Here is a 60948-nt window from a genome sequence, read left to right on the forward strand (position 1 = left end):
TTTGCTCTCAAATTTGAATAAATATTACTCTTTTTTGAGAAATTTCTTCACCATAAAACACTATAAATCAAGCACTACCTTCACTATTTTTTTTGATTTTTTTCTTTTTTTTTTAAATTTTTGAATTTGGACGAATTTTATTAAACCGTACCGCGCGGTACGGGTAACCGTACCCCCGCGGTACGGGCGGTAACCGTGGTAACCGCGCGGTTACCGGCGGTTTTTCACACCCTGGGCCTAGCTACCATAGATGCTCAGAACCAGTTTTGGATGACAAACAAATCCTAAAATCAAGGAGGATATGAACAGGATGGCGCAAAGGAGGGGGTGATCCATATTTTAGTTTTCTATATTTACCATTTCAGAGTGGTATCTCTATATATGTAATAACTAGATTTGCTCTTCATAATTTAATAAAAGATTGTTGTTCCTCATATAATTTGTACTTGCATATGCATATCATGCAAAGTCTGTTCTTAAGCAAGAGTTCATTCTGATTGCATTTTTCAACTGTATCGCCACAATGTTCATTCTGTTGTACATCCGCACCTTCCCCTCACTAAATCGTCTTAATTTGTTCCTTTTGTGATGATGTTACAGTTTTTAATTTTTTTTCCCTTTCCTTTGTACTATATACTTGTATGCAGTGCAACAACGCTTGTCCATGATTACTAGCCTTTTAATTAACTAGATGTCGTCATTAAACAAGAGAATAAGCCCTTGTTACAATTATTATTTTTTGAATAAATTAATCGATTGGAAGGAGGGGATGCTTGTTGTCTAAATATAGAGAAGGGTAGACACACCTACACCTTATACTACCTACATCCTTCAATATATGGTGCTAGTTAGTTCAAAATTAAACTAACCAACGGCTTAATAAAATCAGAGGGAGTACATACTATAGAAACACACTACATATGGCCAAGCTCCTACCTTATGTTATTACGCACCGACACACGTATTTACTCTACTATAGAAACACATTACACATGGCCCTATCTCTGCAGGAGCTCGTACGTATGTCTTTTTCTCACATAAAAAGAGCATCGGTGGAAAGGAGAGCAACATCTCTTTCCAAGTCCACCGCAAAATGAATTGGAAAAATGTGTTTTGTGTTGGCTCTAGGAATCCAAGCATAAAAAGGAGAGGATCAAGATAACACGGAATATGTTTTCTAGGTGACTGGTAGGAATAGGAGGCATGTTGAATCCTATCGGAAGGAAGAATGCAATATTCGTGTAGGAAACTCCAAGTCCTCGCCTAGCAATCTAGCATGAAGGAAGAATTTGCATTATTCTTGTCGACCATCGCAGATTAGCAGAGAGGGCTGCGTGTAGGGGCCCTAGTTTGCATTACTTTTGTTGAAGAAAAACAGATTGGATGCAGTAGGAATAAACGACAGATCGCATAGGCTACCCACTTAGGCCCCTAATTAATATAAGTGCCAATGAGCAAGCCATGAAGCACTAGGACAATTTATCGAGCATCAGTTGTTCATTCATTTTATCTACATAAGTTTTATATTGAAATTGCCAATTGATTAAAAATTATAGTAGTACTAATCCTGATTTTAGGAAATTTAGGAGCTCTGTTCAATCGCGGCCTCTGGCTGCACCCGTTAATCTACACTTAATTAAAAAAAATGTAAGGCTCCCGGGTAGAATTTTCGTCCGTCAACGAAAAATTCTTCCTCGCGTGTGCGATCGATCCCGCTTCAATCCGTCTCCGATGGCAAAAGAAAAATAAAAGAAAAAAATCGTCGCGGTGACAACCTTGCTTCTGGCCCTGCCCCCGTGCGCCTTGATTCGAGTCCGCATAAAATTTGGACCTAAATCCAAGAGAAAACTACTAAAAAAACACAATAACAGATTTCAACAACAACAATAACACAAGAATATCAATCACAAGGACACCAAGAAAACACCGACGTCGGAAGAGGAGGGTGCCGCTGTCGCCGCCGAACAGCCACAGGGACGCTAGGTCGCCACCGGCTCCCCTCCCGCTGGATTCGGCGGAGGGGAGGGGTGCCACCATCGCTGGGACGTCGGGCCGCCACCTTCTCCCCTCCCCTCCCGTTGGATCCGAGATGTCGTACCACCGCCGCCTCCTCTCCCGCTGGATCCGGCGGAGGAGAGGGCGTCGTCCCTGCCCGCCGCCTCCCCTCCGGCCGGACGGGAGGGCGCTGCTGCCTACCGCCGCCCGCCACCGTCGAGCCGTCCCGCGGCCCCATGGCGAGAGAGAGGAGGCGAAGGACGGAGAGGCGCCGCCGCCATCGCCGCCTGCTGCCGTCACCGAGGAGTAGCTCGCGGGTAGAGGGAGAGGGAGAGAGGAGGCGGAGAGAATGGGAGAGGAGAGGAGAGGAGAGTAGAGGATAAGGGAGAGCAGCTCGTGGGCGGAGGGGCGCCAGTGGCAGCTCGTCTGGTGCTGCATCTCGGCGCCAACGACAGCGGCACCGGACGAGCGCGGAGGGGCGACGGTGGCAGCTCGTGGGTGGAGGGCCGCCGGCGACGGGCGGAGCAGCTGCTGCATCCCCAAGCCTAGCGGCGGCACCGGGTGAGCGTGGAGGAGCAACAATAGCAGCTCGCAGGTGGAGGGGCGACGACGACGAAGCGGGCGCGTATCGTGGAGCCCGTTGGCAACATTGGGCAGGAGCTTCCAGATCTGGTACATCCCTCTCTCTCAAACCTCTCCACCGCTGTTGAGGACTCACTTTCGCCGGCGGCCAGCGACGATGACGATGGGCGGAGGTCGTTCCGAAACTCCGGATGGGGGCGGGAGCTCGACCCAAAGTGGCGGTTGCGATTTGGCGTGGCGTTCCTCTCTCCTGTTTTAGCGATCCACTACTTTTGGTGTAGCCGATGGAGTATCCGCTGGAGGCCGATTTTTCACTCCCATCCGCTATTTCTCAGATTTTAAATGCTGGGGATGCTCCTAGTCTCTGTTAGCCACCCTAGTTGGAGTAGTTTATTCGTTTTTATGTTCCCATTAATATGCCTGTTTTTTGTGCTCACAAGCTGGATTCTCCTTCAAAGAGGGAGTTGTAGTAGAAAACCGAAAAAGTGGACTCAATGATGACTCATCGTGAAGGCATGTCTGATACATAAAACACATACTTCCTTCGTTTTATAATGTAAGACTTTTTAACATTGTCCACATTCATAAAGATGTGAATTAATGTAAAAATTCATATGTCTAAATTCATTAACTAGGAAGTTCTATATTGTGAAACGGATGGAGTAGTATATACGTACCTGGTGTATCTATATGGCTCCCCTGGCGGCCTGGCCTCTGAGAGTGTATGGCCTTCGTGCAATCGTGCTACTCTTTGCGCCGGTCTTCTTGCACTGTTGGATCAAAAACCAACGGCCGACATAACTCCACGTGTCCATGGATCGCCGTACAATTAAATCATTTCTGCACCAAATTCCCGTCTTGGGCCCAAATTGGCATGGGTGGAAATTTCCAACGGATAGAAATCCATCAGTTTGCCTCGCGGAGGCACGACGATAAGATCGCTTTCATTCGTACAGTGTGGACCTCCTACCGTTCAATCAATTAACAAAAGAAGAAAATAGAAAAGAAATCAATGTAGTGCAAATCCTATATACATATGCAAATCATCCCCACTACTAGAAATTCTCTGCTTCCTGGTGCTTCCACGTCACCCCATTTTATCCCCACCGTTCGATCTCAATCAAGCGATCGACCTTCCACCTGGCTTTCCCCCATCCCGCATCGCACATCTCCTCTCCCGCATCTCGCTGCTTCGCCAGCCCCACACGCATCGACCCCTCTCTCCCGCATCGCTCCTCTCCTCTCCCGCGTCTCGCTCGGCCGCTTCCCACCGGATCTCTCGCCGCACCACATCGACCCGAGCCCCCACCACCACATCTCTCTTAGCACCGGGTTCCGCTTCGCCTCCTCCTCCTCCTAGCACCACTCTGCGCGCCGGTTCCGCTTTGCCTCCCCCTTCTACCGCTATCGATTCCCTCCTGGCCCCTGCCACATCTCCGGTCGTCTTTGCCGAAAATTAATTTGTTTCCCACGGTTTCTTCCTCCCCTCGAACCGTCGGCCTCCTAGCCTCCTCCACTTCAAGAAATTAGAAGGGCATTCGCCTGCTTGGTCGGCTCCAAATGGGAAATAGCACGCTAAAATCACCTCCTGCAGCCGCAGGTAATGTCCACGTCCAATTCTCCTCCCACAGCCGCAGGTATGGTTCTTCCTGGTCTGGAACCAGATAGGTCTTCATCTGCTTATTTTTTCTTCTTATTTAGAAAAGTATTAGTCACACAATTTTGTTTGCTACTTACCCTCACAGTGACACAATATCAAGTGATAGATTTGGTTTCGGTATTCTCCAGCCTATTGCGAAAGGAATTTTGGTTCCCTCTATTTGGTCAGGTATTGAAATTTACTTAATTTGTTTACTTCCTTGAATTTTTTACGAGGACTCGAAGATCAAATGTATGTAAACCTAATTACTCTAAGACTAGGTGTATTACTCTAAGCTGCACTGAACCTATCATTTGTTTTGCTTTGCCTTCAGATTGCAAGTCATTACCCTCGGCAGATTATGTACCAACACTGTAGAATCTAATGGCTTCGGACTATGTTCACAGGATTTGCAGAAATATAATATCTATGTCCATCATAAGATACAAGCTTCATAAGAGGTAAGGCAATTTCTTTCGTAGTTCAAGTTTCTTCTCACGTGAATTATGACAATTAAGCTCAAAGGTCACACTGTGATTAGTTCAGTGACAAACTTATAAGGTAGAGAAAATCCCCTGTGTACCCTTGAAAGTTCACCTAATCCCTTCTGTATCCCTGAATTTTGCTCAATCCCTTACATACCCCTGAATTTTAGTTTGGATCCCTTCTATGCCATTTCCGCTAGTTGACCGTTAAATTCTTATGAGAAAGTCCATTTTGCCCTTTGGTATAAAGAAGCATATAAATTAATAGAGTATATTGTTGGAGCATAGAAATTTGTTATATGAGACTATTATGTTTATGAGATAGTTATGCACCATATTATTTACGATAAATATACTTTTAGATATGACATAAAAAATTAATACTTATTTATTAGTTATTAAAAGATTTTTTTAGCTTATGTGTTCTGAAGTAATAAACAAATCTGTTGTATTACTATGAAAACACATATGCTACATAAAAGAACTTTTAATAACTAATTAATAAATAAGTATCAACTTTTTATATCATATGTAAAAGTAAATTTGTCACAAATAATATGGTGCATCACATACTCATAAATATAATAGTCTCATCCAATAAATTTTTACATTCCAACAATATACTTCATTAATTTATTATGTTTCTTCATAGCAAAGGGCAAAATGGACTTTTTCAAAAGAATTTAACGGTCAACTAGCGGAAAAGGACATGGAAGGGATCCAAACTAAAATTCAGGGGTATGTAAGAGATTGAGCAAAATTCAGGGGTATAGAAGGGATTAGGTGAACTTTCATGGGTACATAGGGGATTTTCTCTATAAGGTATATATTCTTCTCTATTTTCCATTGTACATTCAGTCTTATAAGCTACAGTTTAGTGATTGATGTTACTTCATTCTTCAGGTCGGTGTTCTTTTGGATTGGACTATGGTGGATGCTCTTTGTGATTGCAGCATTCTTCTATATTCACTCAAATTTTAGATCTAAAGGTTAGTGCAGCTACTTATCTTCGGTTGTACAGATTTTTCATTCCAAAATACTTAAAGTGGTTTCGTTTTTATTAATACACACTTTGCACCCCGGATGAATGATTAAATTTCTTATCAGCCGGACTTGGATTATCAATACAATGTAGTGAAAATTAAGATGGGTAGGTATGTTAATAGCATATAGATTTGGTGCTAGCGGCAAGCACATCATGTTTTTTTTGTCAGAGCACAAAAGAAGACCATTTACAAATAAACAGGGAGTCAAGGACATTGTTTAGGTATTTCACATTGCCCATTTGCAAATCTATTTCCATAATATTTCTGCATATTTCAAGATATTCAACCTCATCATCTTTTGTCTTTTCAGGACATGTATGTAACTACTTTGTGTGCAGGACCTCTTCAAACAAGGGAAAAATGTTATGAGAGTTATACAGCTCGAGGGTAATGGCAAAACACATTTCACCAAGATGAAATTGGATCTTTGCTTTTATTTACCCTACCTATTATATATGCTGCCCTTTTTTCGTACTAGAAGCCTCAAGCTTCAAACTTTGAGTGATTTAGCTCATCACTGACACTTGGATGCTAAGGATAAAGAACAATGCTATTTTTTTTGTGTTTGTGGCTTAACATAGCCTTTTCAGATTAAGACATAATTACTAGGCTTTATCTAACATGGTCTAGCTAAGATACAAGGATCAAATTTGATAAGAACCGCTATGTGTTTACTTGATTTTCAAAATGCCACAACTGCTTAGGGCATAGGGTGTTTGGTTCCATGAAGTTATCAAAAATCAATTGAAGTCAGAGCCTTACTTTTTAATTGAAGTAGAATGTACAGTTCAACTATTACTTTGTCATATAAGCAGATTATTCAAATTCGCGATTGTGCTTTGTGTTTTTTACCAATTCTCTGTTTTTTCCTACTTAAATCAGTCAACCAATTTAATTTTTTAAGTTTATTACTATAAATTCCCGCTGCAACGCGCAGGGTATCATCTAGTTACATATAAAGTGAAAACCTCAAAACTATTTCCTCTGTTTCATATTATAAGAGTTTCTAGCATTACATCTATATGAATGTGGGCAATGCTAGAAAGTCGTATAATCTGAAACGGAGGTAGTATCATTGTATCTTAAAATGAACATATATGATTTGGACACGTCACCAAGAGTGAAATATTTACACCTAGTAAAATTATTACTCATGGTTGAATCTTGAAGAGAAACCCCCAAAGGTCTGGCTAGCTTCACAAGGTGATGGGCTAAACGATTTATGTTCGAAGGCTCACCCCTTCTAATTATTTAATATTAAATCATTCCTTAATATTCACGTCATGGTTGAATCTAGGAGTAAAATTTTACTCTTGATAACGTGACCATATCTCAAGTATCCATTTTTTTAATCCAACGATAGTTTGCAGGTTTTCATCACACATGTGGTTTGCAATATACTCCCTCCGTTTCAAAATATTTGACACCGTTAACTTTTTAACACATGTTTGACCGTTCGTCTTATTAAAAAAATGTAAAATATGTAAAACTATACATGTACATAAAAGTATATTTAACAATGAATCAAATGATATGAAAAGAATAAATAATTACTTAAATTTTTTGAATAAGACAAATGGTCAAACACGTACTTAAAAAGTCAACGGTGTCAAATATTTTGAAATGGAGGGAGTATATATTTCCCGTTTATCAACGGCCTTAAGCAAAAGATGAACGTTGTTGTCAGCGGTCACTGATCAGTTGTGCTGAGGAGACAGGGCCCACAACTCCACATACAAGGTCAGGACCTATTCCAAAGGCCCAATTCATAAGGGGATACTCTACCAGGATTGGGTTTCGTTCAGGTTCTCTCGGGCAAGTTTACGTACGGTGCGCTGCGCTGGGCCTTGCTTGCTTTCTGGTTGGGCTTCCGACCAAAACCTCCCATGCAATTCCGGTCCATCATAGCCCATGACATGTCGTCCGTCGCAGCGTGCCGTCGCGATCGCGGATACGCGATGGCATGGCTTGGCATGCCACCACGCGCACGGCCTCATCTCGGTTTCTTCACTCGGACGCGGTGTTGGCTTTAATCAGCGCGCGACAGTGGATAGCTTTGCCAGTCCAAGTCAGACGTGTACCGTGTCGAGAAGTCATCATGTGATCTTTTTTTTTAATTATTACTCCCTCCGTTTCAAAATATTTGACACCGTTAACTTTTTAGCACATGTTTGACCGTTCGTCTTATTAAAAAAAATTTGTGAAATATGTAAAACTATATGTGTACATGAAACTATATTTAACAATGAATCAAATGATATAAAAATAATAAATAATTACTTAAAATTTTTAAATAAAACGAATGGTTAAACATGTACTTAAAAAGTCAATAATGTCAAATATTTTAAAAACGGAGGGAGTCCGCAGCACTATATTATCGGTTGTCAAGGATGCTTACGTCCGCGGGATAATCGATATCGGCTGTCTCCGTTTCTCTACTACACGGGGGCTGCTATTCTTCTCTCGTCGTCCACACTCGTTGTAGTTGGAGTAGTTTATTCGTTTTTAAATATCTTTTTCAAATAATTCTTCCGTCTAATTTTAAATGTAACTATGAGTTTCTGTGTTTTATTTTAGTTGTCCGTCTTATTTAATTTATTTTTATAATTAGTATTTTTGTTGTAACGAGATGATAAAACATAAATAATACTTTATGCGTTACTTACGTTTTTATATTTTTTTCAATAATATTTAAATAAGACGGATGATTAAAGTTGGGCACGGAAATTCATGGCTGCTCTTAAAATGGGACGGATTAGTTTTTTCATTCTTAGGAGGGATTCTTCTTGAAAGAGGGAGTAGAAGAAAAATTGGTCAGAATGATGGTTCTCACTTCACCATCGTGAAGGCATGTCTCATGCACAAAACGCAGATCAGTATACGTAGTGTATCTATATTGTTGAATAGTCCCATATTGGTTGTGGAAGGGCAAAGGACCTAAGATATAAGTGGGGGAGCCCCTCACCTCAATGGCTAGCTTTTGGGGTGGGAAAGATCATTTACGATCCTACAATTGGTATCAGAACCAGGCTAGGTTAACATCTCTGGCTTGATGGACACGTGTGAAGGCCTGATGGACCGTGGGCGGTAGGGCCCGGATACGGTGAAGGGGCGGTGAAGAGCTGAGAGACACCAATGTGTGAAGGGTTGTGGAAGGGCAAAGGACCTAAGATATAAGTGGGGGAGTCCCTCACCTAAATGGCTAGCTTTTGGGGTGGAAAACGCCCTTTACGATCCTACATATGTAGCACTGCTCCGTGAGTCTTATGACATTCCTGCGATCGTGCTACTCTTAACGTTGGTTTTCTTGCACTGTTGGATCAAAAACCAACGGCACACGTAACTCCACGTGTCCATGGATCGCCATAGAATTCAATCATCTACTCTTTCTCCCCTTCTGCCCCAAATTCCCGTGCAGGCCCCAAGTTGGCATGGATGGAAATTTCCAACGAATAGAAATCCATCAGCTTGCCTCGCCGGGGACACGACGATAAGATCAATTATCAAAAAAGAAAATAGAAAAGAAATCAATCCGTTTGCCCATTCGCACAGTGTGGACCTCCTACCGTTCAATCAATTATCAAAAGGAGAAAATAGAAAATAAAACAATCCGTTTGCCCATTTCAAGTCAATTCGAAGAAGAAGTCTTCCAAACAAAATTAAACTACACAATGATTTGCAAGACTAACACAAGGGTTTAACCCAACTTTCTCTCACCTCATCTCGGAATTTCACTATTTCCATTCTCCTCCATCTACTATTAAACTAGCTACCACTAGCCGTCTAAACCAGAAGCAAAGCTTCGTCAAGGCTGCATCCCAGCATTCCGGCTTGCAGGGCCATCGCCCATGGCCACGGCCGGCGAGCGGCGGGGCGCGCGCAAGTCCCGCGTCGCGGGGGCGGCCGTGCTGCGCGCTCTGCGCCGCGCCCGCGACCTCTACGTCCGGGGCGCCAGGGGCTTCGGCAAGTTCGTCGTGGCGGCGAACCCCAGGGCGGGCGTCGTCGGCCGGCCGACGTCGAGGGTGTTCGGCGTCGGCGAGCTCAACTCCGAGCAGGAGCTGCGGGAGCTCGTGCGCGGCGCCGGCGCCATGTGGGCGACGCGCGGTGCGGCCGCGGACGCGGGAGCTGGCGGCAAGAAGGCGGATGCTGGGGCTGGCGCGCCGGCGGCGTGGCGCGGCCGCGGGACGGCGCCGCTCGGGAGGATCGAAGAGGACGGCGCCCTCCTCGTGCATGGCACCAAGTAGCTAGACAGATGGCATAGGGGAGTGGATTCTAATCCCTCGAGAGGATATCTCCTCGTATACCTTTTTCTTTTAAATTCGATGCAAATAGTTGTAAAAATTTCTGAAAAAAATTGACAATGTAGAGTATAATGATACCTACTAGTCCACTAAAATTTATATTCAAATTCGATCTACACATCGAGAAACAAAAAAGATAAATTTAGATATAAACAGTACGCTACTATTCATACGCTGAATTTGTCTTTTTTATATCTCGACGTGTGAGTTGAGTTTGGACGTAAGATTTTGTGAAGTTGCATATATATGTTGTATAAATGTTGTCAAATTTTTCCAGAACTTTTCATAACAGTTTAGATGGTTTTTGAGCAAATGAGGGTACATCCCCTCGAGGGATTAGAATAGTTTCCCATGGCATAGATGTTCCGAACAAAAGAAAAAAACGAGAATGTTTCAAATCGGTTATCAGTGATTACTACTGTACCATACTACCATATCTTCAGTGATTTGAGGTTTATACAAGGAGTTTCTTTACGTTTCTCTGTACTCATGCAGCCTGAAAGATTTTCGATCCGGGACAAACTTCTCTGTTACTATCACTTATTATAAAAAGTTTTATCGTCACTTTATTCAACAATATTAAATTTAATGAAGTTTTTACCCGTTATCCCTAGCCGGGCTGTGGCTCCACCCTATAGATGGCCATAAAACCCGAGACCCCGACGACACGGCCCGAGTTTTATTGGGCCGTGCCTTGACCATAGATAGACACGGCCCGGTCAGGCGTGTAGGTCAGGCTGTGCCGGCCTAACTGACCTTGTCCTAGACCCCGTCGTGCCTGAGCCATGCTAGGCCGGACGGCCTATAATCCAGCCCTGATCATACTACTGATCCAAAGAGTAAATTCTAGGCGCACTTGGAATTGATTAACTAGAGTGCAGCGGCAAGTGATCTTTTCTTTTCGGGGTAATCCTTATTATTTGACGAAGTAAAACTAACGGTGTACTATGCCCTAGTATAATAACTGAGGGAATAAAAAAGGCCTTTGCAAATACATGCGTCATTTTTAGCAGGCACTCTCCAGCCAAAAATTAACTTTGTTCAGTACCATACTATACATGCTTCACAAATACTAACCTATACATGCATGTACACACAATGTCATGTAAAATTAAACCAAGAAAATTATCTCTTAACATGTCATCTGAAGTAACATATTTTTTCGGTTCTCCACACAAACTTACAGCACCAAAACATGCTAATTGTAAGATGATCTCCTAATTACGAGCTTTCATAATGCTCCCCTGTATCCAACACGGTCTATACATAAAAGATGCATACATGTCTTGAATATACAAATGATCATAAGGTTTTGGGAACGTACTACCCAAATTTTGAACCTTCGAGCTATTAAAATGATAGGCAAGTCCTCTTTGCATCTCTTGGTTCAGAAAGATAACTTCTTTATAGGGATGGAATCCCAAGATTGAAAGATTTCTACGGCATCGTACTTCATTTGGATTTGCAGCGTCAAGAATATATATCATCGTTATCGGAGTCCCATTCAAATTTATTTACTCGTACTACCACTTCTTTCACATCTTTCTCGATATCAATGATTTCTGTACGAGGCATTGTCATATTCATAGCAATATCTCCGGGTGATGTATTCCTTGTAAGCTTCGTAGTACTCCTCAGCGCCATTTTGACTGGAATGTCCAAAGTAGTTCTTGTAGTGCAAAGTCCACGGACCATCATTTTGTATACAGATTTCCTGACACCCTAGAAGGAAACTAAGATAGATCCTTGTCATGCTTAAGTTCCCATGTCATCTGACCACATGACTTGTTGAGGAACGAAACACGTAGTCGATGCTCATTATCTATTAATGCATAGTGCACACCCCTCATTGATCTCCCAAGAAAATAGTTTTTATATGGAGATACTTCATTATTCATGGGTAACTTAATTACTTGGAACTTATTATCTGGCAAGGATATTATGCATTAAAACAATATAAATCATGAAACCATTGAAAAAAAATATAAAGAAAGAAGAGAAAGCAATGGTAATTAAGCACACTTGTGTTTGGAACCCCATGTTCCCAATCCCTCCCTATCGTTTTTCGTGCGCACGCTTTTCAAGCTGCTATTCGAAAGTTGCTTAAAAAATCAAATTAATCTATTTTTTTTAAAAATAGCTAGCACTTAATTAATCATGCGCTAATGGATTACTCCGTTTTCCATGAGGAGGGAATAGGTTCCCATCCCCTAGATATCTGTCTGGCAAAGTACAAAAGAATGATGAACTCGTACCTCATGACAAAATCTGTCTGGCAAAGTACATAAAGTGCTCCCTGCCAGTAGACTCCATTGTAACGATCATATAGATATTCTGTTACCATGTCGGCAATTGTACCGGCAGCATCACCTTCCCGTGCAAATTAACCATCTCTCTTCCCATTGCCCAGTCCTCGATGAGAACACCTGCAGTAGGCTTTGTGATGGTGGCCATGGCATGCTCTTAACCAGAGGATATAGCTCGTAGGATTTACTACGGATCCGTGGGATTTGGAAGATCTCGTAGTGTGGTGATACGGTGGGGTCGAACACGAGATAGTTGTCAAACCGGTACAAATCTATCCAGATGTGCTGAAGTTGAGGTAGATGCCGGCGAGCGAGAGAGGGAGGAGGTCGGCGCGGAGCAGGCGGCGGGTGTCGACGATGGCGCGCCATGCCTTGCAGACGCAGTGGGACGCGGCGATCGAGCCAGCGCGGCGCGAGGCGCGCGAGGACGTCCGCGAGCACGTCGTCGGATAGGAGCTGCGTCACGTCGTCGTGGTGCTCCTCCATCGAATCTCTCTCTGCTCAAACTGCTGCTCGGTTTTTAGATGTCGTCTCGTCGGGTAATACTTGCAGGCGGTCTGTTAATCTATGGACGAGAATTCAGTGGCGGAGCCAGAAATTATACAAGACTAGGGCTAAGGTAGGGCTGGACTAATGGAGTTTCAGTTTTCTGAAAAATTTACATGGTGAATCAACAAAATTTAAGCAAGTTTTTGGAGACAGGCCTAGGGCTCAAGTCCTAGCTGCCCTAGGCTTGTCTCCGCCCCTGGACGAGATGGCATCCGATTCCGCGTTGGTTTTGCATTCCGAGAGAAGTGAAGCGCGCGCTCTGTTCCGATTCTAGAAAGAAACGGGTGGAGTGGGAGTTTTGCCTGATACACAGAGTTTTGTTACTCCCTCCATTTCACAATGTAAGTCATTCTAACATTTCTCACATTCATATTGATGTTAATGAATCTAGACATATATATATCTATATAGATTCATTAACCTCAATATGAATTTGAAAAATGCTATAATGACTTACATTGTGAAACGGAAGGAGTACATGTTTTGATGTCATAGTTGTTAAAAGAAAAAGAAAAGAAAAGAAAATACATTTCAAATCGATTATCAATTATTACTACCTTTTATCTTCAGTGATTGGAGGTAATTCTACGAGATTGAAAATATACGATTTTCTTAATTTAGTTGGGAAAGTCTAATTTGTTGCTAGTATTGGTATGAGAAAGAAAGGACAAAAGAAACCATCTAAACAAAAGATCCTATCCACATTTGAAATTTATGAACTAGAGTGAAATTTATGAACTAGAGTGCATCGGCAAGCAATTTTTTTTCCGAGGCAATCCTGATTATTTGACAAAGTAAGTAAATGATATATACTCCCTCCGTATCAAAATATAAGCATCTTTAGACTCTGACATGGTCTCCAACCAATAATATCTATAAAATAAGATGTTTTAAATAAAAAAGAGTTGCATATTAGTATAATAGTTTGTTTAATGATAAATCTAATAACATCAGTTATACATGATTGATCTTTTTTACTTTTTTGCTATTAATAGTCAAAGTTAAAAATGTATGACTTGTCACTATTCTAAAAATATTTATATTTTGAAACGGATGGAATACTATGTTCTGGTATTATAATAAAAATAAGTCCTTTGCAAATACATGCGCCATTTTCTATCAGGCACGCTCCAGTCAAACATCAACTTTGGTCGGTACCATATATGCTTCACAAATAAAACCTATACATGTATACATAATGTCATGTACAATTAATCGAGATAATTGTCTCTTAACATCTCATCTGAAGATAGCATATTTATTTAGGTCGCCACACAACTTACACCACCAACACATGCTAAATTGTAAGACAATCTCCTAATTACATGCTTTCATAGTTCTCCCCTAGATCCAACACGGTGTATATATAAAAGATGAATACATGCCTTGAATATACAAATCATCATAAGGTTTTGGGAACGTACTACCTAAATTTTGAACTTTCGAGCTATTAAAATGATAGGCAAGTCCTCTTTCCCTCTTTTGGTTCAGAAAAATAACTTCTTTATAAGGATGGAATCCCAAAATTGAAAGATATCCATGGCATTCTCCTTCGTTTGGATTTGCAGTGTCAAGAATGTCATCGTTGTCGGAGTCCCACTCAAAATTATTTACTCGTACTACCACATATTTCTTGATATCTTCGCAGTGATTTTTGTACCAGACACTCTCATATTCATAGTGATATTTCCTAACAATGTGTTTCTTGTAAGCTTCATAATAGTTGTCCATGTCATTTTGTCTGGGATATCCAAAGTAGTTGTGGTATTGCAAAGTCCACGGACCATCATTTTGTGTACAGATTTCCTGACACCTTAGAAGGAAACTAAGATCATTGTCATGCTTCAGTTCCCATGTCATCTGAATCATATAACTCATTGAGGAACCAAACCCGTAGTCGGTGCTCATTATCGATTAATGCATAGTGCACACCCCTCATTGATCTTCCGAGAAAATGGTTTTTATATTGACATACTTCAGTATTCATTGGTAACTTAATTACTTGGTACTTGTTATCAGACAAGGATATTCTGCATTAGAAAAAAAAACAATATATGGGTTATAAAACCATTGAAAAAAATAAAGAAAGAAGATAGAGCAATTTAAGCACATTAAAAGAATGATGACCTCGTACCTCATGACAAAATCTGCCTGGCAACGTACATAAAGTGCCCCATGCCAATAGACTCCATTATAATGATCAAATGGAAAAGCCAATGCCATGTCAGTAACTGTGCCGGCAGCCACACCGTCTCGTACAAACAATCTCTCCCCATTGCCTAGTCCTTGATGAGAACACTTGCAACACGCACAGTGAGGGTGGCCATTGCAAGCTCTTAAGCATAGGATCTAGCACGCGAAATCCTGTACTAGGAACTCGTGGGATTTTGAAGATCTCATAGTGTGTCGATATGGTAGGGTCGAACACGAGATAGCTGTCGAACCGGTAGAAGTCCTTCATCCAGACGGGCTGAGGTGGGGCAGGAGGAGAAGGCACCCACTGTCGGGTAGCAGGGTTAGCCACGCCGGACTTTAGCAGAAGGAGTCCGTTGCAATGATCCTCGACTAGGTTGTCGTTGGGCGTGTAGTCGGTGAACATGCCAGAGATGGCGGGGCGTGTGGAGCTGGGACGGGATAGGAACACCGAACGGTGCATCTCGTGGAAGTTGATGTAGATGCCGGCGAGCGAGAGAGGGAGGAGGTCGGCTCGCAGCAGGCGGCGGGTGTCGATGACGGCGCGCCATGCCTTGCAGACGCAGCGGGACGCGGCGGGCGAGGACGCCCGCGAGCACGTCGTCCGGGAGGAGCTGCGTCACGTCGTGGTGCTCCTCCATGGAATCTCTCTCTCTGTTCAATTAATTCGTTGCTCGAAAGGTTTTCGGGTGCGTGTACGTACGTACGCGTACCTCCTACCTGTGGGCGGTCTGTTAATCTATGGACGAGAGATGGCATCCGATTCCGTGTTAATTGGTTTTCCACGCACTCCGAGTAAAGCGAGCGCTGGGCGCTGGAGTGGGAGTTTTGCCTGATACATACGGAGTCGATCGAGGGATTCTTATCGGTTGGACTTGGGGCGCGAATCCGTTCTGCTCCCAGACTCGGGCACAAGACCACTGCAATACTAACACCCAGCGTGAACAAGCCAACAAAAGATTGGACGCGCCGTCGATACCAATGGACGAGCCATGAGCAGGCGGCCACCGCGACAGGTTCGGTGTTGGCGCGCGAGCTCAATTCCGAGCAGGAGCTCGTACGTGCGCTTCATGGCGCGCCGGCTGCATGCTCGGGAGGATCGACGAGCCGCGGCGAGAGCGTACGTGGTTTTGGAGTCGGAGCGCGCACAGGGCGGTTTGCACTGCGCCAATGGATCGAATGTCTGGATGGATGCATTATATTGCATTTCTAGTTTTTTTTTTCCCTTTGGGTGGGGGGATTACTGATGGTATACTGTGGAGTAGTTGTTAAGAACAAAAAGACGAAAAACTCGTCACACTCCCACCACCCGGGCACCCGCCATCTGCGCCACACCGCTGGGCCGTCGTACTATACGCCTTTCGCTGAGAGAGAGATGTGTGTCTCTGCGGCCACAAAGGCTGCCCCTCCTGTGCCGATCCTGCCTCCTATCATGCACAGCTGCTCGGCAACCCGTCCTGAAAACTAGCTGCTGCTTAATTATTTTCACTTGTTCGTGAATCGTGACCAATGCAACAGCTAAGAGAATGAACTAGCTCGTTCTCGTCCCTACTCTACAATTATCTATGTGACTGTGTAGGAGGAAACGGGCGATGGAGAAACCGGATTCCTGGATGCCAACCAGACAATTAGACAAACATGCCGCTGCTGCACGAGATATGGATCGAGGCATCGAGCTGCTAAACGCATGCCCCTGCCGAGTGACCAGCTAGGGTTTCTCCTGAGAGTCGTTCTGGCTTCGTTACACGGTACGTTAGAGGCAACTGTTTTGATCGTGCAGTTTTCTTGAGCCACTTAATGGCTTCCCCGAATTAAATGGTTTAACTATATATTTTCACCACATTCCGCAAAAGACACTGCCTGAAACACAAAAGTCCGTTGTATTGCAAACATTGCAGATAGAGACAGACAAAGATATGATGGCCGCCGCCTCGCCGGCCACCGCTTCTAGGTCTCTAGACCCCTCCCTCCGTGCCCGTTTGTCTTGTTGATCCTTTGCAAGATTGTGTCTTTGTTAGTTGAAAAGCATGCTTTTTGCTTCTTCTTTTTTTTTTTGCTGTTTAAACCACTTGTTTACTAAAATTAGATTGTGTTGCCTCGTCTTTCCCTCCCCCAGCACAGGGTGAGGATTACCCGGAGGATCAGACTTGTGAAGCAAACAAGCTGGCATCACAGTTAATTGATTCTTGCGGGAATGGGTCTTCTCCTGATGTTAGGTGCTGCGAGACGATTGTAGTGGTAGTTGATCTACCCAATTGTCTTTGCCTGGTGTCTCTGCGCCCCAAGATTAAGGAGTCCCAGTTTTCTGCTTTTACTTTGATCACCTCTTACCGAGCATGTTGAGGTCTCCGTGCCGTCAAACAGAAGGATGCAGCCCTGTGCTATGGCTTCAATGGTTAGAATGTTTCTGTGGTTCTCTAATCAATAAAATTTCAAATGATGCGTTCTTTTGCATGCTAGCTAGTACTAAATTGGTACTGTTTTTCGTGTGCAGAAACAGAGGATGAGCAGCCAAATCTTCCGCCTCCGGCTGGAAATGGCGTTGGCACAGCCACAGTGAAGCAGCCTAAGATGATACTTGATCCCGGGGACAACTTCAGCAACTGGGATCGGTACATTATGGCAATCTTGGAGGTGGCGACTGGAGTTCAGATCATTTACGCGCTTTTTCGAGAGATAGTAAATCGCTTGCCGACCATCCTTGCACGGAATAATATTCCTCGTCAAGTGTAAGGGGTCAATGGTCGATCCATGTATCTCTCAATTGTAGCTGTTGCCTGATGCATCTGAGTTAATCGTAGGTAGCAGCTACATATGTATCCCTGTTTATGTATCTTGGATCCCTGGATCCCTGAACTTGAATCTGGTACTTATTCGTTGAATGACTGTATTAAGCAATACGAAGAGCGTGATATTGTTCCTTTTCTTCTCTGCCATTCGCTGTTCAGATGGCACCACCTTACATCTTTGCAGTACTCAGCTGTCCACACAAACGATTACTTGATTACTATGCGTCGAAGGTGGTGGCCTATGAAGCCAGCTAGAGTTGGAAGGTGTTGACTACTACAAGTCTCTACCACTGATTTCAAGGAAACATTAGTTATGGAAAAGTAACGTAATAATCGACTATGCTGTTGGAAAATAAACATTAAAAGGTGGACAGCTAAGTTAAAAATTGAACTTAAAAATGCCATTGGTTGAAGTAGAAGCGACTGATTTTATTGGGAAATAAATCCACTTTAGGTCTCTCAACTAGCATGCGCCAGCTCAATTGGGCCGAATAGAGGTATTCCCTGTTACATTTATATGAACGAGGAGTGAATGGCAAAAAATTAAAAATCATTATCAACTCTAGCTACTGTGTTGCCAGTGCAACGAGGCAAATTACAAACAAAATACATGCTACTATAAATGATCATTACTCATAACCAATTATATCACCAAGCCATGTCCACAACGACTAGGGACTAGGGAGATGTGTGATATCCTTATTATCCGTACATAGTCATTGAATATATAGCTTTTAGTTGAGGGTCCCTTTGAATCACAGGAATTAAAAAATAGAGGAATAGGAAAAACATAGGATTCTGACAGGAATGTAAGTGTAAAACAGGATTGCAAAACATAGGAAAAACGTAGGAATGACCGTTTGATTGGACCACAGGAAAAACACAGGAATTTGAGGAGAGATAAAGACTCAAATGATTTTTTCCATGAGGTTCTACCTCTTGCTAAAATTCCTCCAAAACTTGTATGGGAAGAGGCATTCCATAGGAATTTCATAGGATTCCATAAGGTCCATTCCTTTGATTCAAAGGGCTTTGTAGGAAAAATTCCTATAGAAATGAAATCCTCTGAAATTCCTTTGAATCAAAGGGGGCCTCAATCTTATCTGTCCATGACAAACTATTCGAGCTCACCCCTTGTAAGATGAGGACACAAATGATGGGGATCGATGCCAAGTAATGGCACGATTATTTTCGATGAATTTTCTGCACTAAGTAAGAAATGTCAAAGTCAGTATTACACATCAATAAGTGATAATACCATATGCTAATAATGCATTGCAAATAAAAATGATATCAATGAATAGCTATAACAGAACTGAAAGAATAAATTCATGATACAAATCATCAAGCATACGCCTTTAGCCTTTTGCAGCCCGAAAAGAATCCTTTTGGCTATCAACTATTATCAAGCACACCATATAGCAGCATCAAAAGGGATAAAAAATTAGACCAACGAAATGGCTGCAAAGTGGAAAAGGGGATAACAAATTAAAATATGCTTTTTTTAATCTCCAAAGGCACAGGTGGTCCTAAACGAAGAACAACACCATCTAAATTTCATGATACCCTAAGTATAAAAAGGTATCTAAGTTATAACCTTACAATTTTCACGAACAGCAAAAGTGATTTGGCCTTCCATTCCTGGAAGTACAATGTGTGCAACATTGATCGAGTAACTGGCAATAAGGAAGAGAGAGAAATCAAAGCAAGAAAAATCTTTGTTACTGCCTTACTGGTAAGGAATATTTTCTGCTGGCAGTCGTGCAGAATTGTAGTGCTGATTTTATGTACCGATGAGACTCTCTTTTTTTTCTGAGTTGCTAAATAAACATGTTTTCATCTAGACCAGCATGGTTCGTGCTAGCATATTATAAGGGATATGTTTCTCAAGTTGCAGTTGTTATGTACCATGCAAAATTAATTTCACTTAATCAAACAACCCTAAGGGACACTGATTTGATTAAGGTAATGAACAACCAAAAATGTGCGTGGATTGGAGAAGAGGATGATCGATTTTAATTACCTTAGGGCTGGAAGAATCTGAGAGCGAACTTGCTGTGCTCCAAGACCGGCTTCTGGTCATCGATGAGCGGCCAGTCCACCATGAGTGTGTCAGTGGCATGCAAGCGCAGTCAAATGAGATAAAGTACATAAACTTCTTTTTTCAGAACCAAATTCGCATTCTTGAATGCAAGAAGGCGCTGCTGGAAGAACAGGAATCGTTCATCGTACAGGTTGTCATGACAAACCATCAGAACATATATCAAGGAAGTTTACCAATTAAAAATTATATTCAGAAGCCTAGCAGGGAAGACAGACATTATATTCATGGACATTATTCATCGTGATAACAATATCTGATCAGCTAAAATATTCAAAATTGACAAAAAAAAACTATTTTCTTGTCTTCCCTAACCTGATCATTAGTTTTTGGCAAATGAAATTGACAACATAAATATTCCTACTCAAAGGAGCCTTTATATTTCTATGCATGTGTGTTTTATTGTTGTGGAGTGTGGATGAATATAAAGAGCTGTTAAGTTTCTTAGAACTGGCATTTGGAAAAAAAAACATATCCTAGCTATATGTTTAGTATGACACCAAGAAAATGGAAAACAAAAACAAAGCATTATGGTCATGATCTATGGTAGCAGCTAAGAACCCTGGATGTCATGTTATCTGACCTTAATATGCTCTATGGTTTGCCAGGTGATGGTAAAAAGTATGTCTTTTAAAACTAATGACAATACAATGCATGTCATTGATATACTCATGTCTCGTGTTAAGTGATAGTATCTTGAACGGACGGGTTAAATAAATTGATAGGCTAATTGGCAACTTGGCATGAAATGAAGTAATGAACTGGAGAGAAATGTAAGCAACATAAAGAAGAGGTAAGTTTATATATAATAGCCACCGGTGCTACAGTACAAAATCATCCGTTGTGGCATGTTATTTTTAGATATCCTAACAATGCCATGATATTCAGCAAGAGGGATAGCTATTTTTGTTCAGAGCTTGGCTTTAGGATTCATCACGACAATTGATTTTTGCTCTACCTAACCCGAATATGCAATCTGTAACCATGTTATTTGGGAATGGTAGAGACAAGTTAAATTCTAATTGTGCTCACACAAAAAAAAAATGCAGTGCGGCACATCTAAAGAGGGGGAAATGATAGAACTGAAAAGCATTTCAGAATATTCAGGGCATTCGCCATCATCGGGTAAAATCCATCAAACAAAAACAACAACACAGTGTTTAGCCTGCACATCTCAAGTCTCAACCATCTAATTGGAAGCAAAACAAACGCAGTGTACGATTCAAGGTGACCTCAGGCGTGCAGATCGTTCGGTCTGGGCCTCCATGGAAACCAGCTCCTGTTGCTCTGTTGCTGTTGCCTGTTGGCGCTCTTTCTGGTGCGGCCGGGTCTGCAGGGTGAAGTTGGGCTTCGCGTTGAGCCTGATGCCGAGAATGACGACGGTGAGGAAGGAGGTGAGGTAGCAGGGAAGCTCCCAGTCCACCCACTTGCAGAACTCCCCTGCTGACGGCGACGGCCGCTTGAAGAGAGCCAGGGGGTCAACCACCCGACCCATGCCCCTTGTCGTGCCTGCTGCAGATGCGCGCCGCGCCGCACAACCGAGCTCGCAATATCCATGCTCCTTCGCCGGCGCAGGCGCGTTCGCAGATGAAGTGAAGAGGGAGGTTCTGTGGGCTAGGGTTTTTAGGGATGGGAATTGGCGAGGTGCAGCGGTGGCCAACGTCGGAGGCGGTTCGCGAATCGCCGGAGAACGGGCGAGAGAAGGGGAGAATTTCCCTAGAATGAATGCTAACATTTTCACTAAACACCCTTGGAAGATCAAATTTTGCAGTTACGTCCTTTGAACCATCTCTACCGTTGATTCATAATCCAACAGATGCGGGTGCGAACCGAGCCTTGGAATAGCACGCGGCCACGTGGCGCGTTTCAAAGATATGTAAACTTTGCTCACTACAAAAAAAAATCGATTTTTCATGGTGTTTACCTATTTTTTTCTCTGGCGGCTATAAGCAAAAACCGCTAGGGAAAATTTGACGAGAGATGAGGTGCTAAGAACCGCCAGCAAAAAACCATTTTCACTGGCGGCTGGGTTAAGAGGACCGCTTGCAAAAATAGAGGTCTTTTTACAAGCGGTCCTCTTAAGTGATCGCCAGCGAAAGTTTTTCACTATACTAAAACACCAAGTGCGCACGGACTCTTCTTATCCACTCACTCCATCTTACCCTATTCTCCTCACCCCACCTCCATCTTATCCACTCACGCCCACGCCTCCCCTGTTCTTGGCTGCCATGGCGAAGAAGACGGCGGACAAGGCAACTGCAGCGACGGCGGACAAGGCGACTGCGGAGACGGCGACGATCGGCCTTCTCCTCTCCTTGGCGGCGTTCGCCACGCGGCGAGCTCGGGGCCGGATCCACCGCCGCCAACGACCGGGGAGGCCGGATCTGCCGCCGCCAACGACGGGTGAGGCCGGATCCACCGCCGCCACCGCTGACTAGAGATGGCAACGGGTGCATACCCATCGGGTTCTCTTGCCCCATACCCATACCCACGATGTCTAAATACTCCCACTTAAATATCCACACCCATCACGGGTACAAAATTGTCCCCATACCCACACCTATGAGGGTAACAGGTATCCAACGGGTACCCATACCCATATAATTGACTTGTAATATTTATAGTTTTGTACTATAATTAGCCATATTAGAGTTGTAAACCATCAATATTTTCTCTAGCAGCAATGCTATTAATATTAGTGTTCAAAGGCGAGTAAAAAATTTATACAACCACATTACATACTCAAGAGATCAAATAATAATTTCATATAACTAGACTAAGCAATGATTTAAGATGTGAAAGGAGTTTTATGCTATGATTTAGTAGTCGTTGAGAGTTATAATGCTCATAGTTTTAGACTCAATCAACGGGTTTTTTCTACCCACGGGTTGGTGGGTACGGGTGGGTAAAGAACGGACCCATACCCACGTACCCAATGGGTAAGAGTTTTCGCCCGTTAGTAGACCCATGGGTATAAGAGTTAGAACACGATTGGCTCCTAATAGAGTAAAAACCCGTCGGGTCTCGGGTTATGGGTACCCATTGCATCTCTACCGCTGACGGGAGTGGTCGGATCCGCTGCCGACGCCGACGGGGGTGGCCGGATCTGCCACCACGAGGCCTTGGCAGCTAGGGCTGGATGAAAAGCTCGTGGCTCGTGAGTAGCTTGGCTCGACTCGACTCGGCTCGTTACATTTTCTTAATGAGCCGAGCTGGCATCTCAGCTCGTTACACATAACGAGCCAGCTCGAGCTAGCTCATGAGCTCAAACGAGCTGATGGAAAGTAACAGGCCAGTGGCCCAACCAGCCGGTGCAGTCCATTTTCCACCAAGCCGTCTCAAAATATTAACCCTAGATGACACCCAATCCTCCTCTCACCCTCCCAGCCACACAAGCGGCGGCGGCGGAGACGAATCTGGTGCGCCCATCCCCTTTTGTTCCTTCCTTGCTCTCTACCGCCGTAGCAAACCGGCAGCAAATCCACTCTGTATTCTGTGGTATCTATTCTATGGTGCGTCGTGGCTGCACGACTATGCTGGCACTCGTGAAATCCGTTTGGAGAATGCGCCATGGCATCGTTTGCGGAGTCCGCGACGGACAGGAAGGCAAAGCCCAGGCATCAGAGCCTCGAAGCAGCACCTGGATGGATGGTTCACAAGTAAAAATCGTCTTCCTAATCACCGAGAGATTGGTTCTCAGTGAGTTAGTGTTCTTCATGTGTTTGCTTTGTTTTGTGGCTGCTCTAAATTCCGCCAGCGAAAACCTAAAATGGCCGCGTCACGAAAAATGGTTTACGTAGTAGTGGCTTTGAGGTTTAGCCATGTGGCCCAATGAGATGGTAGTGTTTGCACCCTGAAATCGGTATTCTAGATGTTGGATTTTGAATCGCGTCCCTAAACCGCAATACCAAATATTACACATTTCTCAAATTACAATACCGATGTACCAATGTACATGAGGTCCTAGGAACTACTGTCCGGTTTTAGCTAGCATGATGGTTGAGTCAACGTGAAACCCACCTGAGCCCCACGAGTAAGCTCCCTCCCCCTCCCCTCTCTCCCTCCCAATGTTCCTCGTCCTCATTCCCCCTCTACCTCTCTTCCTAGCCTCCAAGGCAGTGGGCTGGCAGTCGATAGGGAGAGGGGTAGCTGAGCTCCATCATCTCATCGCGAGCCACAACAGAGCACCCAGTCGTTTCTAACAAAGAAGACAGGGTTCCCAGCGAGACAAGGCGGCACGACAGGAAGAACCGGTCAAAGAGTGGGACGAGCATGGCGAAGTACGCGAGAAGGAGCACCTGTTGGGGTCAGTCGGACTCGGCCCCAGGACCACGACCATGGCCACACCGGATGCCCTGAGGTGCAACAACACATGATTTAATTTGCAGCGACGACATTGATGGGCAGGCTGAACCCAAACGGAGCCTGACGCATGTCTGCTAGTCATGGAACCCAGGCATGGACGGGAGCCCCATGGAGAACACCGCCCGTAGATCATAGATCGGGTGGGAACGTGAATCCCATCTCGGTATCGGTGCACAGTTGCTCTGTGTCAGATAGCCCCGGGAGCACAGCCATGCGACAGCACTATGCTCGCCAGCGCGTGGAACGAGTGGAGCCCATGGTGCGGTGAGGCCGACATCGACAAGGGCCCCGCCATGACATGCATGGACAACCGCCGAAGCTCTGCCAAGGACAAACCGGCCATTTGACGGTCCGCGTCCACCATTGCCACTATCTCTATATGTCGATCGTCCCTAGAAAGTGGACTAGTAAGCTTCGACAATGGCTATGGTGGCGAGGGGGCGTGGTGAGTGGAGAAGAAAGGCATCGCCCTTGAGACTAGGAAGAGAGGGAGAAGGGGAAAGAGGAAGAGGAACGCTGGGAAGGGAGAGATGGGAGGAGAAAAGCTGACATGTGTGGGGCTCACGTAAGTCCCACGCTAACTCAGGCGCCACGTCAACCAAAACTGAGGACTATACTTTCTAGGACCTTGGGAACACCAGTATTATGAGTTGAGGGACGTTAAAGATGAGGAATGTAAAGTGAACTTATTCGGATGCAATTTATTTTTTTTTGTAAGGGTTGGTTCATTTATATTCCAAACATCCCTTTTTGAGCTCAACAAGATTAATCCTTTCGGCCTGTATATTCCACCGGTTTTGGGGAAAAGCCAGCCATTCGTAGCGGGGCCGCCGATGCTTATGCCTATGATCCAGGTCAGCGCAAAGGTTTTGGTGGCATAGGTTGAAACTAAAAGGAATAAGTCTATTATGCTTCCTTCAACTCTTGCACCTAGTTGAATCACATCCCTCAATCGCAAAACCAGGTATAGATAGCCAAAAGGTCCACCCGGCACGGCCCGGCCCAGGCACGGCAAGGCACGGCCCACCAGCCATCGGGCCGGCACGGTCTGATCGGCACTTCGTGCCGGGCTGTGCCGGCCCATCAGCTCCACCTTTGGCCCAGGCACGGCTAGGGATGGCAACGGGGCTACCCCCGTCGGGTTTAGCCACCCCGTCCCCACCCCCGATGTGAGAAAAATCTCCCGTCACCATTCCCATCCCCGCACACGGGGGAGGTTTTTACCCCGTCCCCGTCCCCATGCGGGTACGGCGCACCCGCCAGGTCCCCACACCCGACAATCGAAAGAAATTCATCCAGCAGACCAACAGTGCAGCGGTAAGCCATGAGGCACTAATCCACAAGCAATTCACCAAATCACCATAATCCAGCAGCAACAATAAATTGATAATGGTTGAATCAGTGAACAATCTGATAATTCATCATTAGTCATTACTCATTACATAATGTAAGGTAGCAACTAGCTTGTTCATCACAGATGTGTTAGAGGCGGCCACGTGGAATGGGCGACGGAGGCGATGCTACTGTGTGCGCGTGGTGGCGACGGCAACTACGGCGTGGAGTGGGCTGTGGCTAGAAGACGGGAAGAAGGCGGCAAGATGCGCCGCCGCTCACCGAGCCCGGCGCGGCGGCTCCCTGGCGACGTCGACCCCCCCCCCCCCCCCCCGCCGATTGGATCTAAGGGTGAGATAGGGGAGCAGAGGAGTGGGAGAGAGACACGGTGAGATGAGAAGACCTAGGGTTTTCTTGGGTTTATATACCAACACCTCCGAATTGGGCAGGGCTTTTACTTTCATGTGGGCTAAGGCCTGCATATATGCCTACGTCGGGGTCCCATAGGGATACGGGGCCAGGGAGCTAGCGCCCGCCCCCATACTCGGCCCACCCGACGGGTGAGGAAAAAGGCCGATAACAGCCCCACGGATAGTATTTCTCTCCCAACTAGAGACCCTAATAGAGTTTTTCCCCACCGGGATCGGGTTACGGGGCTCCATTGCCATCCCTAGGCATGGCCCACCAGTAGTCGGGCCGTGCAGGGCCGGCTCGAAGGCATGGGTGGCCCATCATGCTTTTTTTAAATAAGTCTATTTTCCCTCCCTTCTCTTTGGGAGGATATATATATCTACTTCTACTTCTACTATTTTCTATTTAAAAAGTTTAAAAAATTTCCGTCGTCCGTATATACATAAAAAAAAGCGAAAAGAAAAGATACGGCAAAAAAAAGTCCGATTGTGCAACGGTAAAAAGGAAAGTTCCGTCCATAATAAAAAGCCCGTAAAAAGGGCCAAAAAAAACAAAAAGGCGCGGCCAAAAGAAACATGAAAAGGGTGAAAATAACAAAGAAAAGAAAAAAAAAGATTTTCGATTCTAAACGTCGCCAGTAAAAAAAGCTGAAAAGGAAAAAAAACCGCCATCCCTAATAAAACGGCGAAAAAAAGGTAAAAAAAAAAGCAAAACGCCGTAAGAAAGATTTGACCGCATATATGTCTAAACGATCCCTCAATAATTTTAGAGATCAAGAAAGATTCAAAGATTTGGCCGCATATATATCTAATCGATCCCTCAATAATTTTAGAGATTAAGAAAGATTCGACCCCATTTGACGGAGAGGATTGACTCTGTTGTCATGCGGGCATGGTACTATGCGAGCTCGACCGAATTACCGGATTTGATGGGAGGATCGGCTCCGTCATGGTACAGGAACGAGTTTGTTCGAGCTGGGTCTATAGCTCCACTTGTGGGCTGAGCCGGTAGACCGGGCACGGGTCTGTTCGAGTTGGGCCTACAGTTCCACGTGTGTGCTGAGCCGAAGAGAGGTAGACTGAGCAAATAGAGGTAGCAGACTAGGCTAAGACTAGAACTGAAAAGGGAGGAATGAATGAACGTTCGCTTCAAAACCAAGCAAGCATTAAAATATATATAGCTAAATAAGTCTATTTTACGTCTCTATTCTTTCGACTTTGGCATAAAATAGGTCTATTTTTACTCCCTATTGTTTGTGTGTCGGGCCTGGCTTGCGGCCCCATCGTGCCATGCCGGGCCGGCCCAACGTGCCGGTGGAGGGGCCCAGGCACGGCCCGGTGGTCAGGCTGGGCCGGTACGGGCCCAACCCACATCGGGCCGTGCCGTGCTTGGGCCGGGCCAAAATGCCGTGCCGTGGGATGGGCCGTCGGGCCTCAGGCCTTTTGGCCATCTATAAAACCGAGGGGACTACCTATACATTTGTCGACAAATTTTTCCCCAAAAATTTGACAGATGTAATTATAGTACAATCGTAGTGTAATTACACTGTAACTTATATGTAATTACACTGTAACTTGCATGTAACTACACTATAACTTATATGTAAGTTTAACATAATTTTGAATCGTTAGATCTATTACACGATTTGTTTTGGTTAGGAAGAAAACAAATCATAGCACACACATATGTGAAAGAATTTGTTTCCACGACCTCCATTTTACCGAAATAACATGTTACGGAGAGATTTTTGAAAGTTACATACAAGTTACATACAAGTTACAGTGTAATTACACTACGATTGTACTGTAATTACATCTGTCAAATTTTTGGGGAAAAATTTGTCGACAAATATATAGCAAAATCGAAACCGAGTATAACACCTCCCTTATTTGTAAAAACCGGTATAAATCGCCTCCTTAAGTGATTTGAAAGGTGGTTTTATCTAACGTGGCAGCTTTGACCCTATTGACTAGCTGACTCAGCTTGTGGACCCCACCCATCAAGGACCACTTCATCTTCTTCCTCGCCTCTCCCGTCTCTCGTTCCTCTTCCTCCTCCATCACCTCTCACAGCAGAACGCGGGGCAGAGCTCGTCAGCCGACCACGACGCGCGCGTGGGAAGGAGCTTGCCGGCCGTGTCGTGCGCGGGCCGCGGGGGAGGGAGGTGTTTCCGGCCGGGAGGAGCTCGTCAGAAGCGGCGCACACGGGTGGAGGGGTCGCCGGCGCGGTGCGCACGCAGGAAGGAACTCGCCATAAGCGGCGCGCGCGTGGGGAGCGGTCGCGGGCCAGTCGCACGCTCATTAGGAGCTCGCCGGCCGCGGCGAGCCCGCGGGGAGGAGCTTGCTGGCCTCGACGCCAGTCGATCGCGCGCGCGGGAGGGCTCACCGGCTGGTCGCACACGCGAGGAGGGCTAGCCGGCCGGTCGCACACGTGGGTAGGGCTTGCCAGTGTTAGCTGCTATTTCAGAGTTTTTCAAAGTTTTAGAGAATCACGAGAGAGAAGGAATTTGTGGGACAATTTTCTAGGTTCTTTCATTCAACTGAATTGAAAAACTTACAAATGGAAATTTTAGCTACTGCTACTTATACTCTAATAACAGAAAAAACGAATCCAAGCCTACAATCGCGCCATCCCACGATCCGGAACTCCTGGATCCAATGCCGTGCAAAACTCACGCCCACAACGCACGCCTGACGCGGTCGTCTACTCCTGCAGCTCGCCACATCTCTCGTGCATGCATAACAAACTCAAAACTGAATTATTCATCCAGCCGTTGCAACTGCCATCGCCTGGATCACCTTGGGGCCATAGCTGAAATAACAGTCAACAAACTCCCCCTTAATTCTGCTACAGCCCAAAATCACGAACACCTAGCAGGTGCCGTGCTGTCGCCAATCTCGCTGCTGGCAACCCTTTTGTTAACGCATCCGCCCGCTGCTCCTCAATCCGGACGAATTCAATCTGAATCTTCCCACTTTCAACACACTCACGAATAAAATGATACCGGGTATCGATGTGCTTACTTCTCCCATGAAACACAGGGTTCTTCATGAGTGCAATTGCTGATTTATTATCAACATACAGCTTCACCGGCCTGGCTTCTGCACCAATCATCTCAATCAACAATCCCCTGAGCCACAAAGCGTGACACGCTGCTGCAGTGGCTGCCATGAACTCAGCCTCACAGGACGAAAGTGCCACTGTTTTCTGCTTTTGTGAACTCCACGAGACCAAACTGCCGTTGAAGTAAAACGCCATGCCGCTAGTACTCCGACGATCATCACTGTCGCCGGCCAGATCACTATCTGTGAAACCAGTAATCTCCACTGCACCATTGCCTCCAGAAAACATGAGTCCACAGTTGATTGTCCCCTTGAGATATCTGAGAATTTGCTTCACCGCCTTGAAATGCATCACTGTCGGTCGTTCCATGAATCTGCTCGCCACGCCTACTGCGTAGGACAAATCCGGCCGAGTATGCAACAAGTAACGAAGACAACCTATCACTCGCCTATACTCCGTGGGATCAACTGTGCTTCCTTGAGCATCTTTGTGCAACTGTGAACGATGTTCAATAGGAATTGAGGTAGAATTGCAATCTAGCATCCCAAACTAGGTCAGAATCTTCCTTGCATAAGCAGCCTGCTTGATGGCGATCCCGTCAGTGCCTTGCAACACTTCAATTCCCAAGTAATAGGTGAGCAGTCCAAGATCGCTCATCTCAAACTCCCCCATCATCTGTTGTTTGAATGCAGTGATGTCGCTTGGGCTTTCTCCTGTCACGATCAGATCATCAACATATACTCCAACAATTATCCCGGTACTCCCTGTACCTCTAGTGTAGACTGCTTGTTCTTGTGCACACCGGCTGAAACCAAGCTCCTTCATGCTCCGATCAAGCCGTGTATTCCACGCCCGTGGCGCCTGTCTCAGCCCGTAGAGAGCTTTGCTCAGTTTGTACACAAGATGTTCCTTTCCCTTCTCAACAAAACCTTCTGGCTGAGAGACATATACTTCTTCCTCAAGATCACCATTAAGGAATGCCGACTTGACGTCAAGGTGATGCACCTGCCACCTTCGATCAACTGCAACAGGAAGTATAGCTCGCACCGTGTCCAACCTTGCAACCGGCGCAAACACTTCATCAAAATCCACACCTTGCCGCTGGACGTACCCCTTCGCCACCAGCCGCGCCTTGTGTTTGATCACCTCACCGGCAGTGTTTTTCTTTAGCTTGAACACCCACTTGAGCCCTATTGCCTTGTGACTGGCTGGCAGCATGCACAGCGACCACGTCTTGTTCTTCTCAATAGCCTCCAGTTCCTTGTTCATTGCGTTCACCCACGCCGGCTCGCCGGCTGCTTCACGATAGGATGTCGGCTCCTCCATCTCTACGAGCAGCGCTTCTGTGTCGTCATCATCCTCCACCAGGTCCACCCGAGGTGCTTCAATCATGATCTCCGCCAAGCTTCTGTACCGCACCGGCTCGTCGTCACTGCCGGCCGTGCGCGGTGACGCCTGCACCTCGGCAGAGTGCGTTGAGGATGAGCCGAGTGTAGGCGTGCTAGGCAAGGTTGGTGAGAACCTCGCCGGGCTTGCCGGAGGCGTTCCCCGCTGTTCTGCCACTTCTGGCTCCTTGCCGGCTCGCCTTCCTGCCGGCGGCGCCCGGTACCACGGTACCGAGCCTGCCTGCTCTGCTGGCGCCGGCTGCTCTGCGCCAACGGGTTCTTCTACCTCGAACTCAGTGGAAGTCACCTCTCCTGCAGCAGCACTCCACTGCCAAGGTGTGTTTTCATCAAAAACAACGTCACGACTTACAATGATTTGCCGACGACGCGGATCAAACAGCCGATGGGCCTTGCTCCCTTCTTCAACCCCCAGGTACACGACCGGATTGCTCCGGTCGTCCAGCTTCTTCAAGTGCGGTGCAGTCACCTTCGCGTGCGCCGTACACCCGAACACCCGCAGGTGGCCCAGGTGAGGTTTCTTCCCCGTCCATGCCTCGAACGGAGTGCGATTTCCCATCGCCTTGGTCGGCAGCCGATTTAGGAGGAATACGGCGTGACGAACTGCCTCGCCCCACATCCTGCCGGGCACGGACATCCCCTTGAGGAGAGACCGCGCCATTGCCATCACCGTCCTATTGCGACGCTCCACGACGCCATTCTGCTGCGGTGAATACGGTACCGTCAGGTGGCGCTCGATGCCGGCTGCATCGCAGACGCGCGCGAACTCGCCGGACAAGAACTCGCCACCGCGGTCTGTCCGGAGTGTCTTGATCGTTCGTCCTGCCGTGTTCTCCGCCAACGGCTTGAACTTCTCGAAGGCCGCGAGCGCTTGGTCCTTCGACTTGATCACAAACACCCACATCCAATGAGAAAAATCATCAACGATCAACATAAAGTATCGATTACCGGTGAACGTCGATGGAGTGATCGGCCCACACAGATCCATGTGGAGCAGCTCGAGCGGCGCCTCTGCTAGATAGTTTGCCATTCCTGGGAACGGCTGCCGGACTTGTTTCGCCACCAGACATGCTTGACACAGCTGGTTTGGGTGGTGGACTGCGGGCACTCCTGCCGCCATCTCCTTGTCCACCAATAGCTTCAACGCATGGAAATTCACGTGTCCGAGCCGGGCATGCCACAGCCACGCCGGGTCATCGAGACTAGCCAACAGGCACACCGGTGACGCCAGCTGCAGCTCGATGCGGTACAGCCGATTTGAGGATCGCCGCACCTTCATCACCAATCGCCAAGGATTTTTGTCGAACACCTCGAGGTCATCTCCATCCATCACGACACGGTGGCCAGTTTCAGTTAGCTGCCCCAAACTCACCATGTTGCAGTAGAGGCTGGGGATGTAGTAGACATCGTCGAGCAACCACTGGTCACCGTTCTTGCATGAGAAAAGGATGGATCCCTTCCCCATTATCTGCACTGACGAGGCGTCGCCGAACCTGACCTGCCCTGTCACGGTCTCGTCCAGTTCCCGGAATTTCCGATGATCTCCTGACATATGATTGCTGGCACCATTGTCCAGGTACCACAGATCACCAGCAGCTGCTCCCTTCTCTGCCAGCATCAGGCGAGGCCACACACGCTCCTCGTGCACGACCAGCCCGCAGAGCGCATCCTGGCGCGACGCGTTCTGCACCGCCTCTGTCACAGCGAGCAACAAAGTTGGGCCAGCATCCTCCGTTTGCGCAAGATGAGCTTCAGCCTTCTTCTTCTTGGGGTGTGGACACTGCGTGGAGTAGTGGCCAAACTCCTCACAGTTGAAACATTTTATGTGGCTCTTGTCGCGGCCACCGCTGCCACCACCAGAGCCGCCACCGCTGCTCTGCGTCCCACCGCGTCCGCGACCCCTGCCACGACCACGCCCGGCCTGGCCGCGGTTCGCCCCCTCACCAGAGGGCTTGTTCTTCTGTGGCGACGAGGTTTCTCCCCCGCCTTTCTTGAAGCGCGCCTCCCACTCGGCCTGAGTGAGGAGAACTTGCCCGTCAGCGGTCACTCCTCCGGTGGTCGCCTTCTTCTTCCGCATCCGCTCTTCATACGCCTTGAGGCGACCTACCGCTTCTTCGAACGGCATGGTGTCGACGTCGTAAAATTGCTCGATCCCTGCGACGAGGCTGATGAACTTCTCCGGGACAGTGTCGAACAGCCTCTTCACCATGGCGGCATCGTTCAACGTCGCGCCAAGAGCAGAGTACCGGACCCCCATCGTGGTGATCCGGCCGGCGTACTGGTCCAGCGTCTCCCCGGCCTCCATCACCATGTTGGTGAACTCTTCCTTGAGTGTCTGCAGGCGCGCATCGCGCACCCGATCCGCCCCGATGAATCTCGTCTTGAGGCAATCCCAAACCTCCTTTGCCGAGCGTTTCTTTGCAACCTGCATCAAGAGATCCTCCGGCAGCGACTGGAGAAGATGAGACTTTGCCTTCTTGTCCTTCCTCGGGTCAACGGCCGCCCTAGCCGCCGGCTCGATTGCTTCTCATACGCCTTGATCCTCCATCATAGCCTGCACACGTATTACCCAACTAGTGTAGTTGGTTGACGTGAGCTGTGGGTAAAGGAAAGCACTTCCTGAGCTCCCCCTCGCCGGGTCCGCCGTCGCCGGAACCAACGCCATAGTGCTAGATCCGCCCTCAACCTGAGAAGCTCTGATACCACTTGTTAGCTGCTAATCACCCGATCGAACACTTTGTGCGCACACTGCACATGTCCGGCACGGCAACAGACAAAAAAAAACTGAAGAACATAGGAAGAAATTCAGAACATAGAAGCAGAGTATTTCAGAGTTTCAGAGAATCACGAGAGAGAAGGAATTTGTGGGACAATTTTCTGGGTTCTTTCATTCAACTGAATTGAAAAACTTACAAATGGAAATTTTAGCTACTGCTACTTATACTCTAATAACAGAAAAAACGAATCCAAGCCTACAATCGCGCCATCCCACGATCCGGAACTCCTGGATCCAATGCCGTGCAAAACTCACGCCCACAACGCACGCCTGACGCAGTCGTCTACTCCTGCAGCTCGCCACATCTCTCGTGCATGCATAACAAACTCAAAACTGAATTATTCATCCAGCCGTTGCAACTGCCATCGCCTGGATCACCTTGGGGCCATAGCTGAAATAACAGTCAACAGCCAGCCGGTCGCACACGCGGGAGGGGTCGCCGGCCGCGGTGCACCCACTAGGAGGGCAAGCTGGCCAGTCACGCACGCGGGGAGGAGCTCGCTGGTCTCGATGCCGGCCGGTTGCACGCGCGGGAGGGCTCGCCGGCCGCGCCGCGCACGCGGGAAGGAGCTCGCTGGCCTCGACGCCGGCAGGTCGCGCGCGCTGGAGGTCTCGCTAGCCGGTCGCGAGGGCGGGGAGGGCTCGCCGGCCACGGCGCGCGCGGGAGGAGCGGTCGCTGGCCGGCCGCGACGCGTGCGCGGGGAGGAACTCGGTTTGTCCTCCAGAACCTCGCGAGAACTCCGCGGTGCCACCGCCGTGTCCGCGAACTCTCAGTATTCCTTCCTCCTTCACCTTCCGCACCGAGGCCTAGTCGCCACCACGCATCGCCTCTTCGCGCGTGTCAGCTCGCCGGGACGACGCCGCATCTGGCGCTGCGTGAACGGCACGCGTGTAGGGCGGAGAGATGCGCGAACTCAGCCGCCAATGCCGGATTGCTGAGAGGTGGTCGGCCCTACATCCTTTTTTCCATGCTCCCTGACATTTGGGACCACTGTATATGGTTTTCCACATCTCATTGACATGTGGGCCCTAGATGCAAAAACCACTTTTGAAACCACCAAGGAGTCTATATTTACCGGTTTTGGAAGACAGAGGATGCGCTATACCCGATCTCGTGAATGAGGGATGTGATTCAATCAGTAACAAGATATGAGGGAGGCAAAATAGTCTTATTCCAAACTAAAAACATGGGTCTTAACATAAAACAAATTAGTTACAAACCTTAAATCCATCTAGAATCAGTATTTATATGATTTTTGATAGATATAATATCTTAAATTTTCTTCCTATATTTCTGGATGAAAAGTTATTGACCATGGTATCAATACCAATATCATCCAACAATTTCTTCTTCATTGCCCCATTTTTATTCTCTCAATTTATTCACTTGTCCTTTTTTTTTTTTGCTGCTTTTCTCTCAACAAAAATGATGTCAAGGATATGCAAAAAATTGAAAAAGAATATTTAACATCTGAACTCATATTTTTACCTATTATAAAAATTGAAGATGATTCCATACTCACCATAATTGTATAAAATTTTCGTCCGTCCTAGTTGTTGGGATACTTTTATTTGACTGTTTGACTAGCAACTGAACCAGTCAAACCGCTCAACCTGTGAATTGAATTTGGTGTATAACTATAATAATTGAATTTGGTGTATAACTTGTAATTTTTTTCTAGGAAAAAAAATCCAAGCAAATTCTTAGAATGAGTTTCACCTTAACTAAACAGTATAATAATAATAAGATTAAAATAGTCTTCACCAATTGCAACGCACGGATATTTTTTCTAGCATAAATATAAAGTACAAACATAACTAGAAAAGCACCAGATTTATTCAAACAAATCTAAATCTCACTGATTTGTTGATCGCGGGTGTGCAAGGCAACACGCACGACGGCTGCTTCGTCCAAGCTGAGAACCTCCCACAAGGAATATAAATAAACTTGATTAAGCCAAATGTGTATGTCACTCACAACATATGTCAATGGTCATTTGGCAACGAGCTGTTGCTGCTCCTGGTTACCTCCTAGATATTTCACAGGCCGATGAGCAGATCGGCGAGTAGTCAACGTGTCTTGCAGTTGCGGAGCCGCGGCGGCTGTTCTGACGAAGCGGCCTGCCGGCCGGGGAACAGTGGTCGGTGCTAGCGTCGACGGTTGATTATAGACGCAAATCGCTAGTCGCCTAGTACTCGTCTCGGCGGAGGAAGGGTTGCGTCGTCGTCAATGTGCTCTCTGCTCTCCTTTCTGTCTGAGAACCATAGAAAGAGGCGCTTAAGTCTTAACTCCGTGTCGCCTACTACTCCGACTCTCCGGTATATGATTCGTGGTTTTTTTTCTTTTTTCTTTTTTTTGAAGTTGGTTGCCTCTTCCGCTTCGCGGCAACGCAAGAGAACAGCCGCACTCTCCTACTCGGGGTCGGAGTTGAGAACACAGACGGAATCGGATGCCATATCCTCTATAAAATTAATCACGGAACACACCGAACACCACCAAAGAACAGATCAGGAACGGCCGGAGCAGAGAGAGATGGAAAAGCAGGACGACGCAACGCAGCTCCTACCAGACGACCTGCTCGCCGAAATCCTCGGCCGCCTCGCGCCGCGTTGGCTCGCCGCGTCCCGCTGTGTCTGCAAGGCATGGCAAGCCATCATCGACAGCCGTCGCCTTCTCCGCGCGGATCTCCTCCCGCTCTCGCTCAGCGGCATCTACTTCAACTTCCATGATGAACGGCATTCGGTGTTCTTCTCCCACCCCTCGACGCGCCCCATCATCTCCGGCATGTTCACCGACTACACGCCCAATGCGGACCGCGTGGAGGATCACTGCAACGGCCTTGTTCTACTCTGGGGTGGCGTAGCTAACCCCACCACCCGACAATGGGCGCCTTTCCCTGAGCCCCCACCTCCATGCACCGAGATTAAGGGCGTCTGCCAGCTTAGTAACTATCTCATGTATGACCCTACCATATCATCGCACTACGAAATTTTCCAAATCCCACGTGCGCTTGATAGATATCACGACGAGCTTGATCCTATGGATGACACCTCGCAATGGCCACCGTCACCAAGCGTGTTGAATGTGTTTTCGTCAAGGACCGGAGAATGGGAAAAGAGATCGTACGTACGGGAGGGTGAGGCTGCCGGTACAGTTGCCGACATGGCATTGTCTTTTCCATACGATCATTTCAATGGAGTCTATTGGCAGGGAGCACTTTATGTACATTGTGAAGCAGATTTTGTCATGAGGTAAGTGGCTATCCACTCTTAGCATTATAATTGCTTTCTTTCTCCATTTAAAGATTGCTTGGTGATCTGATGGTGTCCACAACGTCGCTTTTTACTTTTGCAGAATATCCTTATCTGACAAGACATATCAGGTCATTATGCTGCCTATAACTACGGAAGTATCTGAATATAAATCGCATTTTTTCGGGAGATCGAAGAATGGGGTGCACTATGCATTAATGGATAGGGACCAACGACTACGAATTTGGTTTCTCAACGAGTCATGTGGTCAGAAAATGTGGGAATTGAAGCATGACAAGAACATTAGCTTTCTACTGAAAAGGCATGACAAATATGGACAAAATGATGGACCCTGGACACTGCACTATTTTGACTATTGTGAAAATTATGACCAGAATGACATTGATGCCCATTATGAAGGTTACATAAATGAAGATTATAACGAAGAGTACATCGCCGCCCAAGATTGCAAGCATTTTGAAGCTGCCTCCTATGAAGATCGTAATGGAAATAGCATCAGAAACGTGATAGTACCAATAAATAAATTTGAGTGGGACTCTGACAATGATAGCATTCTTGACATTGAAAATATGAATGACGAACATCGCGATACATTTTTTTCAATCCTTGGATTTCATCCCTACAAAGAGGTTATATTTCTGAACCGACAAATGGAGAGAGGATTGGCTTATCATTTCAATAGCTCAAAGATTCAATACTTGGGAAAAACGTTCCCAGAATGTTATCATTCGGAAGTTCATGAGATGTATGCGTCTTTTGTGTACACTCCCTGCTGGATAGGGGAGCTTTCTGAAAGCACATAATTTATGATATCATCTTACAGCTCTCCAAAGAACCGAATAAATTGATGTTACAGCTAGGATGCATATCCTCTTCTTCTGTTACAACAAAGAGACACTGTTACAGCAGTGTCTTGACTCAACTGCAGTAGCTTGCTGTGGTTCACTGTACAAACAATAACCTTGCGTGTACGGTAGGTTAGACAGGGTACTATATCACATTTTACTATAGAAGCCGATCCTGGAGGCGCACGACAATGTTTGTTTGGATTTAATAGGTGCAAGGTAACGCATGCATAGGAACGATAATAATTGGTTACTCATGTACTCCCTTCGTTTCTAAATATTTGATACCGTTGACTTTTTAGCACATGTTTGACCGTTCGCTTTATTAAAAAACTTTTGTGAAATATGTAAAATTATATGTATACATATAAGTATATATTTAATAATGAATCAAATTATAGGAAAAGAATTAATAATAATAACTTAAAATTTTTAAATAAGACGAACGGTCAAACGTATTTAAAAAAATCAACAGCGTCAAATATTTAGAAACGGAGGGAGTATATATTACTAGATGAATACCCGTCACGTTGCTGCGGAAAATTAAGTTGCATAATATGTACGAATAAGATGCAATTTGAATAACAAAACTAAAACAATTTATTACAATTTTAAGTCAAAAAATAATTGAGATTGCGTGTTTTTAAGAGAGAAGAAAGAAGAGACAATTTGGACCATAGATCTATCATCCAAAGGCTAGAAATAATTGAGGTGATGTGGCTTAATAAGAGAAGAGAGAAATAACATTAACTACGTTTAGTGGGGATGAACTATATAAGTATATAGGATGTACGAATAAGATGCAATTTGAATAACAAAACTAAAACAATTTAATACAATTTTAAGTCTAAAAATAATTGAGATTGCATGTTTTTAAGAGAGAAGAAAGAGGAGACAATTTGGACCACAGATCTATCATCCAAAGGCTAGAAATAATTGAGGTGATGTGACTTAATAAGAGAAGAGAGAAATATATAACATTAACTATATTTAGTGGGGATGAACTATATAAGTATATAGGAGCTTGAAATCACATAAGTGAAAAATGAATATCAAAAGAACCGATTTCTTCCATAAATAGAAACAATACATTTTTAAATCTACAATATAATATTACAGTTACAATATAAATAGAAGCTGTTATATCATCCGACCACAAAAGAAGAAACAAATATAGCTTGTTCAGTCATACAAAAGAAGAAATAAATGTATCCGCATTAATCCTTGTAGCTTGTCAGCAGCATCACATGGATCAAGGTATCTTCTCCTCAACAAAATGTAGGAAAAAAATTAGTGATATCATTTAGGGTTGAACAATCGAGTATATGAAATAACAAATAGTAGGACACACCAGAATTCAAACTGGCTAAATGTTGGGCAAACAATTTCTTTCTGCACAGTGTATAAATATCCAAAGTTTAGTAGCTGCCTAGCTGGTTATATGAAATATGTGAAATAAGCTACTGAACAGTAAAGACAGATTTTCCTCTCCCCTAATTGTCATTTCATATAATGCACTATAAAAAATAAAACAAAAAAAAAACAAATGACGATGTAGTGAGTATAGTTATTAGAACCGGACCGGACCGGCAGTCCGACGGTGTCATGGTTATGGATACCACATACCTAATAGTAGTTGATTAAGCTCGATAGGGCCTACCATATACCGTGTCTTATATGGAATCATATCTCGTGTATAGAAGGGGTTCCGGATAAGTAATGATAAGTAGAGTTCTATGTCATGGCGGCCTCCCGGCTCACGCACTCACTTTGACTTCCATTCTATGCCCCGACGCCGACGCCTGCGGCCACGGCATCGTCTTCTTCGTCGCCAGCCAGTACATCGGCCTCTTCAACGACATCAGCAACGGCGACGCCACGAACCACCTCGTCGGCGTTGAGCTCGACATTGACTAGAACAACAAGTTCCGCGACATCGATGGCAACCATGTCGGCGTCGACATCACCAGCGCCGGCTACTACGACGATAGCGGCAACTCCGGCGACCATGGCTTCCATAACCTGACACTGGCGAGCCACGGCAAGGCTATGCAAGTATGGGTCGATTACAACGGCACGGCCAAGCAGATCACTGTCGCCATGGCTCCCCTCAAGATGGCCAAGCCTTCCATGCCATATTGCCATTGCTATCTTCTACCTACGACCTCTCCCGGGAGGGAGAAACGGGACATGCCGTCGATACGGCGTCGTCATCCTCGATGGCTCGATCTCCCCTTCCTCTGCCGCCTCTCCCGGACCGCCTCGACGGCAGCCATCGGTGACGCCACCGCCGCCGCATCGGCCCTCGGCCCTCGGCACATTGCTGTTCATGATGTAGTGGGAGAGTGTTGGTATTTCTTAACGACATTACTATAAATAAAATTCCCAGCAAGGGTGCAAAAATACTCCTGATATATTATGGTTACAGAGTTCATCCACAAGCGCACGGATATATCATTGTAGCATTTCACCCGAGAGTATTCCAAGGGTATCGTATTTATTTAATCCCGTGAGAAGATCATAGTAGAGAGAACCGGACTAATAATTTATATGTTACTTGTAATAATCATAGTCTAAGCAGGGATTAAGATAAATCAAAGGGTAGAGTGACACACAAGCAGGGAGCTTCTCATTCTCATACTAAAATATCTAAGCTAAGTGGAAAGAAAATAGAAAGAGAATCTATTCCTATATTTCTAGTATACATAATATATATATATATATATATATATATATATATATATATATATATATATATATATATATATATATATATATATATATATATATATATATATTATAGTTATCTGATTAACTAGCTAATACCCTCTATGCGATGCCCTCTGGTACTTCGAGAAGCCACCCCTAACTGCCGAGTTCCTTACAACAGGCCGTCATGACCATACAACCGAGGCTAAATACGGAGGAGTACCTTACTCAGGAAATTCACTTAGGACTATATACACGCGTGGAGGAATACCCATACTGAGCTGTCACCATCAGCGGCACACCTCTCATCCGCAGCATATAACCCCAAATAACAATATCCCGTAATCTAGACACCACGCCTAAACTACCAGATACTACTCTAATGTCATTGTCATGACATATAGTAATTGCATAAGCAAACATTATACCCATACCAATGCATCTACCAGATAAGCTAGCAGTATGATCAATATAACATGAACATAATGTAAAGTTGGCATTCATATACTCGAAAAGTATTTCAATATCATAAATGTATAAAGAAGAGTATTCTAATAAAAGTACAAAGCTTACAAAAGAGGAAAGGAGAGCTACTAGAGCCATACCCGAACTCTTCCGAATGTTTCCGGACTCCGATTTCTACTATATTCCTACTCCACTAGCTTAAGAACACTAAACTAAACTTGAGAGAATATAAGAGAGCTTTGCTTGAGGTGTGTGTTGAAATGGAGAGAGTGAGGGGTTTATGTAGCCTCCTAGTGACGGTTGGAATGGTCGGAAATACCCTCCAACCGTCATTGGGAGCTAATCCACATCGTCCAGCCGCAACCCTGCATCCAACAGCGCTAGGATGGGTTCGGCCGAACCCCCTGGTTCGGCCGAACCATGGGTTGGGCCATCCCGACCCATCTTCGGCTGACGGCCTCTTGGACTTCTCTTCTCCGCAGACTTGTGAATTTTGGCTCAATTGGTCGTGTCATTTCTGAGTTCTTGGCCCATTCATACATAAGTCTAATTCTCGACATCGTCCGATTGATTTATCGTCTGGTTTGATATATGTCGATTCTCCTCCACTTTATGGTTATTCTCTGCAAAAGGTTAGTAAACCTAATACTAGTATAATATTATTATTCTAACATAAATATGTATTGCAAGCATAACTAGCTCTCCTCTATTTTGGTAATATTGACGGTCGAAACTGATCGCTAACGACCGTCAACAGGGAGAATGCGCACGGGCGGGCGACGCCAGCGCTGGCGTTAGCGTGGGGCCGTGACGCGATCCCGTGCCCGCCGTCCGCTGCCGTCGACCCGCTCCCCGCCCCGACGGAGCTCTGCCTCCAGTACCTCACCATGGACATCTCGCCGCCGCCTTGCTCCCCTGCGCCCGCGTCGTCTCCGCCGCCACCGCCGCCACGTTGCCGACCGCCGGACCTTCTCTCCCACCTCGCACCGTCGGTCTCCTCCCCACCCGTCGGCCGGCGGCGCCGACCTGCCTAGAGCCCCAGAGAGAAGAGTGAGAGAGAGAAAGAGAAGGGAGAGAAGAGGGGAAAGAAAGAGAGGCTAACTGGACAGGCTGACATGTGGGGGCCCACGTCGGTCCCACACTGACTCAGCAGACACGAAAGATAAAACCGGGATCAAAACCACCGAGGGATCTATTGTGACCGGTTTTATATAGTTAAGGGACCCTGTATATCTGGTTTTGTAGTTCGAGGATGTTTTGTATCCCGATGACAAGTTGAGGGACCTTCGGTGTACTTTTTCCTTTCGTGGACTGCCGCCATGGGCTTGGCAGTGTCTGTTTGTGCAACACTTTATGGAACTGCCTATTCATTTGTCCGGTGATTTCTAACAAAAAAAAATCATCTAGATTTTTTCTACCGTTCGATTTACATCCAACGGACTAAAAAAAATAACAAATACATATTTACTTACGATATTTTTATCAAAATTACAGTGCACTTACATGTCATATCAATTGAATTTACAAATGTAATTTTAGTTATATATGGCTGTAATTTTATATTTTTTAAAAAATAACAAATACATATTTACTTACAAAATATTTTTACTAAAATTACAGTGCACTTATATGTCATATCAACTGAATTTAATAATGTAATTTTAGTTATATAGAACTATAATTTCCTGCACTAATCTTGGTGCATGCCTCTACGGCCAAAAAAACATCAAATATCAGAGAAAAAAAATCACGTTTAGCAAAATCGACACCTTACACCTAACCAAACCGAGCTGCACAACATGGGAACCAGATCCTCTAACGTAGCGCTGGCTACGTCAGAGGGACGTCCAACGGCTCTCGTCCGTTCATTCGGCATCGGACGGAGTCGAGCGAGCATAGCGATTAGACTCAGCCCATATGTTGCAGAAAAATCGGCCCACGCGACCTACAGCCAATCAGCCATCGACGCCGCCTCCGAGCCACAACCGCCGGCGCCGCTAGGAAGCAAGTCGTCGCCGTCGGCGTCACCGCCGCAGCCTGCGCCTCCCAGCGAGGTCCCTTCATTGCCACCCTCCTCTTCCCCATCCCCGTCCCCCACCCGCCTCCGTGTCCTCCCTCGAGCGGAAGCCTCCGCTGCGTCCGGCGTCCCGTCGTGGAGGTCGCGGACCGTGCGCGTCGACGAAACCATGACTCCTGGTTGGAGGTCAACATGTCATGGAAGATACAGCAGGAAAGAAGCAACTTGTCCAAAGCAACAATGCATTGTTGTGAGATTTATTGTTAAGAGCATCTTGAGTGCTGCAATTTCTGTTGGAGTTAATTTATTTCTAGAACATACCAGCCTACTCTCTAACTCTCTCTACTACTCCCTCCGTCCCAAGAAAAGACAAACACTGATTTCCGTGCCAAACGTTTGACCGTCCGTCTTATTTGAAAAAAATATGAAAAAAATTAAAAAGACAAGTCACGTATAAAATATAAATAATGTTTTATCATCTAACAACAATTAAAATACGAATTATAAAAAAAATTCATATAAGACGGACAGTTAAAATTAGACACGAAAACCCAAGATTTATTATTATTTTTTTTTACGGAGGGAGTACTCATGAAACACAAAAGTCAAGCAGCAAGTCGTGTAGACACATAAGACTCGCCACGTGCACCGACCTGTCTGCATTTCCGCTCACCCGCGTCGTCTCACTCGACAGCGACTTCTGTATCAGTGTCACTGGTCCGCTGCATAGGGTGGCGCTGTTGTTCCACAGCGCCATGCCCCCGGCCCCCGCTGCCTTGCCAAATTCTGACTGCCACGCGCCCTCGCTGCAACGGGGTGGCGGACGCAGTTTAAAATATATAGGTGAGATGAAGAACGAAGATATTCGCTCAACTAGAGCAATCAAAATATAACCTACTTTGTATTTATAGTTTAATCGTATAACTACCATACCTCGATCATAGTTTGTGTTATGCGTGCGTTTTGCAGAGACGTATTAATCTGTTGGTCATTCTCACACCTTAATTTATCTAATTTTGTTGACCCATGACTACTATAATGGGTAAGAGATCTTAAGGGGTGGGACGGCACGGGTCGTAACGGAGTCGGTCGACCCACCCTGCCCCCGGTACCGTAAATCAATATTGTATATAAATATGCTTTACGTCGTAAATATAGTAAACTATTGATTCGAAAAATACAATAAGCATATATAAAATACTACATACCCGCCGAATATGTGTACGAAATTATAGTAGATTAATTCAAATAAACTAATATACTAACTATCTTAATCAGCTGTGCTAGCAGGCTCGGATTGTGCTCCAGATATATCTGAGGAAAAAGTACACCGAAGGTCCCTCAACTTGTCATCGAGTTACAAAATCGTCCCTAAACTACAAAACCAGATATCTGGCGTCCCTTAACTAATCAAAACCAGTCACAGCAGGTCCTTCGGTGGTTTTGGCCCCGATTTTGTCCTACGTGGCAGCTGAGTCAGCGTGGGACCCACATGGACCCATGTCCCGGTGTCCACGTCACCACCCTCTCTCTTAATCTCTTTCCCCTCTTCTGCCCAGGACCGCCGCGCCTCCCTCCCGGTGCTCGGCGCTCCTCCTCAACTTCCGCGTCCTCGCCGCCGTCGCAGGGTCCCACTTCTCCCCCGCGGTCTCCCGCCTCGCGGCCCGCCTCCGCCTCTCCCCGTCCATGGCCGCCGTCACGCTCCTCGCGCTCGGCAACGACGCGCCCGACGTCGCGGGCGAACGACGACGCGGGAGGGACGGCGAACGGCACGGCGATGAGCGCGACGGCCCCGACGACGAACGCGGAGATGAACGGGCGTCGGCGGCCAGCGACGGGCGATGCGGCGGCGGAGACGGCGGCGACCAGCGGGTCGGGAGGAGGTCGGCGTGGCGAGGAGGGAGAGGAGAAGGTCCGGCGGCTGACTCGCCCCGCCGCCGCTCCGCTCCACTCCGCCTGCCGCCGCGCGCTCGCGGGCCTGCTCCGGCCGTTCGCTTGCCGCCGCTCCGCTCCGCTGGCAGCGCGCTCGTCTGCCGCCGCCGGTGCTCCGCTCCGCCGGCCGCGCGCTCTCTGCACGCTCGTCGCTGCCAATACTGGCTCAGCATCGTCCACAACCACAAGAACAGGCTCTTCTACCTGCTACGCTGTTAGCACACAAGAAAACACTCTTAGACCGAGACGTACTCACACCTGGTGAATACACATGCAGGAGAGTAGGCAAAGAACACAAGGTATTTGTGCTGCACAACCGCAACCTTTTCTGGCACTGCACACCGCAGTGTTTTTTTTCAATGCACATAATCAACCTCAAAGTACATGCTTAAATAGACCAGCTAGCAGCCCAAGTTATGCATACATAAGAAAACATGCAAAAGCAAAATACTAAGTCTAGATTATTTCTAACATACGCTATTGCGGCTCCATCTTCTCACCTCACCGCCGATGGCGGCGGCGGCGTCGTCGTCGTCGTCGTCTCCGTCTCCGGTAGCGCGAACCATCTTGCGCTCGCCGCCGCATGCAGCCGCAGCCGCATCACTCCTCTCCTCTGATCCCAAACCCACACAGTACCTCGCCGTCACGCCGCGCAGCGAGCTCCTGCGTGTGACACGGCGGTGGCACGAGACGACGATCATCACTCCAGCGGACGCATCCAACAACAGGGCGCACCTGAAGCACGTCGTCTTCACGACGAGCGTTAAGGTCGAGGAGGCTTCTTCGCCTTCGCGAGGCCCGAGAGCAAAACCAGGTCGAGTGTTGCTATCGCGTCCTCCTCTGCCACCAACGCCGCCGCGGCTTACACGTCTTCTTCGCCGCCGCCGCCGCCGACCGCCGTCGTGGCGCCGCCCTCCTCTCCCGCCTCGCCTCGCCCCGCCCCGCCGACAGGTCTACAGGCAGAGAGAGAGAGAGACGAGGAATCGAGGAAGAGAAGGGGAGAGATACTCAGCCTAACATGTGGGGCCCACGTGGGTCCCACGCTGACTTAGCCGCCACGTAGGATAAAACCGGGGTCAAAACCACCGAAGGACCTATTGTGACCGGTTTTGATTAGTTAAAGGACGCCGGATATCTGTTTTGCGGTTTGGGGATGATTTTGTAACTCAATGACAAATCGAGGGACCTTCGATGTACTTTTTCCTATATCTGATCAGCGTGCATATATAGCCCATAGATATGTGTGTGCATATGTACTTATAGATAACTTAACTATGTGTACGTGTACTATCGTGTATAGGTTTCGGTGCATACCGATGCATATGATGTACGCTTAGATACAATAGATTAATTTTAAAAAAATTAATCCATTAGCTACATAACTAATTAAAAGGCTCTCATGCGAAGATTGTGGTTGGGCCGACAACATACGAAAATGGTGATCTTTAAATACCTTTTCGTACAGGCGGGTGACATAATCGCATACGAATATCGGTTTTAAGCTTTTGGCAACCTGCAAAAACCATTTATTAGTAGTATACATTAGCTCATAGGTTTGATGAAGAGTTCTTTTTTTTAAAAAAAGAAATAGAGGGCAAAAGTTTTGTGTAGTATGTATTGATATAGTAGGGGGTTTGATGAAGAACTTTTACCACCGATAATTATAACAATATGTTACCAACTAATTACCAAAATCCTCTATATTCATATGTTTCTTACATTCAACCTACTCATTACCAACTAATTACCAAAATCCTCTATATTAATTTGTTTTTTTACATTCAAACTACTCAATACCAACTAATTATTCAAACTACTCACTACCAACTAATTAACAATATCTAATTATTACCAACTAATTAGCTAAATCACCAGGTAAAGACTATATAAGATGAGCTAGTTATTAGTGTTAATTGCACAAACCATGTCTACCTCTACTGTCATTACAGCGGTGTTTCTGTTATACCTTGTTTTCCCCGTGCAATCAGTAGAGTTCTTCAAGAGGTACGTCGGAATGTATAAGAATTATGTTGTTTGCATTCTACTCCCTCCATCCATAAAAGTTACACCTATTTTACATTTAAGATTTTCTAAATAAGTTGTTTCTATTTATAGTCTTTATGCATTCAAAACTTAAATGAGGAGATAAATTAAATGTTTAATTAGAACCCAGGGAGTCATCTAAATACTCATTGGTTACATCCTTGCATTCACTTCTTGATTTTGTAACATCCAAGATAGTTTAATTTCTCCTTATCTTGGTGGCAAAAGTAATAGGTGTAACTTTTGTGGATGAAGGGAGTAATATAATTCTTATGTCTTAGCTCCATTTGTTTTTTTTTCTGATTTCTTTTCTCCTTTTCAGTGTTGGGTGGGCTCCATATCATGTTTTGGATTACGACTTCTTCAGAAACAGTTACTATGTCAATTTTTACATGTTTCGAGACGATGTAATTGCTACCTCAAGTCAGCTACAGATTGATAATAGGTATATCCTTAGCGAACAAACTCCCAATCGTGCGCCAGTAGATTGGAAGATGGGACATCTGATTGGGAGAGGGGATGACAATGCAATGTTGTCAATCCGAGCAGATAACTTGTATGTAACCGGATTTGCCAACAGAACCGGTCATTGGCATGTATATCCAAAGTTTGCAGATCAAATTCCCGAACCCAAAACACTCCTGACTTTTGGAGACGACTACCATTCTCTTCTAGGTGATGGTTCCAGCCAAAATCTACCCAAAATAAATCTCGGACTGCATGCCACATTAAATGCCATCGAGACTTTGTCCAACTACCAGCCATCCTCAGATAACACGGCCATCAAAATAGCATTAACCACGCTAATTGTTACCCTGCCAGAAGCCGTACGTTTCCGGCCTATCCGATACCGGTTATTGGATGGATGGTTTACAGGGACTCGTCTTACTAGTCATTTGGCAAAGGAAGTGGTTAGCTGGCGAGACATGTCCTGTGCTGTCCTTATTTTTGACAAGTATGGAAGGTGGTGGGCAAGTGCAGAGGCCGGAATATTGCAGGGGAAGTTCCAGATTCGAAGCAAATTTGATACCCTCCAATACCTTGATGTGGTGCTTTGGCCTAGACCTAAGAAATGCTCCCTACCAATCTTAGATGACCAACATATTCAGCAGATTAGGGCACGGATGGATAGGAGGGGGCAAGGAAGAGGTTAATTTGTAGCCCCTGATTAACTGCTATCTATATGGAATAGCTTGTTGAGAAATTTCCTTTTCATATACAATAATGTTGGTGAATGAATCTTCTCATATCAGTTGCATTTTCTGTGTTTGTGCATGTATATTTTTCATTCATTTTCAAAGACTCTGCATTCTACAATGATATACTACCCTTTAAACAAAAAAACACTAACCTTTGGATTCGCTAAATCACGCATTCAACGCCCCCCAACCCCTTCTCCTCGATCTTCCTTCTCCCGACCTCACCGCCGGCAAGGCCGCCCCCAGCTGCTACTGCGCCACCTCAATCCCCAGCGACATGGGACGGATGGTACTGCACGAGTCGCTCGACGGCGCGGGGGGCGCGACCCCGGGAGGGAACGAAGCAGCAGCATGTCGGGCGGGCGGCTCGACACCAGCGTCGCCAACAACCCAACCGGTGACCGGACCTCGCATGCGCCGCGCTCTGCGTCGCCGCAGCCGCAGGCCGCAGCGGACGACTGGCTCGCTCGTCTCCCGATCCTGCGTGCTGCTCCCCCATCGGACAACTACCCTTCTTGTTTGCGCCCACCGGTGCGCCGCCTGATCACGTCTTCTTCGACCACCTCGGCTGTTCCATCTACATCCACAAGGTACGTTACTATAAAGCACAATTAACAACATTTGCAACAAGCACAGATAATTCTTTTCATCGTTTGACTTCAGACTCACTCTGTTACTTCGCTTCCTTGATTGAATTTGGAAGAATTGCAGCAAGCACATATATTCTTTGTATTGTTTCACTTCAGACTCTGTTAGTTTAAATTCTCAAGAATTTCTTCTTGTCCTGGTTTGCTTGGTGGCTAGGTTTTAACATGCGATCTGCTTTAATGCTTTTGTTGATATTTTCAGATACACTGAAGATGAAGATGATATGATTGGCTTTACTGGTTTTTACAATGTGGATATTTTCTTTTCACATGATCCCAACAGCCTTCCTAGGGGTTATGAGAAACACAAAAACAAGTTGGGCAAAGAACCACATATTATGACATCAAAGTCACTTCAGGTAGAGGTTTTTTTGATCATCAGTATCCATGTTCTATATTTAACTGTCAATGTGTTTTTATCTGCTCAATAGCTGTTTATATCTCAGGAAAGGTAGTTACCACAAATTACTCAATTCGTAGCATTAAGCCAGCCATCCTTTGGGCCCCTTCCCCTACAGAGAACTTTATACCAATTTCTCCTCTTTTCCCCCTACAGTGTCTGATGTCAAATTTTAAGATTTGTCAGCGCACAGGGATTATGCTTATACTTTTTCATATACTTTGAGGAATAAAAATTCATTTAAGCCATTTTGACCTCTTCATATGATCCAGAATGAACATAAATAGTTTTAGTTAAACCTTTAGGTATCATATACTGTTAATACTGTGGTTTACAATATTCTATTTATTATTTTCCAAGTGCACAGTCAGCTTTTGGGTCGTGGACTCATGGATTTTTTTTCATTGATTGTTTCAGAGCTCTGTATATCAGTATGTCCTTATCTCAGATTAAATCTGCTGCCACTATTTTGAAAAGTAAGCTATGGTACCAGCATATCTATATTGCTAGCGAAGCCTTTTTGTTTACATGATTGAATTTTTGTTCTTATTAGTCATCTAACTGAATATTTTAGTTCCTCTTTGGCCAGAGTGAGTCCTAGATGAAACCCAGGGAAAATATCTTTAATATATTATATATTTAACATAAATGTTGGTTTATCCCTGTCTCTCTGTTCATAGGTAGAATCTATTATATAATTAAAGGAATAGAAAAAGGAGCCTCCACGTTCGCTCTCATGGCCTAGAAATTCTCACATTAATCGGAGAAAAAGTAAAAAACAGAGTTCATATATAAATACAATTTAGAAATAGCTGAAATTCGGAATTAAAAAATAAGGAATATTAGAAGAGGAGACTAGTCTATATAGAAATACAATTTAGAAATAGTTGAAATTCGGAATTTAAAAATAAGGAATATTAGAAGAGGAGTATAGAGTCCATATAGAAATACAATTAGGAAATAATAGAAATTCGGAATTAAAAATAAGGAATATTAGAAGTAGAGTATAGAGTCCATATAGAAATACAATTAGGAAATAATAGAAATTCTGAATTAAAAATAAGAAATATTAGAAGTAGAGTATAGAGTCCATATAGAAATACAATTAAGAAAAAAAAGAAATTCAGAATTAAAAAATAAGAAATATTAGAAGTAGAGTATAGATTCCATATAGGAATTTAAACTAACTAAAATTCGGAAAAAAAAGAGCCTCCACGTTCGCTGAGCCTCCACGTTCGCTCTCATGGCCTAGAAATTCTCACATTAATCGGAGAAAAAGTAAAAAACAGAGTTCATATATAAATACAATTTAGAAATAGCTGAAATTCGGAATTAAAAAATAAGGAATATTAGAAGAGGAGACTAGTCTATATAGAAATACAATTTAGAAATAGTTGAAATTCGGAATTTAAAAATAAGGAATATTAGAAGAGGAGTATAGAGTCCATATAGAAATACAATTAGGAAATAATAGAAATTCGGAATTAAAAATAAGGAATATTAGAAGTAGAGTATAGAGTCCATATAGAAATACAATTAGGAAATAATAGAAATTCTGAATTAAAAATAAGAAATATTAGAAGTAGAGTACAGAGTCCATATAGAAATACAATTAAGAAAAAAAAGAAATTCAGAATTAAAAAATAAGAAATATTAGAAGTAGAGTATAGATTCCATATAGGAATTTAAACTAACTAAAATTCGGAAAAAAAGAGCCTCCACGTTCGCTCTAATGACCTAGAAATTCTCACATTAATCGGAGAAAAAGAAAAAGCAGAGTCCATATAGAAATACACTTTAGAAATAGTTGAAATTCGGAATTAAAAAATAAGAAATATTAGAAGAGGAGTATAGAGTCCATATAGAAATACAATTAGGAAATAATAGAAATTCGGAATTAAAAATAAGGAATATTAGAAGTAGAGTATAGAGTCCATATAGAAATACAATTAAGAAAAAAAAAGAAATTCGGAATTAAAAAATAAGAAATATTAGAAGTAGGGCATAGAGTCCATATAGGAATTTAAAACTAACTAAAATTCGGGAAAAAAAGGAGCCTTCACGTTCGCTCTCATGACCTAGAAATTCTCACATTAGTCGGAGAAAAAGAAAAAGCAGAGTCCATATAGAAATACAATTTACAAATAGCTGAAATTCGGAATTAAAAAATAAGGAATATTAAAAGAGGAGACTAGAGTCCTTATAGAAATATAATTTAGAAATAGCTGAAATTCAGAATTAAAAAATAAGGAATATTAGAAGAGGAGACTAGAGTCCATATAGAAATACAATTTAGAAATAATTGAAATTCGGAATTAAAAATAAGGAATATTAAAAGAGGAGACTAGAGTCCATATAGAAATACAATTAGGAAATAACTAAAGTTCGGAATTAAAAATAAGAAATATTATAAATAGAGTATAGAATCCATATAGAAATACAATTAGGAAATAACCGAAATTCGGAATTAAAAATAAGAAATATTAGAAGTAGAGTATAGAGTCCATATAGAAATACAATTAAGAAAAAAAATAGAAATTTGGAATTAAAAAATAAGGAATATTAGAAGTAGAGTATATAGTTCATATTGGAATTTAAAACCAACTAAAATTCGGAATAAAAAGGAGCCTCCACGTTCGCTCTCATGGCCTAGAAATTCTCACATTAATCAGAGAACAAGAAAAAGCAAAGTACATATAGAAATACAATTTAGAAATAGCTGAAATTCAGAATTAAAAAAATAAGGAATATTAGAAGAGGAGACTAGAGTAGTTATTACACATTAGTAGTTTTGAAAAGTTATTGCAAAATTTAAAATTATGTTATCATTGTAATATATTTTAATAATATAATAAGAAAACATATATGCTATTATATGAGAGAAAATATAATGATGCTAGCCGCGCAATCTGCGCGGGCCACCGTGCTAGTTTTACTTAAAGAAAGAGTCAAAATCCAGTTACTGCCCAGTTGCCATGCCTTATATATTGCTGTAGTGTACCTTTTAAATCACTTCCGTTTAGAGGATAGCCATATACTCATGCACTTGAAAGTAACAATTTTCTTCACAGGCATATAATACTTGAATAACAGGTGCTATAGTGGGAGAGAGGAAAACAAATCAGCAAGAATAGCTAGTTTCCTTTTTTGTTTTCCTGTTTTCAGCAAAATTATGCTCAATCAATTTATCTCAGCTTAATTTCTTACTAAAATTATGCTGCCCGCAGAAAAGCTGCTTGAGAGAATGATTTGGAAATGAAGCTCGCACACGGGGACAGTACCTCTCCGAGGTATTGTTTCACTTTCACTCTCAATTGACATAAATGCTAAAAATTTATCGATGCAGCTATTAATTTGACTTACCTCTGTAAATAATGCATGATGCAAGATTCAAGTGCACGTGCATGATATCTAGACGTTGGTGGATGAATCTTGTGGAGATAAAAACTCAAATGGATATAGCTAAACTTTGTTTTGGATACTAAATAGCATTGCGGAGATCATTTTATCAGTATAGTTCAATGACATGTTGGCCTAAATAGGGAGCATTTTATTTCATACCTTAGCTTGCAAAGTACAACTTATTTTTGTTTCATAGCTCTGCATATAGCTATACATGGTTTTCTAGAAAAGATGATCAGCCAAAGTGTGAGATGATCCTTTTCTGATCTACAGTACCATTCTTTCCTGTTTACATCAGTTGACATAATCTTTTTTGTCAGGAAATGAAGATAGCATGGCCTCAATCCCGCCCACCAACCAACTGATCAAGTCAAAAACACCTGAATTTGGTGGCAGCAAACCCGTATGCAAAAATCAATTTTTTTTCAAGCGGGCCTCTTAACAGGCCCTGTCTGCCACTAAGCTGCCTGCCAATCCCCTCTCTCTTAAATATTATAAGTCCTCGTCGTCTCCTCTCCTCCCCCGACTCCACCTTCCTCCACTTCATGGTTCAGGCAGTGGTGCTTCGGGCGGAGGCAGCGGTCAGCGCATTGGGTGGTGGAGGAGGCGAAGGCGGTGGCGGCGTCAAGCGCTCTGGGAGGTGGTGAAGGCCGCAGCAGTGTTAGGTGCTCCGGAGGTGGTGAAAGCAGCGGTGACGGCAGCCACTAGAAGGACAGATCCACCGCCATGGCCTCGAAAGGGGTACATCCAGTCGTGGGGAGGGCGACAACGAAGGGGAGTTTGGGAGGAGCACACGGGGATGGCAGCGGCTGTGGGAGTTCGGTAGGGATGACAGCGGACCCAATGGCTCGGGAGCGGTCAATGCCAGTGTCAGGAGAGGCCTATCCACCGCTCTCGGCCTCGGGAAGACAGCTCCGCCACTGGAGATCTTTGGAGCGACAATGACACCGGTGGCTTCGGGCGCGACGATGGTGGCAGTGGCGGCCTCGAGCGATGACAATGGTGGATCTAGACGCGACGCGTGGAAGACGCCTTTGGGACCTAGAGTTTATGATTATTTATTTTGTTTAAAAATCTTTTTTAGTCGGGCCGCATAATATGCCCGCCTTTGAAAATTCCATTTTCGTGATCAGTTATAATGCTCGTACGGAGAAATCCTTATCCCTATAGACATCTGGGTGTAGGCGGCATTTTAGCCGTTTGGAAAGATTATTTATGTAGTAGTGTGCTTCTTCTAGACCAGCATGGCCTTTAAAGAGTTTGAATTGATTACATTAGATAAGCCCTTTTTTTTAAAAAAAGAGAAGATTGCAATAGATAACTGAGGTTAAGCTCTAAATCACGCCAAATGACAAAGAGGCAAAGTTTGGACGCTAAACAGGAATTACTAAAGACTTCCAGCACCTCCTTCTGATCACCCACAGTTGGTCCACCAATTGCATCTCCACTGTAGGACCGCCTGCAAGTGAAACTGCTGAAAAGATACGGCCCTTGCTGACTCCACTGTTTACTCCGCTGAATTTCAATGAAAAGATTCACTAAATCCTCTCTCTCTCTCTCTAAAAAAAAATTGGAGATAAGACCCTATTTTGATGGGACTAAAACTTTTAAGTCCCTATCACATCGGATGTTTGAACACTAATTATAAATATTAAACGTAGACTATTAATAAAACCCATCTATAATCTTGGATTAATTCGCGAGACGAATCTATTAAGCATAATTAATCCATGATTAGCCTATGTGATGCTACGATAAACATTCTCTAATTATGGATTAATTAGGCTTAAAAAATTTGTCTCGCGAATTAGCTTTCATTTATATAATTAGTTTTGTAAGTAGTCTATATTTAATACTCTAAATTAATGTCTAAATACAGGGTCTAAAGTTAAGTCTCTGGATCCAAACACCGGGGGGGGGGCTAATGCGCGACTAGTCTAAAGTAGTGTCTAAACTTTATATATGATGTATACAGACTTTATATACAACGTGTACAAACTTTGTATACGTACATATTAAAAAATATAAAAAACTAAAAAAAACATCACGTATATTCGTATACACGTATACAAACTTTATGTACTGTATATAAACTTTGTATACATGTATATAAACTTTATATATGTGTATACAAACTTTGTATACGTAAATAAAAAAAATAAAAAAATACACGTATACAAACTTTATGTACACGTATACAAACTTTATATACACGTATACAAACTTTATAAAAACCGAAAAAACTGAAAACGATAAAAAAGAAAAAAAAGAAAAAGAAACCAAAAATAGGGAAGAAAACAAAAAAACGAAAACAAAGGAAAAAGAAACCAAAAATACGGAAGAAAACAGAAAAAACGAAAAAAAAAAGAAACCGTACACGCGCCGGAAGAAAAAAAAAACAAAAAAAAGGGAATACCGTACACGCGCCGTCCGCCGCTCCTCTCCGCGCGCGATGCGCGACCGGTCGCGGATTAGCGTTTTCGTCCGAACACCACCTCAAGTAATCAGCCCATCAGTCGTCGGGCTCTGGAACTGAGGTCTGGCTGGCCACCCGGACGCCAGCAACGGCCGGGAATAATTCTGTTGCCGGGCGCCACCCACCAAATGTCAGATCCAGGATTGCCGGACGCCTCCGCCTGGGGAGCCGATCGATCCACGTCAGGGACGACGCTGCGACGGCGGCATTGGATGAGCTGCGGCGAGGAGGAGGGACGCGCGACGGCACGGCTCCCTTCATGCCGCCGCCGCTCGACGTCCATTCTCTCCACTCCCTCGACGCCGGTGGCCGGCGGGAGGCCGCGGCAACGCTCGCCGTCGTGCTGCCCAACCGCTGCATCCTCCTCCTCCGCTCCTCACAATCTTGGCACGGTGAGTATTATGTTGCCAACGTGACGCCTACCTGTGCATGCCTACGTGGCACTTTAATCAGTGTAAAACTGGAGCTAAGTTTTTTTCATCAACTTTAAATGTCTACTTTCTCGTTTTCCCTTAATATGTTTTCAAACTGTTAAATGGTATATTTTGTACAATAATTTTAATATATGAACGTTTTTTTTAAAAAAAAATCAAATAATATCATTTTTAATTTTTTAATAATTACTTACTCGATTAAAGGTTTATCTTAATTATGCGTGCTGCTGCAAAATGCTGTGAAAGTTGTCGAACGCACCAATATTTGCTACGATAAGTCATCTTGGTTTCAAATCATACACACGACACAAGTTCCACTACCAGACTCGACCTACTATGTAGGAGCGAAATCCACGGAAAAATTGGTTTTACCGTCAGAAAATATATCCCTGTGGGTGCACCGACAGAATATAATTTTCTGTGAGTCCTTTGCGGGACTGACAGAAAATATACGCATCCTTAGGCTTGCTTCAAAGTGTGGTAGTGTATCCCTATGAAAAACTGACGTGCGTTTTGCTTTTTTTATGTACCACATCTGTCATTGGAGAAAGCTTCTCTTCGTATTCTTTATTTATCAGGTATCTAAAATAATGTCCTTTTATGTATCCCACAAAACAAATAATTTTTTTTTGTGAAGTATCCTTTTCCCCTCGCATTAATATCCCTTTCTTTTTTACATATCATTTAAATAGTTATTAAAAAATTAAAAACAAATTATTATGATAGATTAATACTCCCTTTATTTAAAAATGTACGACGACATTGACTTTTGATCATTCATCGCATTAAAAAAATAAATATTATTTATTTTGTTGTAACTTGTTTTATCATCAAATACAAATATAATATTAACTTATACTTTTACATATTTATATTAAATTTTTAAATAAGATGAATGGTCAAATGTTACGTGAAAAGTCAACGATATCGTACATTTTGAAAAGGAGGTAGTATGTGATATGTCACATTACAAGCATGTAAATCCAAATTTAACTTCTATAACTTGTAACAAAAATAACAAACATAACTATGGACTTTAATTTGTTCTTTTTTCTACAATTCTAAAAGTTAAATATTGATTTCTTGCGAATTAAGATATCTCGCGCATTAAGTTAATCTTATGATTTTTCTAATTTTTTTTTATGACTAGAGTATTTAAGACATGAAAAACAAGGAGTACCTTTTATGCCAGCAACCGCAAGGACTAACACCTTCTATCATAGTGAAACTATCTCCATCGTCATCATTGTGCGATCCACGATGGTCTTCTCTTTACACGACGAGCACTTGATCAACGATAGCTTCTTCCAGCGACTGTATTGGAGAATACATGGGATGCCGAGCATGCAAAACCACACTGCGCCGCCTACTGCCTTTAACCGGGCTGCACTGCGCCATCGCACTGCGCTGCCTCTCGCCGCTAACCTCACTGCGTGCACTTGGCTGCCACAGCCGCTACCTCGCCGCCTGCCCGGTTCCGTTGCTAACATCGCTGTCGAAACCCTAGTTGATTGGGATATTTTGAAGGATTCAGGTTATTGGTCAGGTTAAGTTATGCGAGAAAGTATATGCAGAACGGGCTAAGCACAAAGATGTTACTTGCGTGTGGTGCCACGGTGACAGTCAGCCGCGGTCGAAAGACAATTGGATTAATTGGGGATATATAGTACACTAAACCAAATTCACGGATCTAAATATATAATTTTTAGATTCACGGATATAAATGACACCACTTCATGGCACCACTTCGTAAGTTTTGGAACAGATCATGTATTTAGGACGGGGAGAAAGTAAAACAATTATCCACAAATGGACAGACATCATCATCGGTCACTGGACGCTGGTGTAGTGTACAGTGGTGCCTGGCCCGTTCGTCGCATTCACAATCACACACCATAATTAACACCAACTAACTATCCAAAGCTTCACGAGATTCCCCCAGCTCTTCGTGACACCGCCACCCGAATCGCTACGCGCCTTGCCTTTTTACCACCTCTTCACATGCACGCACGGTGCTAATTAAACCGAACAACCACCTCAGCTCTCGCCTGAGATGATTAGCAGCTAACGACGATCACGAGCCGCCGCTCGTTACACGTTCGCGCCGTATATTAATTAGTCATCGTCTCTCTCGTACGTGACACCGCCGCTATGCGAGACCGACTGATGCTACAACTTCTGTCCTTGCTCCGGCCGCCGCTGCCGCCAGCCATGGCGGCCGCGGCCGGATCAGTTGGAGGCGACGACCACCATCACCATCAGCAGGCGAGGTACCCGCTCGACGCCGGGTCGTACCGGCTGCTGTGCAAGATCGGGAGCGGCGTGAGCGCGGTGGTGTACAAGGCGGCGTGCGTGCCGCTGGGGTCGGCGGTGGTGGCCATCAAGGCGATCGACCTGGAGCGGTCGCGCGCCAACCTGGACGAGGTGTGGCGCGAGGCGAAGGCCATGGCGCTGCTGTCGCACCGCAACGTGCTCCGCGCGCACTGCTCCTTCACCGTCGGTAGCCACCTCTGGGTGGTCATGCCGTTCATGGCCGCCGGCTCGCTCCACTCCATCCTCTCCCACGGCTTCCCCGACGGCCTGCCGGAGCAGTGCATCGCCGTCGTGCTCAGGGACACGCTCCGCGCGCTGTGCTACCTGCACGAGCAGGGCCGCATCCACCGCGACATCAAGGCCGGCAACATCCTCGTCGACTCCGACGGGTCGGTCAAGCTCGCCGACTTCGGCGTGTCCGCGTCCATCTACGAGACCGCGCCATCGACGTCGTCCGCGTTCTCCGGCCCGATAAACCACGCGCCGCCGCCGTCGGGGGCGGCGCTGAGCTCGTCGTGCTTCAACGACATGGCCGGGACGCCGTACTGGATGGCGCCGGAGGTGATCCACTCCCACGTCGGGTACGGCATCAAGGCCGACATCTGGTCGTTCGGCATCACGGCGCTGGAGCTCGCGCACGGCCGGCCGCCGCTCTCCCACCTGCCGCCGTCCAAGTCGATGCTGATGCGGATCACCAGCCGCGTCCGCCTCGAGGTCGACGCCTCCTCCTCCTCCTCCGAGGGCTCGTCGTCGGCGGCGAGGAAGAAGAAGAAGTTCTCCAAGGCGTTCAAGGACATGGTGTCGTCGTGCCTGTGCCAGGAGCCGGCGAAGCGGCCGTCGGCGGAGAAGCTCCTCCGCCACCCGTTCTTCAAGGGGTGCCGCTCCAGGGACTACGACTACCTCGTCCGCAACGTGCTCGACGCCGTCCCCACCGTCGAGGAGAGGTGCAGGGACTCCACCCAGCTCTGCGGCTGCGCCCGCGGCGCGCGCTGCGTCTCCCCGTGCCGCCACGCCAGCAGCGGCAGCAACGTCGTCGCCGCCAAGAACCGACGCATCAGCGGCTGGAACTTCAACGAGGAGAGCTTCGAGCTCGACCCCACCGACAAGCCACCGGAGCAGCAGCAGCAGCAGCCATGCTTCCCCTTCCACCACGACAACGACGACGACATGGTCGAGCACGAGCAAGAACAGCGGCGGAGGCAGGATGGCAACGATGGCTCAAGCGACGTGGCGGTTCCCCACCTGGTGACCATCTTGGGGAGCTTGGAGATGCAGAGGGACATGGTGATGCAGGTGCTAGAAGGCGATGGCGGAGGCGGCGGCGAGACGGCGGGGAGGGAGGAGATGCTGGTTGGGTACGTGAGGGAGCTGGAGAAGAGGGTGCAGGAGCTGAGCACGGAGGTGGAGGAGGAGATGGCCAGGAACGCGCATCTGCAGGAGCTTCTCCACGAGAGGGCTTGTGAGAATCACACGGATTCATCTCACACATCAGGGAGTCGTTGAGAGATCGCCGTGCGTCTCCTTGCAGTGTGTGATTGGTTGGACACAGGATTGATCAACGTATATGCATGCATGCTTGCTCGTGAAAATTCTTAGGCTGCTAATATAGTTTGTACAATTTGTACACTTGCACGGAGTGATCGAAATGCTGGTGGTGTACTTTCTCAAGAAGTATGCGTTAAATGTACAGTAATTTACACAGTTGTACCTGGGCTACAAGTTTTACTTTTTACGGGTGAAGAAAGTAGGAAAATTGTTGTTTCGCTGCACATTTTTTGGTTAAAAAAGGTTCCATCTCCACATTAAACAACGGAGCGACTCACTGGTTCACAAGTCGCACCGAAATGGTGATGGTCCTTATATTAGACGGAGGCCAGTACACTAAGGGCGACCATGTTAAAGGCGAAAATTTTTCCCTTGAAGTAGTTGAGATGAGCGAGGTAGTAGTTACGAGGAACGCGGCACACCATCTCATTCAGGCATTCAGCCCATCATGAGCTTGCAACATACAGGTCAGAGCTATTGCCATTCTTGGGGCCCGTTTGGCAGGCTTCAACTCTTAAATCTAAATCCAAAAGTAGAATTTGATGTGGAGCTATGAAACGACTCGAATCTCACTCGACCCCTCTAGTTTATTTTTTAAATATCACTCTAGCATACTCCGCTTCTTTTTTCGAATGAGCTAAAATCGGTTGATCTAGTTTATCTCTAGCTCCACGAGAGATATAACGTAGAGCCTTGCTAAACGGGCCTAACTTCCATTCAGCTTCGGTGGAGATACTTCCCCACTCCCATACTGTAGTGCGGCAAGCTTTGCACAAAGGAGAGCTGCCCGACTTCGATTCCTCCTCTCCATTAAACATTACTGCCCTTTCTATTAGTGTTAACTTCATGTGGCATTGTGTATTTTCTTCTTCCGAATACAAACTACTGAAAACAAATCACTATGTCCACTTCAAAATAAGACGACAAGAAGGTGAGTGTGCGGCAAAATGTCTCGTGTAAAATATTTAGTACTTTAACCTCTATTTGGCCTGTATATTTAGAAATTACTGGAGCCAATCCTACCCTTTCTATATATGCACTAGTCCTATCCTAATAATTTGCTACGGTAGTAGATGACATAGTACCCCTCGATAGTAAGACATCCGCGGTGACTTTATCAATTTCAAAATATAACAGTCTAGTTTTCGGATGAACTCATAAGGATAAGATGTATATGTGTATGTTCAAAGGAGTGAGTGGGCATATGTTTATATGAGCGTCTTTGTTTGCACGTAGTTTTGAAAAAAAAAAGGTCTAATATTCAGCCTACTAGGCTGATACACACATGAAGGCAGAAACAAGCACAAAAGTACAACTATCTAGGCTGTACTATTGCAATTTGTGGCTTAATTATGTTGTAGCTACTACCATGTAAGAGCTCATAGCCTTATCTAAACATCGGCAATAGCATATGCATATCTTTGTTTCTCAGTATATGAACTTTTGATATATAGGAGATCAAGGAACCAGAGGGTGCAGGTCCTTTTTACAATAAATGAAGAAAATGGGAACTGTATTGGCTCAAGGAGTGGAAGATAGGAAGTCAACACCAAACAACACATTGTTAGCATAAAGCCGAAGTGAAGCACACCCACATTTGTTACTTGCTCTACTGCAATGTATTTTTTAAATATTACCCAGCCTCTCTTGGTTATTATTCTCCTTTCGTGAGAATGGGAGGCTTTGGGAATTGAATGATCTCAGTGCTGTCGAGTTGAATATGGGTGTAAGTTTTGCAACATTGCTGGGTGGATTGCTACAGCCACGGACCAGGTGAAATGTTCAGGCCAGCATCAAAACACTCGTAAGTGACCTCTGCTCCTTCCTGGAACGAGCCTTCAGCGCCGATTGTACTATGTTATGCACTGAGGGATCGGTTAGAGCCACTAGCTTACCGGTTCTGATTGAAGCC

The 60948-nt window shown here is 45.1% G+C and overlaps 2 protein-coding genes, 2 long non-coding RNA genes and 2 pseudogenes across 5 annotated transcripts; 3 read left to right on the forward strand and 3 right to left on the reverse strand.

Annotated features, from left to right (window-relative positions):
• Positions 1 to 11269: 11269 nt before the first annotated feature.
• LOC136355678 (uncharacterized) lies at positions 11270 to 12840 on the reverse strand (annotated as a pseudogene).
• A 1197-nt stretch (positions 12841 to 14037) lies between these two features.
• Positions 14038 to 15737, reverse strand: LOC136355679 (uncharacterized; annotated as a pseudogene).
• Positions 15738 to 35395: 19658 nt separating this feature from the next.
• On the forward strand, positions 35396 to 37412 carry LOC136355905 (uncharacterized). The gene is made up of 2 exons (XM_066309120.1): positions 35396 to 36588; positions 36692 to 37412. Exons 1-2 carry the CDS (start codon positions 35567 to 35569, stop codon positions 37410 to 37412), a joined length of 1743 nt encoding a protein of 580 aa, XP_066165217.1. The 5' UTR covers positions 35396 to 35566.
• A 6548-nt stretch (positions 37413 to 43960) lies between these two features.
• LOC136355567 (uncharacterized) lies at positions 43961 to 48092 on the reverse strand. Of its 2 annotated transcripts, XR_010739842.1 has the most exons (3): positions 47972 to 48092; positions 45078 to 46090; positions 43961 to 44789 (listed from the first exon to the last, which is right to left on the reverse strand). It is a non-coding gene; the product is annotated as an uncharacterized lncRNA (long non-coding RNA). The 2 variants fall into 2 exon arrangements; XR_010739841.1 differs by having other exon boundaries at positions 43961 to 46090.
• On the forward strand, positions 47508 to 53497 carry LOC112938224 (uncharacterized). The gene is made up of 5 exons (XR_010739840.1): positions 47508 to 48409; positions 48669 to 48825; positions 49284 to 49342; positions 52094 to 52156; positions 52589 to 53497. It is a non-coding gene; the product is annotated as an uncharacterized lncRNA (long non-coding RNA).
• A 3704-nt stretch (positions 53498 to 57201) lies between these two features.
• Positions 57202 to 59260, forward strand: LOC4333713 (serine/threonine-protein kinase BLUS1). The gene has a single exon (XM_015773664.3). It carries the CDS (start codon positions 57330 to 57332, stop codon positions 58992 to 58994), a length of 1665 nt encoding a protein of 554 aa, XP_015629150.1. The 5' UTR covers positions 57202 to 57329; the 3' UTR covers positions 58995 to 59260.
• The last annotated feature ends 1688 nt before the right edge of the window (positions 59261 to 60948 follow it).

The sequence above is a fragment of the Oryza sativa genome, chromosome 3 (assembly GCF_034140825.1).
Source record: "Oryza sativa Japonica Group chromosome 3, ASM3414082v1".
In the NCBI taxonomy this organism is placed as follows: domain Eukaryota; kingdom Viridiplantae; phylum Streptophyta; class Magnoliopsida; order Poales; family Poaceae; genus Oryza; species Oryza sativa.

Bases quoted from the DNA above. Each gene is read 5' to 3' on its own strand.
- LOC136355905 (XM_066309120.1), top strand. From the start codon at position 35,567: ATGTGCTCTCTGCTCTCCTTTCTGTCTGAGAACCATAGAAAGAGGCGC. The intron at 36,589-36,691 runs GTAAGTGGCTAT...TTACTTTTGCAG, and splicing joins GAAGCAGATTTTGTCATGAG to AATATCCTTATCTGACAAGA.
- LOC4333713 (XM_015773664.3), top strand. From the start codon at position 57,330: ATGCGAGACCGACTGATGCTACAACTTCTGTCCTTGCTCCGGCCGCCG.